This window comes from Meles meles, chromosome 1 (assembly GCF_922984935.1).
Source record: "Meles meles chromosome 1, mMelMel3.1 paternal haplotype, whole genome shotgun sequence".
Taxonomy (NCBI): Eukaryota; Metazoa; Chordata; class Mammalia; order Carnivora; family Mustelidae; genus Meles; species Meles meles.
This window is the reverse complement of record NC_060066.1, coordinates 143538354-143592662: the sequence shown is the minus strand read 5'-3', so window position 1 is coordinate 143592662 and position 54309 is coordinate 143538354. Positions and strand designations below refer to the sequence as shown.

Below are 54309 nucleotides of genomic sequence, written 5' to 3'. Positions count from 1 at the left end.
GAATCAGACAAATAACTGATAAATAAGTATAGGCTATATAATTCAAAGGGCCTAATGCAAAAGAGAAAATAAGGGATTCCTGTTCAAAATCAAAAAGAATTTCAAGATGGCAATGGCAAAGCATTGAATGAGACCTATTCTCTGTGCAAATGCACAGGTCTCATGCCCATGAAGCTAATCCTGGCTGTAGTCTATCAACTGGTGATAGTATATATAAAATGGGATCTCCACATGGGCTTTTTTTAATGGCCCCATGGCATCATTCATAGTCTAATAGTTGATCTAGTTAATCACCAAAGAAAGTAACAGGTTTGGAAAAGGAACCTCGGGGTATTGCCTTTCGCGGGGAATCTAACTACAGAAAATAAATCTAAATTTTCCTAGTAAAGGAAAAGAGACAGTCCAAATGGAGAAGGAAAACCTCTATACCAACCTCAGAGAATCAGGTTAACTGCAGGATTCCTGAATGGAAAAAAAGATTCACACCGGGAGCCACCCAACTGGCTGCTGCCCCTAGAGGCAGACAGTGGGCAGTGTCACAAGCTAAATACTGAGGGGTGGTATACATTCACAATCATAGCTGCTCAACTGGGACTGAGAGAAATACCTTCTGATGCACTTATTCATACTATTTGTGGTGGCCGGTGTTTCAGGCCAGAATGATCTAATAAAGCATGTATAAATGGTGGGACCCAAACACAGTGCCTGATGAACATGTACTGTGACACCAGCATAAAATGGGTCTAGGAAGAGCACAGCTCAAAGTAACAGTGAAGTGAGCCGGGCCTACTATAGGCCAAACAGAAAAGTTTGTACCTAATCATAAAAATGGTTTCTAAAGATCCACAATTCCTATTATCACCATTGTTATTATCTCCTATCCTTATTCTTATCATACCACAACATGGGCTTAGGTAGTTACCTCCTACTTTGAATCTTGGTTGTCCCAGTGACTTGCTTTAACTAACAGAATATAGCAGAAATGATAAAAGCTTCCGTGTGTTCCTGGGAACCCTGGGAAAAAAAGCCATAGAATTTTAGGCTTTTATTCCCTGCTTGGTAAAAGGCCAGATGTCTCATACGTATCCCTTATACTAATCCCATTATAAGATCATGAGATTTTATAATGATTTATAAAATCACAAATCATTTTATATATGATGAAGTGATGAAGAGACCACTGAAGAGGTTCTGAGACTGTATGGAGAAAGAAGAGGCCAAAATCCCTACTTCCTGGTCTAACTGTAAGATGGTTCAATCTGTAATCACCAGACTAGAAGCATGACCAACAAAGGAAACTCCCGTTTAAACCCAGTCAACAAAAAGACATGGAGAAAATAAAATGGCTGTTGTTTTAAGCCACTGAGTTTTCAAATGGTTCAGTGCTATGAGTCAAACCTCTACACAATTCCATTCATAGTCACCAAACTCCAAGTTAAGACCAGCAGAAGATCCACCTAGCTTAGTCCAGTCAACCCAGAGAAACATGAAAATAGTAAAATGGTTGTTTTAAGCCACTAAGTTGGTCCACAGTAATAGGAAACTGAAACAATAATGGTATTAGAGTTCCATCAGGGAAACAGATTTACTACGAATATTACAAAGTAGGAATTTATTAAAGGAGTCAGGCTGAGGAAGTAAAGAACTGAAGAAAGAAGTTGGAGGATCCAGAAAAAAAAAGTTACTTCAAGCTTCCCTGAAGCACTGGAGTTGGTTTTTGGTATTAGAAGCTGGAAGCTCAGCAAGACCGAGAACTGGAGTAGGACTGTGAATGAGTCTCATATAAGAAAGCCGTTGTCTTTGCTAGCCACCACCTCTGTGGATTTGCTGCTGAGCGTCTTGTTGTGGTCCTGGCATCATTACAGTCTGGCCAGGATTCAGGAAGAAGACTTGGAGGATGCCAGCCCATCTCCTTCTTACTGCCTCTTACTGCCTCACCTTCAGATAAGTATGGATGGCTGCTGCTTTACTTCTGCCTTCCAAATTTCAAGTGAATGTCCCTTTTGACCAACTTTCACCCCAAATTATGCAGTTTCTTGGAAATGTAATGTAGTTTCTCCAAATTGCCTCAGAAATACCACATCAAATATGAAGAATGTAACAGTGACAATTGTGGAACAGCAAGGAATTTCCTAATATGGAAGTGTGTGGAACCTCCCCTAGACTAATAATAAGCTATTTACAAATAACAGATACACACATGAATACAAAATAATTATAAATATATGACTAAATTAAATGAATTAAATATTAAAATAAATAATTTAAGAGACAGCAAGCAGGATGCTCTGAGCTCCTGTGACCTGGTTAATTACTCACGCCACATGTGGAGTGAATACAGAACACGAAGCTCAGAGGTAGTCATTAACAATAACAACACAAAGTTAAAATAACCTACAAATAAGGGCATTGTGCTAAAGAAAGAATGAGTTGAAAGTAAACGGGAAAGTATGTATACATAATCCTTCCAAGAATCTTGACTGTGAAATACAGCCTAGAGAAGGAATAGAAATTGAAAGTGGCAATAGATGGTTAAGAAAGTTTTGATTTGTGGAACAAGGAACTGCTATATTTTATTTTAAGTACTATAGAAATATTTGGTATTTTAAACTTCATATATGTAAACTGATAGAAAAAAGTTTAAGTCTTTGGAGACAGACTTTTGTATAGAATTGGACTATGGTTAAGCCTTAGTTTTCTCTTTTATGAAAAATCAGATACTAGTACCCACCTCCAAGAGCTGCATGAATCCCATTAGAAAATGGGAGGTGATCGGCCCCATTCCTGCACATAGTTAGTGCCCAATTTATGGCAGCTTTATGTTAAGAAAGTTTGTATTGCTATATCCCCAACTCAGGGATCCTAGCACTGAGAGCCACCTGTCCAACAGTCAGTCAGTCAGTCAGTCAGTCAGTCAATTAGGTTCCTACTATTTGCCATTATTCTGCAGTAGGTGCTATGGTAAAGTTGTGAGTGAAAAAGATACTCAGTCCTCATAGAGGTTACAGTCTAGCAGAAAAGTCCAATATTAGGCAAATCACAAGATACAAATAATTACGTGTTTTCAAAGTGATCTGAAGCATCATTAAGTTACCGAATGAGACTCATCAAGTCCATCACAAATAAAATCCTCACCCATTCACATATCTGATCCTCCATTCATATTCAGATTTCCCAGGAGCACTCTTGTTTCTGTGCTCAGTATGGGACCTTTGCTATTAAAACAGGATAAAATTTAGTATTCACCCTGATTCCATTTTCCTGAAATCAATTACGAAGCCCCAAATATGAGAACAAAAAGTATCCCCAGATTCCAAGAATGAGGTAATCTATGTATCACAGATTTCAAGCTTAGAATATAGCCAGCCACATCTCCTTACAGTAAGGGAGAACGATTGGGTCAGCCAAGCTATGCTATCACCACTCACCAATCCCACTACCCTAACCATTCCACAGTATAAGAAGAGAACTAGGAGAGAGAAAAGGGGTTGGTCTGTTAGTGGTAAATCTCAGGAAGCCACATAAATAAAGAGATGGTAATCCTCATACCAATACTGCTGAACCACTGAATGAGCAGAGCTCTAGATGTTGCTAAGACTAAAGAAATGGGCAAGAAAGAAAAGGTAGAAAAGAGAGGTCTTCCAATGGAATTATCTTCATGCACTAAGGATTTTATGCATGTTTGGTACATTAAAGAATGTAGTTTCTTTTTTTTTTTTTTAAGATTTTATTTCTTTACTTGAGAGAGCAAGAAAGCACAAGATGGGGGAGGGTCAGAGGGAGAAGCAGACTCCCACCAAGCAGGGAGTCTGATGTGGGACTCGATCCCGGGACTCCAGGTTCATGACTTGAGCCTAAGGCAGTTGCCCAACCAACTGAGTCACCCAGGCACCCAAGAATGTAGTTTTTTACTGACTTAGGGGAATTGTAGAAGATGACTGGGTTTAATTTACTTGGGATCTCCCATGCCAAAAAATTGCATAGTGAGAAGAGCCTTCCATGACCCACCTAAGAACTTGCTAGAGACAAGCTTTTGAGCACCCAGTACCCTGAGTGACACCTGAAACCATTCAACAGCAGGACAGACTCAAGACACTAGTCTCTCCTATTCCTCCTCCCCAAGACTGAAATAGAATGTCCCTAGGAAAAGGGAGACACAGCTAATTGAGACTGAGGCCATATACCCCTTTCTCCCACTATTTCAAGTCACTAAAGACAAGTCCGAGTTAGAGGAAGAGAAAGAAAAGAGCTACAGCTCAAATAAAAGACACAAGTTCTAATATCAACAGGATTTGGCTCTTAACCATAAAACTAGACTGTCTGAAAACCAAAACTGACAATACTAATAGAATTGGGTTATGATGTCAGTAAGAGAATTTGCTACCCAAAAAGATAGGGACCTCAGTAGAGCACAGCTCAGTGTAGCTACTGGAATACACCATTTTTTCATGTTTATATCCTAATGAGTTAATACTGCTCAATAAATGGATTTCACAATAATTGACCACATTCAACAATATTGCTAAACAAATTTATGGTGACAAGCCAACTGATACATAGACCAATTCCCTAGACACTAAACTCCTACTACATTCTCACTTTATTCTCTCTTGTAAAAATAAATAAATAAATAAAAACAAAAACAAAAACAAACACTTGTGTTTACATCCCCATCTATTCTTCCTTCTGTAGGTAAAGGTCCAGACATTATCCATGCTGGACTTCTCGGCAAGTCTTTGTCTTCATCTCTAGTCAGCCCTTTACTTCTGGTGCCCAGCATGGGTCCTTCTTTTGGATTGGTCTCATTTCCCTCAGTTTCTGTTTCTGTTTCCATAGAATCCTAAACCTTATCTAGGACCACAACATACACAACTCTAAAGGGATCCATTAAAATCATACCTTACATGAATGGCACTTCTGGAGTTTCACAAAGCACAGTCTCTATATCCTTACGTGGTAATCCTACCTTTAAAGCTGTCATATGAAAAAATAATTATTCTTTGTAAATAACTTTATATTGTTCCATGAACCAGGACGTTATCTTAAAGCCTAAGCACCTATAATAACATTCTAATAAAATATCTTTTCAAATGATATGTTACAAATTAGTTAGTTGATTTATGATCCCAGGATACTGCTTTCTTTAATAATTTATGTGATGATCAGCACATTAGTTCCTGATGGCTTTGACTCCATGAGGAATGTAAGCAAAGTACCTCACATTGTGTGTCCTGCTATTTGTTTTCATATGGCTGTCAACAAATAAGGGAGTGTCTTTTATATAAAATTGTTTTAGAGGTAAGTGAGAAACTGAAAACTAGGAGTTTGATGACATGAACCTAGAGCCATCATTTATTTCATAATTTGAAGCTCTGGCTAAGCTTAAAACTAACAACTATGAAAATCTTTTGCTTTTCTCTAATAGGCATGCTGTCTCAAATGGATTTAGAAATTTAATCAGCCAGCTTACGTCACAGAGGAAATCATTGTTTTCCAGATTCCAGAGAGCCTAACATCAGGGCAGAGTACTAGTGAAAAAACCCCTTTGAGTTTCCTGTTCCTCCTCCACTCTCTGTGCCATCACCATTAACATCACAAATAAACACACACACACACACAATTTTGAGCCAACCTGAAGAATGTGGGTAGTTTAGGGAATTATTTGGATATAAATTTATCACTTTTGGTCAGGAAATAAAATAATTCTATAAAACAGATTTTATTTTCTTCACTCACACCTCCTTCTAAATTTCTTATCTCAAGAGAGAAAAATATTTACTGCCCAGTCATTCATATCAGAGACCAGGAAACCATCCCCTGATCCTCCAGTTTCCTCACACTTTATATCCAATTAGTCAATGAGTCTTATCAGTGACCTCTCGTTAACTTTAATCTCTCCCTGCATCACCTTCAGTGAGGTGGCCTCAGTTCAGCACCCATCATCATCTCCTGGATAAAGATGGTCCCTACCTGATCTCTCTGTCTTCAGTCTACCTACAACACATCTACCACACTGCCTCCAAAGTAATCAGAGAAAGACTACGCTAGCTCCTGAACTGCTTTCACAATAAAGCCAAAAAACCATGAAGGCAGAGACTATGTCTATTTATAATCACTTTTACCAAGCACCTAACACAAAGACATCACAATATTTGTCAAGCGAATAGGCCCCAATCATTTGGCCCTTGACTCTACTTCACTACCTCTTATTGCACCATACCCATTGGTCTCACAGCTTCAGTCCGGTGAAGACTTGCAGTTTTCCAAAAGTCTACATTGTTTTACATCTCTGGGTCTTTGTCAAGGCCACCAGGGAAGCCTTATCCTTCTCCACTTCAAACCCTACCACCTTCAGTCTCCTTTGTGTGTCCTCTGGCCACATGCTCTTTTTTTTTTTTTTAATCTTTAGAGATTTTATTTATTTATTTGACAGAGAGAGAGAACAAGCAGTGGGAGCAGCAGGCAGAGGGGGAGGGAGAAGCAAGCTCCCCACTGAGCAGGGAGTCAGACACAGGGCTTGATCTCAGGACCCTGGGATATGACCTGAGCTGAAAGCAGATATTTAACTGACTGAGCTACTTGGGCTCCCCCACATGCGCCTCTTTTAAAATTCCAGTCCTACTGCCATTTCTGGCTGCCTTCCCAACTCTCAAAGAGAATGGACCACTTCTTTTGTGTTCTACTCTCTACTCTTCATATAGTATTTTAACTCCCATATATATTTACTTGGTTACTTATCTGACAGAAGCCCTCCTTTAGCCCCCTTAACTATATTGTGAGCTCTCTGGAGAACAGAACTATGTCCTCAGGAGAAGGAATAGAAGAGGAGAGAGGGAAGGGTAAAGTGCTGAATATGCAAATGCACATATAAATACAGAAACTTTCCCATTCCCTTTTCTTACCTTTCATATCCAATCTCACACTTTCTCACATTGTATATACTGGCCTCCATCCACCCTTTCTCTATATATTGCAGTATCTATCAACCCCAGGCTGTGAAGTGCTTTTCATTCTCCTAGAAAGTCCCCTCTCTACCACCTTTCCAATTCCACATTCTACAGTCACAAGGATAACTCATGCCCATACTTCAGGTCTTAGACCTGGTGTCACTCCCCTAGAAGCAGTCCCCAACTTCTCTAATCCCCCTTCTGATTGTGTTCAGTTCCCTCACATCACCTTATCCTCACACTTGGCATAACATTTAACCCTCTGTGTGTTAATTGACAATTTATTTGTCCTTATTTCCCCTCCAGAAGGTGAGCTTCTTGAAGGCAAAAGACAGTCTCTTATCACCATTATATCCCCAATGACTATCACCATGCTCAATAAATAAAAGCATAGGGGCATCTGTGCAGCCCAGTTGGTTAAGCATTGAACTTTTGGTATCAGCTCAGGTCACGATCTCAGGGTCCTAAGATTGAGACCTGCATTGGGCTCTGTGCTGAGCATGCAGCCTGCTTAGGATTCTCTCTCTCCCTCTCCCTTTGCCCCTCCCCACAACCCCCATGCATGCTCACTCTCTCTTTCTCTCTTTCAAAAAAGAAAGAAAGAAAGCATAGAATTTGTCTTCTCCAGACTACCAGTTGTAATAAAACTATCCCAAAGCTAACAAAAATACCACTAAAAGAAACCAGTTGCTACCTTCTTGTATGGGCTTAAGCCATAGGAAGACAACATTATACCCTTAGACAGGAATATTGAGTCAACCAACTAACGAGGAAAAACTATCTTTTTTTTTTTTTTTTTTTTTTTGAGGAAAAACTATCTTGAACTATATCCTTATTGTTACTGCAATAACAAATTTTGGTTTAACATTTCCTCTTAAGTAACCTTCCATCTAGCCTTCAGCCTCTATTTAGTTTGATTCAAATTTTATGTGAATTTACTTCCGCCTAATCCTCCAATACTAATCCCTTCTGTAATCATGTTTATACTTGTCAGGGCTTTACTTTAGTCCTTTAAATCTATTTTAAAGATATCAAGGCCAGGCTCATTCAAAAGCAATTAAAAATTGATTTCACACTTGAGAAATGCAGTCCCTCCTTACTCTGCTGTCAGCCTGTCACTCTTCCTGTACTTCTACAAAAATTGCAACACTGCTCCACCCAGCTTGCCTGAATTCAAATTCAGAATTGATTTTCGTTCTTTGAAAAACCTGATTTTTCATTGCTGACTCCTTCTTTTCACATCTCTGTTTAAGTATCTCTATACCTAGGACTTCTCTGTCAACCTAATCTTAAGCAACAACTTTGTCACCATCATCTTTCATTAAAAATTTCTCTGTATAGCTTTTAACACTTGGTGACATATTTTAATGCTCAGCGAAACATTAGAATATTTATTGTTAATCATCCCCAATGGAATATAAGTTCCATAAGAACAGTGACCTGCTGGTTTTGCTCACATCATGAACTACAACTGGACCTGGCTCATAATAAATCCTCAGAAATTAACTATTGAATGAGATAAGGGAAGAATGAACGGGTTATTCTATGTATCTTCTCCTGTATGAGGACATAAAATCAGGTCTAGGAGGATTATTGTAAATATTTATGTTCTATAATATCCTACCTATATCTTTTCCCATTCCTTCCCATTCCCAAGAGGCAAACTTCAGTTTCTGTCATTTGAAGAAGAAAAATAATATGAGCATCTCAATAGATACAGAGAAAGCCCTTGACAAAATTCAACCTCTATACTTTATAAAAATGCTTGACAAAGTGTGTGTAGAGGAAACATACCTCAACATAACAAAAGCTTCATAAATAAACCCACAACTAACAACATGCTCAATGGTGAAAAGCTGAAAGATTTTCCTCCAAGATCAGGAACAAAACAAAGATGACCACTCTCCAATTTTATTCAACATAATACTGGAAGTCCTAGCCACAGCAGGGAAGAAAAAGAAATAAAAGTAATTCAGATTGGCAAGGAAGAAGTAAAACTGTCATTATTTGCAGAAAATATGATTTTATATGTAGAAAACCCTAAAGACTTCACCAAAGGAAAAAAAAAAAAAAAGACTCCACCAAAAAGTGTTACCGCTAGTACTAATAAACAAATACAGTAAACTTACAGGATACAAAATTAATATACAGAAATCTTTTGTGTTTTTAAATGTTAATAATAAACTAGTAGAGGGGTACCTGGATGGCTCAGTTGGTTAAGCATCTGCTTTCAGCTCCAGTCATGATCTCAAGGTCCTGGAATGGAGCCCCACATCCATCTCCCCACTCAGTGGGGAGTCTGCTTCTCTCTCTCCCTCTGCCACTCCCCCTGCTTGTGCTCTCTCACTCTCTCTGTCAAATAAATAAATAAAATCTTTTTTTTAAAAAAAGTTACAGAAAGCTAAGAAAACAATTCCATTTCCAACTGCATCAAAAAATAAGAATAAATTTAGCCAAGAAAGTAAAAAACCTGTACTTTGTAAACTATAAGACATTAATAAAAGAAATTGAAGACAACACCAACACATGGAAAGATATACCCTGCTCATGGATTAGAAGGATCAATAGTGTCAAAATGTCCATAATAACCAAACTGGTATACAGATTCAATGTCATCCCTATTAAAATTCCAATAATATTTTTCATAGAAATAGAATAATCCCCAAATTTGCATGAAACCACAAAAGACCCTGATTAGCTAAAGCAATCTTGAGAAAGAAGAATGAAGCTGGAGGTATCACAATCCCAGATTTCAAACTGAACTACAAAGCTATAGTAATCAAAATACTATGGCACAAAAATAGAGACATGGATCAATAGAAGAGAATAAAGAGTCCAGAAATAAACCCATGTTTATATGGTCAATGAATCTCTGACAAAAGAGGTAAAAATACACAGTGGGAAGAAGACAGTCTCTTCAATAATAGTGTTGGGGAAACTGGACAGACAGCTACATGCTAAAGAATGAGGCTAAACCACGCTCTTACACCACACATTAAAAATAAACTCAAAATAGATTAAAGACTTAACTGTGAGAGCTAAAGTCATAAAACTTCTAGAAAAACACACAGGCAGTAATTTCTTTGATATTGGCCTTAGCAACATTTTTCTGGCCATGTCCCCTCAGACAAGTGAATCAAAGACAAAAATAAACTATTAGGATGACACCAGAATAAAAAGTTTTTTGCACAGCAAGGAGATTATCAACAACACAAAAAGGAAACTGACTGAATGGGAGAAAATAAATGCAAATGATATATCCAATAAGAGGTTCACATCCAAAATATACAAAGAATATATACAACTCAACACCAAAACGATAAACAATCTTACTTAAAAAATGAGTACAGGAACCAATAGACATTTTTCCAAAGAAAACATGCAAATGACCAACAGACACATGAAAATGCTCAACAGCGTTAATCAGGGAAGTGCAAATCAAAACCACAATGAGATGTGATCTTACACTTGTCAGAATGGCTAGAATCAAAGGACAGTAAGTAACCAGTGGATGGGGAGGATATTGAGAGTAGGGTACTTTAGTGCACTGTCAGTGGGAATGTAAATTAGTGCAATCACTGTGGAAAATTGTAGAGATTCCTAGAAAAATAAAAATAGAAATGCCATATGATCCAGTAATTCCACTTCTATATATCTATCCAAAGAAAACAAAAACTCTAATTTAAAAAGATACATGCACTCCTATATTTATTGTAGCATCATTTACAATAGCCAAAATATGAAAGCAACCTAAATGTTCATTGATAGATGGATAAAGAAGATGTGATACACACACACATGTGCACACACATATACACATATATACAATGAAATGTTATTCAGTCATTAAAAATAATGAAATTTTGCCATTTGCACCAACATGGGATGGACCTACAAGGTATTATACTAAATGAAATAAGTCAGAATAAGACAAATACCATATGATTTCAGTAATTGTGGAATCAAAACCAAAACAAATGAACAAACAAAAACCCAAAAAGATTCAGAAATACAGGGAACAAACTGGTGGTTCCCAGAGGGAGGACAGGTAGAAGAATGAGCAAAATAGGTAAAGGTGATAAAGAAGTACAAACTTCCAGTTTTAAAATAAATAATTCACAGAGATGAAAATTATAACATAGGGAATATAGTTAATAATATTGTAATAAATTTTATGGTGATAGTAACTACATTTATGGTAACTAGTAAGAATCCAGTAATGCTTATAATGCATATAAATGTTAAATTATCATGTTTTACTCCTGAAACTAATATAATATTGCATGTCAACTATATTTCAAGAAAAACTTTAGTACCACATTTGTAAATATATAAATATAAGTACATATATATATATAACTATTAGAATTAGTAGACACAGAATATAGACTAAGAATGTTTGAAATATTTTTTTAAGTTTAAAGAAATAAAAGGGAGACTTAAAACACGTGATCAAAAGCAATCAGATGTTTTTTCAAAGATTTTATTTATTTATTTGAGAGAGAGCAGGAGGAGGGGGAGAGAGAGAGAGAGAAGCAGACTCCCCACTGAGCAGGGAGCCCAATTCAGAGCTCAATTCCAGGACTCCAGGATCATGACCTGAGTCAAAGGCAAAAGCTTAACCAACTGAGCCACCTACGTGTCCCACGAGCACATTTTCTTTAAGTGCCAAAGAGTAAGCCTATAAATAATTTTTTAATTATAATAACATTTTAAAAATTCAATGAACAGATCCAAACAGTTTCAAACAACAACCAAAATTTTTGGCCTAGAAGTTAAATTAGAAGAAAATATCCAGGTGAGCAGCTCAGGAAGACAAAAGAATGGGATTCTGAGAAGTTAAAAGACATAGAAGATAGAGTGAGTAATGCTAAAACACATTTAGGTCTCTCCAAAAGGAGAGTAGAGGGAGATGAAGCAGAAATAAGATGGAAAAAATAATGAATGCTAAATTTACAGAACTGATTAAAGAACCAATTGAAATACTGAAGACCTCAACTCCAAAAATCCCAGGCAAGATAATTTTAAAAAGTCTAATCCTAATCACATCACAGTGACAGTGGCAGAACACTGAAGAGAGAGATAATAGAAGGCTCTCAAAAATAACAATTAGACTGACAGATGACTTCTCAACAGCAACAATGGAAGCCAGATGTAAGCTGAACATTTGTTTTCATTAAGCAGACAGAATTGTCAAGCTGGAATTCTATACACAGGAAGCACACTTTTAAGAATGAGTAAAAAGTAAGGATATTTCAGGGAAATAAGAATTGAGAGAAAGATCATTACTAAGAACATGTCTTGGGGTAAGGAAATAACCCGAGTTAGAAGATCTGAGAGACAAAAAGAAATGAAGAGCAAAGTTAACCAAAATGTGAGTAAACATAAACAATTACTGATATTTATAAATAAAAATAAAGTCTTGTGGTTTTAAATATGTAGAATTAAGATATATGAAAATGATAATATAAATTGGGAGTGGGGATTGAAATTCAAGTTTTCTAAGGTCCTTGTTTAATTGGAACAAAAGATAATTTTAGTAACTTTAGAGTTTAAGACAGACATTTTTAAATTTCTAGAAAAAGAAAATAGAAATAGAGCATATAACTTCTAAACTATTAGAGGAGAAAAAAATGGCAAAGAAACTGTCTGACAGTCTTGAACCCAGTAAGTTTCACCACAAGGAAGACTGCTTCTGCACGATTTATTTGTATACAGGACAATTGACTTTACAGAGAAAATTTGCTCTATGGCTGACACTTTGGGCCTTAAACTCAAGTAAAATATCTGTTATGCATGGATAATTAAATTATTGAGTAGATATCAGAAAATAACTGTGTTCCAGCACAAATATATCACTACTATGTCAAAAACTACTCAGACCACATGGTCTCTCAACAGTGAGGTCTCTTCATTAATCAAGAGCTATCCCTGACTTCTTGTACCCACTATATGGAATAGACTTATGCTATTGGGAACCCCACTGAATATCCTAAAAAATAATGCTTCCTATTTGAATTGCATTTTGTATGTAGTATATGATCTCATTCAATTTCCATGGAAACTCTTAGAGGTAGATGTTAATTTATGTTATAAATGAGGAAATACAGGCTATAGAAGTTGAAACAATTTGTACAGAGTAAACTAGTTGTATATATAGATTTCAAACACTGGTCTCCTGGCTGCCCATAAAACTCTAAAATATTCCCAGTCAAGTGGCAAACTTTATTAAATTTCTCCAAAAGTAGTTTAATCACAATGCTTTACAAAATATTTAACTTTCAAGATGCTTATTTTCTATACCATAAATTGTCTTCCTAACTCACATGCCTATATTTTACTGTATGTATTTAATATGTGTTTATGTATACATTTCAAACTACCCAAATAATTTCATTTCAAGGAAGTAGCAAATATCAATTCCTGATAAATGACTATGAAAAAATGATTCAGTGGTTCAATACTGGGTCCTTCCCTTGGTTATCATCTTCTTTCAAATTTTTTAAACTTCTTTTAAACTTTTTTAAACTTCTCCTCATGTCATCCATAAGTATATCCACAAGTATAACAACAACAACAACAAATTTTTTCCTTGCTTTTAAGGAATGAATGATTAAAATGCAATCCAAGTGTGGCTTCTTGGAAACTATTGACTATTTATTAATATTTTTGAGTATTTAATGAAAAGATAGCACTAAAACAAAATATTTATTAACTGGTAATTAAATTGTAAGTGATACTGGTTTTACTAAAATTTTAGAAATAAGTATTTTTTAAACATCCACTGATTTAGAAATCATATCACAAAGCAAGAAATAGATTCTCTGCTAAATAAATATCAATTGGTATATCTTATATTTTGAATGGCATTAGCTCTGCATAATTTTTTAATACCACACATTGGTAATTTGAAAAATATTGGTTCAGTGAGACATATAAATCTTCCAAATATTTTGTTATTCAACACCAAAAACTCACATTAATACCACCACCAAATTCATCAGATAAGTCCATAAGTATAGAAAAGTGGTCAAATTTGCTATAACACAAGGTTTCTAAAATTCTAATTTTTAAAAGCTTAAACTTTATCATTGGCAACAAATACCATTGACTGGTTATCTTCCTCCATGATGACATTTCTGAAAACAGTCTCCAAAATATCTAAGTCTGAAAAACCATAGTTCATCAGTTTTGTTTTTTTCAAGTAAAAATAGTTCTTGTGAAAATGACTAGTTCAGCACGTACCTTTCACCCAGGTGTTTTTTCTCAAGTACAAATATCATACTTTGCTATGCAGCAAAAGTGTTATTTCATCACAAAGAATATAAAAAAGATGTATATTCAGGATTAGAGATTTTAATAAAGTTAATTTTTACTGCTTCATCAATTCCATTCTTAAGTAAAACATTGTTTTATTTTTATTTATTTTAATTTTGTGGAGGGAGGGGAAGAAGAAGAAGAGGGAGAGAGAGAATCCCAAGCAGACTTCCCACTGAACATGCAGCCCCATGACCCCAAGATCATGACCCAAGCTGAAATCAGGAGTCAGATGTCTAATCAACTGAACCACCAGGTCATTGTTTTATGCTGCAAGTGCTTGGCAGTGAAGAATTCAAATGAGTATAAGTATAGTTTAATCTCACTGTTTATATTTGTGCTAAGGTCCCAACAGTTTTATCCTCTATATGTTCTGCATAACCATTAAATGTGAACACATTGTAAAGTAGAAATAACTTCTTACTATCATTATCAAAAGTTTGACCATTCAGATCCTCTGATAGGGTCTTAGAGACATTTAGGGGTCTGTAAACCACACTTGAGAACCATGGATTTAGATCACCCTGAATTTACCCTTGAGATTGAGATAGGAGTTACCTTTATGTCAGTCACATGAGAGGTGAAGATATCTGAACAAAACTAAAGTTCTATTAGCAAGGAGGAAAGGGTAAATGGATATCAAATCACCCTTCAGGGTATGCTATAGCAATATAGGAGTTAACAAAGTTGATTTATGATAATGTTAAATACAAAAATCACAATAATAAATTGCATAATAATCAGAGTATTCTCTGAATTAAAATAATGTTCAATGTTGTAGGGAGAGCAATGAAAAAAATTAATAAAAATAATTACAGTGTCCAGAAGATCCACTAGATCAGAAACATCTTGAAGATAATATTGATCATAACTCAATCTTATATACCTCTGCCTAACAGAGCACCTGCACATAGCAAATGTCGATTTGTTAAATAAATGAATGAATAAATGAACAAACAGATTAATAAATTAAAAGAATGAAGAGAATATTCATAAATGCTGAGCATTAATATCAGTAGCAAATAGAATGGTGATCCAAAAGTGATGACATGGAAGAAGAAGGAAAGAAAAAGAGGAACTAAAAAAGAAAATTTTAAGGGAATACCTACACAGAAATTAAGCTGCAAATTGACTGTATTCTTCTATTCAAATTTGTGTAACAGTTCATTAATTCCAGCATAATCTCTATAGGGATTAACTGTGACATCTAAGAATGACTGTACTGGAGTATGAATGGTTATATGGGTTGGGATAGTTCATAAAACTCTGAATTATTAACTCTTAAGTTTTCAGGACAAACAGCCAAAAGAAAATTCTATTATTTAATCTAAAATTAAAACAAGATAAAAATTCTATTGATTCATACAAATTAATCGTAGCAATTCACATTCTCTTGAATCTTCTACTGTCAATCTCTAGAGTATAATAGAAACAAAAAAACTACTTTCACAATAATTTTCAAGGTTAATACTCACTGACTTACCTTTTTAAGAAGGTTTTTAAAAACATAGATTCTGAAACTGGATGATGTGAGTTCAAATTCCAAATTTGCTCCTTCCTGGAAGTGTGATCTAGAGAAAACTAATTAACTTATCCATGCCTTAGTTTCCTGAAGAATGATACGCCCTAAAGACTTTTCTGATTTCCCTTCATTGTGTAAAATCTATTCCCCAACTTCTGGCTCCCTAGCACTGTATCTGTATCCCTCTTATAGAACTTTACTACCTTGTATTTCAGTCTTTTTTATTCTAATCCAATTCATGCCAATGAGTCTGCAAGTTTTCTGCACATACTGCTTGTGTTTTACCCATTTTGTAGCCTTTAAAGAGCAGAGCACTAAGCCTGGCACAAGGAAGCATTTATGTAAGTATTTTTTATATTAATTTATAGGGACAATGAAAATAAAGGAATATTAATTGAGGGCCTATTTTATACTAGCACTTGTACACATAAGAGCTTTCACACATGTTATTTCATTTAACCTCAAAACATTCCTTCCAGAGAGCTATTACTGTCTGCATTTTATAGTTTAGAGAATTCAGAATGAGAGAGGTTAAACTAAATAAATAAATAAATCTATCTCTTTCCTCCAATGAGGAAATGTATATTGGGAGGTAGGGGAGGTATACTATGTATACTAATAAAAACAAATGCAATACAGTTTATATAAGTGATTCAAATGAGGACAAAAGGAAGGAGTCTAACGTGGATAATTTGAGATTTTATGCATGAGACCATACCCAAGTGGGACTGAAAGCAAAGAAAATCATCAATAGTTGGAGATGGCCAAAGAACATTAAAATGAGCTCACAGTTTCGCTTCTGACAATTCCTGCTCTCATCTTTTTGCGGTATGTTCAGAAACTATTCCCCAGTTAAACACTGGAAGACTATATTTAAAATTTTACAAAAGAAGCCAATGAAAATACAGAATTGGAAAAAATTTATAACAAGCTTTGTATTCATAATATAATATATAATGTTTAATAATAATGGGTAATATTTAGTGAGTGCTCATTAGGTTCCAGAAGTCTTGTACGAAGTCCTTTCCAAAGAGACATACACCTGTTATTAAGAATCATGTGACTGTTAGTGACCAAGGCAAGGGTTAGCTTTAGATTCATCTGACTCTAAAGCCAGCTCACAAGGCTATGTGTAGAACTATTTTAAGCTAAGGGACACTGGCAGATTTGTGTTCAGTCCAAAAAAGAAATCTTAATCAAAGCATTTTAATTTGATGAGTGGCTCAGTTGGTTAAGTGTCTTCCCACAGCTCAGGTCATGATGTCAGGGTCCTGGGATTGAGCCCAATGTTGGGATCCCTGCTCAGGGGGAGTCTGCTTCTCCCACTGCCTATCTGTCCACCATTCATTCATGTTCACTCTCTCTCTCTTAAATAAAAATATTAAAATCTTTAAAAAAATTTTTAAAGTATATTAGGTTTTCAAGTAATATAAGACTTATAGTATTTAATGCTATTTGAAAACTGAAATACACAAGTAGTTATCACAGAAGTAATAAAAAATACCATTTCTTCTTGATCCATAGTTGTCCCTGATGACTATGCTTGTATCACTCCCACCTAAAGAAAGTCTTTGACCCTAATTCATTGCCACTCCCAATCCAGTTCCTTCATTTGCTTTTTGTTTTGTTTTGTTTTGTTTTGTTTTAAACACACTTGTTTCATCTGCTCTTTTCTGGTGCTTTTTATTTTAGTGCCTCATCCTTCCATAAAGTGCTTTTCTATGAAAAGATCCCAGGACTGGACAATCTCTTGATGGTGATGATGATGACCATTACTAACCACCATGATGAGGATGACAACTACACAATCAAAAGAATTACTCAACTCAATGAGAACTTAAGACCTCAACTGTCTTAGAAAGTATGATAAATGTGTTCAGCATAATCCCATTGTTATTTAACAACTTAAATCTTTAGGATAAGGAAGTGAGATAAGGAAGTTCATCAAAATACTTTAGTAATTCATAATGTTATATTCATGCAAATATTTTAGTCTAGATTCAAATTCCTGAGTTAAGGAGATACATAAATACTCTCCTTGCATTTCTAAAAGGTTTATTGTGCAATAATGGTACTCAGTCTGTATCCTATTCTGTTTCTAGCTTTACATCTCTTGCCTGGAGTGAAAAACTCAATGGTACATTTGAATAACAACGGATATGATGGCATTGTCATTGCAATTAACCCTAAGGTACCAGAAGATGAAAAACTCATTCAAAACATAAAGGTAAGGGAGGAAATTTTATTACGCACTTATTTTTATTCCAGTAAGTATTTTCCATCCCTGTTGCCAAGGCACATACACATGTTCACACAGTAACAACTTTCCAGAACTCTTTTGACAGTATTCATCATTTATGTGGTATGTATCTAAACTGTCAAGATTAATATCTGCTTAGTTTAAGTATGATTTCTCATATATTTATAGTAGTAGTCATTCCCCTAATAAATTATTAAAAGGCAAAACTACAATGTTTCTTCGACTTACTAAGCTAATGGAAAGACCTTAGACCTACTGAAGAATTCTTTTTTTTAAGATTTTATTTATTTATTTGAGACAGAGAATGAGTGGAAAGAGCACAAGTAGGGGTAGCAGCAGGCAGAGGGAGAGGGAGAAGCAAGCTCCCCGCTGAGCAGGGAGCCCAATGGGGGGCTTTATCCCAGGACACTGGGATCCTGACCTGAGCTAAAGACAGAACTTAACATACTGAGCCACCCAGGCACCCCTACTGGAGAATTCTTTTCAAATTTACCTTTGTAAAGTTATTTTTATAATGTTTATATAACTAACTCACACTTAAGCCTTAGATCTTCACTGTACATTTTTTCAGTTGTTCATATTTGTTCAACTCTGAAAAATTAACAACAAGCTCTGATGTATTTGATTTTAAAGAAAATATTGCATATTTCTGAAGTTGATTTACTTCTTAATTTTATTGGGTTAGTCAGTATAACAGAAACACTTTATATATAGCATTTTAATATTTACTATCTTCTCTGAGCTTCTCAATATCTCTATGAGGTAAATTATTACCCTTGTTGCATGAGAGAAGCTAATAATTCATACAGTCTTAAAATAAGTGGTAAAACTGGAATGTGAAGCCAATGAGACATACGTATTTTTATTTTCATTACTGCTTGGTAAAATTTTGCCTTTTCTGGACATACTCTATATGAAAAAGTAACTCAAACCTAGCAAAGTGGGGTTTTTTTTCAATTAAAAATATAAAATCTACAAAACTTTAAACTCTCAGCCAGTTTATAAACACCTCTGTTTAATTAAACAACTTGCCAACAAGCTCCCATTCTTAATTACCTTTATATATATTCCAGAACTCGTTTCCCTCTCCAACCCATAATACTGAATGCCGGTCTGGATAGGTTAAAAAAAAAAATACAGTTGATTTTTGGGCATATGAAAATGAACAGTTTACAGACTAAAGAGAGTATAATTCAACGTATTTTTCAGTTAGGCTTTGCTAAAATATTTGGGGAAAGGGAGCTTAGATTTGCTTCTTCTTGTTCGTGTATACAATTTCGTACTCATTTCATAGTGAAATTGTTACCATATTTTGTCAGGAAATGGTAACTGAAGCTTCAACTTACCTGTTTCATGCCACCCAACAAAGAGTTTATTTCAAGAATGTAAGCATTTTAATTCCAATGACCTGGAAGTCAAAATCTGAGTACTTAATGCCAAAACAAGAATCGTATGACCAGGTAGGATATTTTATCTAGCTCCAACACTGTTTTATTCCTTCCTATGCTTCCTAAAAATTAATACTCATAATTTTTAAAAATTCCTAGCCACTACTTAAGTAATTAAATTAGTAATATTACTTATCTTAATTTAGATAAAAGAAATCCTTGTTTCTATCACTTGTGATGTTTTGGTTTATTCTTCTGCTTTTTAGGCAGATGTCATAGTTGCCAATCCTTACCTAAAATTTGGAGATGATCCCTATACGCTTCAATATGGACAATGTGGGGAAAAGGGACAATATATACATTTTACTCCAAACTTCTTATTGACTAATAATTTGCCCATCTATGGGTCCCGAGGTAGGGATATCTATTTTATACTTCTATTTTTATTTCCATGGAAACAAATATGACACTGTGATTAATAGTATTTTTAAAGATTTTTTAAAAGAGAAGTACAATTAATATCTTTATCTAGAAATATAGTAATGTTCAATATAATTATAATTCTTTGTGTGTTTAATAATAAATTTAATAATACATTTAAAGTAAGTAATAAATACTAACCCATTTCAACATTTTTTTTTTTTTAGCGTCGGAACGAGATGGTTTGTTTTAATCCTAAAATGCTCCAAGGCTGGAAGGCAGGGACATTGATATTCAGGGGACGTAGGGGAAAATTACAAGATCTTTGCCTTTAACTCAGGGACTGCCAAATTGCTGGGGCACATTAGTTGAGGATTTTGGATCTGGTATAGAGTGATAGGGAAACAGAGGAGATAAGAGAGGAGAACTTAACATTTTTGCTTTCCAAGAAAAGTAAGGGTTAGTACATTTGCTCCTTTGGGTTTGTCAGTTTCTCCTTCACCAGACTCCAGGAGCAGTGGCTCAAGTTAAACTTCGGTATGTTTCAAAACCCATCTGGTTCTACTCATTCAATCAGTTGTCATACCCAGATGTCCCTTGTTTGCAAAGGGAGAAGTTGCTAGATATTTTCAACTCAATTAAGCTAAGGATCTGGGGCAGGGAGACATAAAATACATGGACACTGTATTAAAATATAGTAAATATAAATTTGTAAGTGGCAATATTCTCTCATAGGCAGAGTGTTTGTCCATGAGTGGGCCCACCTCCGATGGGGAATATTTGATGAGTATAATGTGGATCGGCCATTCTATATTTCTAGACGGAACACTATTGAAGCAACAAGGTAACATTATATTGAACAAATTTATTTTCTAAGTTCTCACTTATTATTTTTAAATTTTCTATACTAGACAAACAAAAGCTGTCTTAGTGGTTGAATGCTCATACAGTGAATTGCAATATCTAACCAGACCCACTATGTATATGTCCAAATATTTCTGGGGATGCTACCTTGGAATCAAGATCAACCTGGAATTGGGATTCATCTCAGTATTCATGGGGATTGTACTAAAATATGTTATTGTCAGAGAAGAAAGGAAAAAGCTGTAGCCTAAACCATAAGATACCCGAGAAATGGAATTCATTCCTATCATATCCTTTATTTCATTTTATTTATTTAGTTTCCCCAATGTTTTATTCTATTTGATACTACTCTTTAAGGTGAATCTATTCCAGTGAAATCAATGAAAGTACTAGAGTTCCATGTTAAATATATTTATTCTTCATTTAAGCTTAAGCTTAAAAAAAGTATTTTTCATAAGGATAAGTGAGTAAATGATTTTTGAAATATAAATATTTTATATTATATATTACATATAATATATAAATGTTTTATTATTATATTCCTTAAAGATGAATATAATTCTGGTTAGATTTAGACATGTCCTATTAATAAGTGGATGAGATATTTAAGTATGGAGTATTTAAAGAGTATTAAAGAAAAATAGAAACCAGTGTAATTGGAAACAGGTCTTTGGGATAAAAAAACATATTAAAGAGGCGTGAGAGAAACACGCGTCTCCCCATGTTCTCCATGTTGTTTGATTTATCCCTACCAAGCTGCTGGAGTATCATGCAGACAGGGCTCTCACCCTATGCAACTCCTCCCCCACCACTTCCCTTATACAAACAATGCTTGTTCATTCTTCCAGACTCAGCTTAAATGTTTGATCCCCAAGTGTCTTTTTCTTCTCCCTCTATTTGGTGTAAGATCTGAGACTGTCCCCAAAGCAATACACATGGCCTTCTCTCACACAGAGCAGTAGTTGTCTGTGTAATTTTATTTTCCACACTAGACTTTAAGATCCTTGAAGACTTTTTTTTTGTTTTTTAATCCCCTAGACTTCAGCCTGGCACAGAGTGAAGTAACAGCTAAACAAGAATGTATCAAATAACAAATTTTTGATAAATCAATGGAAAATGAATGTTTTCTTATTAATCATAAAGAGAGATATATTGGTAAAAACAATTATCTAAAATAACATTTAATGAACTCTTACTGTGTGACAGGCACTTTGTTTGAGGCAATGTAAGTTTAATTTTCAGGCTTTCCCTAGAGCTAACCCTCTTGGAATATATGACTCACCATCTCCTTTAATCCTTTCAATACTAAAAAAATTTAAGTGGATTAATATCATGACACTTAATATTAATGCAGAATAAAAGTAAATCCAATAAATCAGAATTCTTTAAAATCTCTTACCCATAACTCCAGCCTCCACTCCTTGCCTGGGACTTGACAATTATCTTACTTATCATAAAAACTAAAGAGTTTATTTGAATGCACAAGCATTTCATGCAATGTTTGTTTTTACTTTGTCCTTCAATGTAGCTCAGTGGTTTTCAAAACATAAATTGTAAAATACTATCAACACAAACCACACATGGTTTTGTATGGATGGTATACACACATATGTGTATATACATTTATATCTACATACCAGTATGTATGTGTTTGTATCATGTATACATAAATTTAAGAGGGTTTTAAGCATTATGCTGACTCTCTCATCCCTACTAGGAAGCAACTCCTCCATATCTCGTAACTGATTTTATCTTTACAATATCCCTTTACAACATCTCTTAGGTATTATCTTTAATTCAAGGTCACAAGGACAATAGATTCATTGATTAAATTAGTGAGCAATGAGTGTTAATAACTATAAACTGGCATGATTGTTCTTATTGACATCAACTGTAAATAGAGGCAGGACTGTGACTAATTCTGTCAAAATGAAGTATTTGCCCATGATCTGTAATAATTATCATTAAGGGAAAGATTGTAGAATGTTAGTCTTTTCTCATGATTTCTGGTCTTCATAAATAAATATAATTTAATTCTTTCATCATAGATGTTCAACTCATATTACTGGCATTAATGTGGTTTTCAAGGAATGTCAGGGAGGCAGCTGTATAACAAGGCCATGCAGGCGTGACTCACAGACAGGACTGTATGAAGCAAAATGTACATTTATCCCAGAAAAATCCCAGGCTGCAAGGGACTCCATAATGTTTATGCAAAGTCTCAATTCCGTAAGTACCTTCTTTTTGTAGTTTCACAAAGGAACACTTCAGGAAAAATTAATTAGGAAAGCTGTATTTTCTACCATGAAATTATGTATACCAAAGGACATGAAGGAGATTACTCAAATGATTAACTAAAAGCCATTTTTCAGCCTGTGTCAGGGTGTGCCTGGAAAAGTTTCCACCTTTTTTTATAAACCAGTTTCTTTTCTTCAGAAGTAGAACCATACCCTTTTCACTGATGTCACATAATTTCTTAAAACAACATCTCTTTCCTCATTTGACTTCTGTAGATTTGTGTAGTTCTAAAACTACAACCTTACTTTTAATTCTCTCTTCTAAGTGTTAATCATACTACTTTTCCAAAGTAATGCATTCTATAGCTTTGGAAAAGTACTGACATTCTAGGCTTTCTAGTACCTTCAAACTAAAGTATATCAAGCTATTGCAAAGTGATACTGTGAAAATGTGTATGGCTCTGTTTCTACATGACAAACTTAAGGGAAAATTTCACAATTACTAGTCTCACCAATTACAAAATAATAACACAATAATTCAAGTTTTAAAGCTAATGTTTGGCCTGAAATAGCTGGTTTCAATGTATAAAGTTGAGTGGATAAGAACAGGTGACTTGGAGTCAGAAGACTTGATATCAAAACCCAGTCTGTCATTTTCAACTGTGTCTTTACAAGCAAACTTGTAAAGTTCTCTTGAAATTTAGTTCTCTCATCCCATAAATGGGAATTATAATACTTCACAGGTTATTATTGTTAGGTTCACAAGAGGTAGTATGAGTAAAGCATGATCACAGTGCTTAGCACAAGGTGAGCACAAAATAAACTTTAAAGTTTTAGTTTTTAAAGTTTATAAAATATCTGGATAATAGTTAATTGTCTCTTTACTGGATAAGTCCAATCTTAATTAATGTAAACATATTGTAATTAAATAATTAGGGTTTCTAAGCATGCAAAAAAGTTTTAAATATGAAAGTCATCAGAAACAAATCAAAATAAAGTATACTACCTCTAGATAGTAAGACTAACTTATTTAAAAGAAGCAATATTCCATATACCAAATCACTAGCAACAAATATTTCTTTGGGTAGAGGTTTGTAAACGCCTATTATTTCCAATAAAATTTAAACCTGCTTTAGAACCTAAGGCATTAATGATGAAGAACTTGAATCAAAATGTAGACTTAATATTTGCTGAAACTCTTAAAAGAACCTAATTAGATATTTAAGTAGAAGTTGTTTTCCAGTCTGAAAAAAGTTCCTTCTAGAAATAGTTGAAACATGAGTCAAGAAAGTTCACTTTAACCTGCTAAATCTGGATCAGAATTCATCATCCAAGTAGGTATCAGATCATGTGACACGAGAGAATAATTGGAATATGTACTGCCCATACCAAGCTATAAGTCCCAAAAGCATCTCACTGTCAGGAAATACCTCATGCTGCCTACCTGAGAGATAAATAATAATGAAGAAGATCACATAACTGAGATATGGATAGAACTAATTACATAAGCCATGTCTCAGAGATAAATACTGAACATCTCGTCCAGAATAACACTAACTTCTAATTATCAAAACACAGATTAAATAAATTGCATAGCATTTGTACTACCCAGGACATCAGCTCACCCAAGGGAGATATAACCCGAAATACCGAATGCTCAATTCCATAATTTCCTTCCCTTCAATTTCATTATTTCCACTTCATGCTCAGCTAGAAATACAGAAATAATTAAAGATAACTGTTCTTGACAGACTCAGTGAGAAAGTGCAGAAATAAGAAAATATATATATGAATTCAAAGTACAAAGAGGTATAAACCAAGCACTATGGGAGTACAGCAAATATCTCCACCTGGAGGTCAGAAAATTGTTTCTAAAGAGATGAAAAAAATTATATCTGAAAAGGAATGAGTATGAACTTGCCAAAGCAGGAATAGGAAGGGCAATTTTAAGTTAAAAAAATAGTTTATAAAAACAAAGAGTGGGGAAAGGTGCAGGGATGCCACACACGATTGTACAAGTTGAGCACTGCCCAAATTATCTTCATCATGTCACTAAAAATTTTAATATTTATTAGAACAACTTTCAGGTAAATAGCAGTAAAAAAAAAAAAAAACAACAAAACACCAACTTGAGAACAGGTCACCTTTTTCTAATTTGTGCAAGATTTCCTATCTTTTTTTCCATTTGAGTTAGCAAAGACCCTTGTGAAGATTTCTAGCATACTCTAAGAACAGGAAGAAAATCAATGTGGTGTAAGCAGAGGATGGTCAGAGCAAGGACCAGGAAACAAGACTGAAAGAACAAACTTACTTACAAAACTAAGGTGTTTGGATTTTATCTTAACGGCTTCAGACTGGTGACATGATCAGTTTAATTCTTTCAGGAAGATAACTGTACCAACAGTGAGAAGGAAGAAGGAATGAGATGACAGAAAGCAGAGAGTCTAGTTAGAAGGCTACAGCAATAGGCAGATCAGAGACCTGAAGTCTCTGAATAAAGGCAGTGGCAGGGGACGAGGGACCAGATTTGATGCGTATTTCATATCAGTAAAACTTGATTATCAATCACCACTTTGATCAAAACTGTCTTTTTCTCCCATGCAATGAACCCCTTCTGGGATATGTCAATCATTCTGAAGTTAATATAAATCATCCATATTAGAAGGAAAACAAAATCTTAAAATTTAAATGAAAGGTATTCAAATTTAATAATTTAGTTCTAAATCTGAGCTTACATCTGGAGATTGTAATGGGAGAGCATTTTTAAACATGCAATGCCATTTATAAAAATATTTCTCAGGGTGCCTGGGTGGCTCAGTCAGTTAAGCATCCAACTCTTGATTTCAGTTTAGGTCATGATCTCAGAGTCCCAGGAGGGAGCCCCAGGTGGGCTCTGTGCTCAGCAGGGAGTCTGCTTGAGGATTCTCTCTCTCCCTCTGTCACCCCCACCCCCATGCAGATGGGAGCATGCACATGCTCTCTCTCTAATAAATAAATAAATCTTTAAAAAAGATTTTTCTAATAAATGGAAGCTTACTGCAAGATGAATTTCTTCTTGAATGCTGTATGAGTTTATGGGAGCATTTTCCCAAGTTACTAAGTTTTCAAAAACTTGGAGAATTTTCACAGGTTCTGTAATAAGGAAATATCATTTGGCAGAATTGCTAGGTACAGCTCACCATTCGCCACTGAAAGAGCACCAATCACATTTTCTCATCTTCTCCCTATATTTTCATTACTGTCTCAGGAGTATTATTTTATGTCAGAGTTCACTAGGGCCAAAAATAATCCAGCTTGCTAAAATATCTGTGTTCTGGGGAGCCTGGGTGGCTCAGTAGGTTAAGCATCTGTCTTCAGCTCAGGTCATGATGTCACCGTCCTGGAATCAAGCTCGCTGTGGGACTGAGCCCACTGCCCTCTGCCTCTCCACCCTATCTGTGCGCCCTCTCTCTCTCAAATAATAGATAGATAGATAGATAAAATATCTTTCCTCAATTTTTTAGATATAAAAAAAGATATAAAAAAACACTTAGGCAATTAAAGAAGGTCATTTTCTTTATCTCACTTTTAAAGCACAGCTAGAAATCCAGTCCCTCTTCCACTAAACTTAATTCAAGCTTGAGTCACCCAAAAGTCCAGAAGGGAAAATAAGAAATTAAGTTAAGCAGTTATACCAGCTACATGCTCCCCCCAACTGCCATGATCTCCCTATACCTAAAATAATCATCAAAAAACTTTCCAGGGGCGCCTGGGTGGCTCAGTGGGTTAAGCCTCTGCCTTCAGCTCAGGTCATGATCCCAGGGTCCTGGGATCAAGTCCCGCATGGGGCTCTCTTCTCAGCAGGGAGCCTGCTTCCCTTCCTCTCTCTCTCTCTGCCTGCCTCTCTGCCTCCTTGTGGTCTCTCTCTGTCAAATAAATAAATAAATTCTTAAAAAAAACAAAACAAAACACAACTTTCCAGTGATGGTTTTGCCTTGCTTCCTTTCTACTGAGGTATATAAAATGGATGTGAGATTGTTACATTATGAAATAATTTTTAACTGTCAGGAGATAAAATCTGTGGAGGATATATGTGGCAGCCAGCTACATATTTGGAAAAGAAAGCAATGCTTACCAATTATTGAAATAGTGTCTTCTAATTGATTTTTTCCAGGTAACTGAATTTTGTACAGCAAAAACTCACAATACAGAAGCTCCAAACCTACAAAACAAAATGTGTAGTAGCAGAAGCACATGGGATGTAATTATGGACTCTGATGATTTTCAGAATGCATCTCCCATGGAAGGAACAGATCAACCACCTGATCCTACATTTTCATTGTTAAAGGCCAAACAGCGAGTTGTCTGTTTGGTACTTGATAAGTCTGGAAGCATGAGTTCGGTAAGACATTTGTTAGCTTCCTTAAATTAAGTAGTTAATTACTAGAAATATAATTTAATCTTGGGTTTCATTCTATTAAGCTAACTAAAACATAAATTTATTACTCTAATAACTTTTAGTACAATGATTCTATATGGACAAGTACTAGAAGAAAATACACTAAAAAATACTTGTTATGTGAAGATGATTGGACTATGGGTTATGTTTATTCTTTAACTTTTAATTCTAACAAATTAAAAATACTATAACTGAACAAAAAAAAGTATCCATAATTCCACCATTGAGCATGTTATTCCCATCTTTTTTGTGTATTTGTTTTTCCTCCTCAAAAATGTGACTACATTTTGTATAATACTTTACAGCACTAATTTTTACTTACCATACCATAAATACTCCCTATGGAAAAAAATGATTTCATGATATAATTTTTAATGATCATATGCACATACCCTAATTTAGTCAGCTTCCTGTTATTGGACATTTTAGAGTTTTCAACTTGTTATAAAAATTATGCTGCAATGAACATTTTTGTATGCATTTTAAAATTATTTTCTTAGCAGAAATTCCTGAATATAAAACCGTTCAATAAAAAGGCATAGATTTTTAAGGCTTTATTAAGTATAACGTATAGTGTAATGTATATTAAGTAGAATGTAAAGTATAATGATTTTTCAATTTTTTCTTTGATTGTATTTTAATGAAATAAGGGGGCCAAACTTTTTCTTTCAAATTGTCCATTTAGCCTAATGATATCTATTTTTTTTCTTTTTTCTTTTTAAAAAAATTTTTTTATTAACAAATAACGTATTATTAGCCCCAGGGGTACAGGTCTGTGAATCGACAGGTTTACACACTTCACAGCACTCACCATAGCACATACCTTCCCCAATGTTCATAACCCCTCCCTATCCTCCTACCCCCAACAACCCTCAGTTTGTTTTGTGAGATTAAGAGTATCTTATGGTTTGTCTCCCTCCTGATCCCATCTTGGTTTCATTTATTCTATTCATACCCCCTAACCCCCCCACGTTGCCTCTCAGCTTCCTCGTATCAGGGAGATCATATGATAACTGTCTTTCTCTGATTGACTTATTTCGCTAAGCGTAATACCCTCTAGTTCCATCCACGTCATTGCAAATGGCAAGATTTCATTTCTTTTGATGGCTGGATAGTATTCCATTGTGTATGTGTATATATATATGTGTGTGTGTGTGTGTATGTATGTATATGTATGTATGTGTGTGTATATGTGTGTGTGTGTGTGTGTGTGTGTGTGTGTGTGTGTGTGTGTGTATACTTCTTCTTTATCCATTCATCTGTTGATGCACATCTAGGTTCTTTCCATAGTTTGGCTATTGTGTACATTGCTGCTATAAACATTCAGGAGTGTGTGCCCCTTTGGATCACTACATTTGTATCTTTAAGGTAAATACCCAGTAGTGCAATTGCTGGGTTGTAGGGTAGTTCTATTTTCAACTTTTTGAGGAAACTCCATGCTGTTTTCCAGAGTGGTTGCACCAGCTTACATTCCCATCAACAGTGTAGGAGGGTTCAAGGGGGCCAAACTTTAAAATACAGTAATCAGTTACTATCAAGATCTCTGGCCCATGAACAACTTTGTATTTCACCAATCTGTCAAGATTTGAGGAGACTCAGGAAATGTTCAGACATCTTTTTCTTACAGGAAGACCGTCTCTTTCGAATGAATCAAGCAGCAGAACTATACTTGATTCAAATTATTGAAAAGGGATCTTTGGTTGGGATGGTCACGTTTGAAAGTTTTGCTACAACCCAAAACTACCTAACAGAAATAACTGGTGATAATGCCTATGAAAAGATCACTGCAAACCTGCCTCAAGAAGCTGGTGGTGGAACTTCAATTTGCAGTGGTCTCAGAGCAGGATTCCAGGTAAAATAAAAATGTTTTCTAAATAGCATTTGCCACTTACCATTGCTTTTATTTTTACCCCACTGTCTTCAAACAAGAGTCATGAGTTCATAGGTCCATTATTTAAATAGTATATTTTGTAAAGACTCCCCTACTGTTGTTTGTTGTTTACAGCTGGGTAGTCTCTCTGGGTGTGGTTATTCCACCAATGTACTCTTGAGGTACTGAGTTGCACTGGAGAATGTTAAGAAAGGGAAGAAAAATCCAAAGTGCACATAATCACTGCAATTTTATTGAGGAGTTTACCATTTCTTTATCACTCCCAACATCTGAACTACTATTAGTAAACAACCATGCTGCTGAGGGGACTGTAGAAGAGGGCAATTATCACTATTTCTATGTTATAAAGACAACTCTATTTCATCAAGTTAAATTGACAATTAAAAATCACAATGATTGGGGCGCCTGGGTGGCTCAGTGGGTTAGGCCGCTGCCTTCGGCTCAGGTCATGATCTTGGGGTCCTGGGATCGAGTCCCGCATCGGGCTCTCTGTTCAGCAGGGAGCCTGCTTCCCTCTCTCTCTCTCTGCCTGCCTCTCTATCTACTTGTGATCTCTCTCTGTCAGGTAAATAAATAAAATCTTAAAAAAAAAAAAATCACAAAGATAGTTCCTTAAGCAGTTTAGTACCAAACCTAAAACACACAGGGGGAAGTTTAATGAAATAAAAATCATGAAATAAAATATTGGGAGCAACTTTACAGCACTATATTCGTCTGTCTTATAGTATGCATTTGAATTTCTTCCAACCTAAGATAGCCTCTGTTTAAGCCTATTTATTGTCATTAAGTCACAAAAACAAAAAACTGCTTTCCTTCACTGACCCTCCCATTGCTCCAGCTAAAAAAGTAGAGATTATTACCCTTTTCCAGGCCACTAATTAATACCATCTCTTAGCTTTCTAGTTGAGTCTATTTTTTATAATGCATAGTGGTTTAAGGAAGTACACAGGCTCTGGGTTCCGGCAAACCTGGGATTCTGGCTCTATTATGTATTAGTTAAATGACCTTGGGTAAGTTATCAACTCAGTAAGTCTCAGTTTACTCAACTAAGGGAATGTGGAAAACTACAGTGCCTATCTCATTTAATTATGACAATTATGTAAGATAAGAAAGTGTTCAAGAAAGGACTGCTATTATTATAAGAAACATAATTCTTATACAGGTCTATTTACTTCTAAAAAATGATGGTATTATATCTTGGGAATGTGTCTTATTGTTTGAACATATTGATTTGTATGTTTTTCTTAATATATTTGATATATACCTATGGATATTTTGACCACAGAGTCTATTATTGAACAGATTATGTTAAGTCACATTCAAAGTTATAAATACCTCTTCACTACTTTTAAAATGAAACCATAGCAATATATAGCTATTTACTTACTTATAATGATTTACTTACATAATCATTATAACAGCTAAAATTTATTGAGCATATTCTACATTATTGCCTACATTAAGTACATGTATGATCTTATTCATCCTTACCATTACTTTTTTAGTAAGGTATTATTATTATGCCCATTTTGCACATAGGGAAACTAACTAAAAGTTCAGAGTAATTAAATACCATTCTTAAGATCATATAGTCAGTAACCAGCAAATCTAGGTAGGATTCAAAACCTGGTCTTTCTTATTCCAAAATCCAAAAAGCTAATCACTACACTGCACTATTTATCTAACTCTATTATATATGGTGAGGGTGGGGAACTAAATGCTAGATATTCTGTTTAGCAAATTGTACAGGGAGAATTTATTCTCAATTTGTCTGACTAAAGATTTTTAGCCAATATTCTTGATAGAAGTCAGAAAAAGACAAAAAAATTATAATACTTGATAAATTTATGAAATTCCTACTTTATGGCAGGTCAATATTTTTTTCCAGGAAATCATCAGATTCTTCAGTGATCAACTAGAATACATAAAAAGGCACATCATTTAACTTTGCATACCTGCCTTTAGTCATGACTTTGCAAATGTTGTCTAGTATGTTGCCAAAACAGCCTGGGTCAGGGGCGCCTGGGTGGCTCAGTGGTTAAAGCCTCTGCCTTCCACTCAGGTCATAGTCCCAGGGTCCTGGGATCGAGCCCCATGTCGGGCTCTCTGCTCAGTGGGGGCCTGCTCCCTCCTCTCTATCTGCCTTTCTCTCTGCCTACTTGTGATCTCTGTCTGTCAAATAAATAAATAAAATCTTAAAAAAAAAAAAAAAAACAGCCTGGGTCATTTGCTTCTACCTGAAGCATCGCCTGGAATAATAATAATAACTTACACTGAGGCACCTGGGTGGCTCAGTCAGTTAAGCATCTGCCTTCATGATCCAGGAATCCTGGGATCAAGACCCACATCTGGTTCCTTGCACAGCAGGGAGTCTGTTTCTCCCTCTCCCTCTACTGCTCCTTCTGCTTGTGTTCTCTCTCTCTCTCTGTGTGTCAAATAAATAAAATCTTTTAAAAAATAATAATAATAACTAACATTCACTTAGCACTTACTATTTGCTAGGTATTGTTCTAAGTGTTTTATTTTCCTCTCTTGGGTAGCTTGAATATATTTGAAAAGTTTAAAAGCACTGTTTGAAAAACAGTTTAGAAGCACTCTTTGAAAAACTGCAAGACTATTGTACATTACACTCATTTCTATGCCAACACAGCCTGGAATGACAGTTTCCTTTTGCTTACTCTGATGCATAGGCCTAAAGACTTCTCCAAGACTAAAGAGTACACTTATTCTTATTTTAAATTTATTGAGATATGATATTCTGTACTAATAATCTGATTTTTCACTACCAGGCAATTATCCACAGCAACCAAAGTACTTCTGGTTCTGAAATCATATTACTAACAGATGGAGAAGATGATGAAATAAGCTCATGCTTTGAGGAGGTAAAGGAAAGTGGTGCAGTCATCCACACCATTGCTCTGGGACCCTCTGCTGCCAAAGAACTAGAGACCCTGTCAAATATGACAGGTAAACCTTTGGAATATAGTTTGAATAGAAAATATATTTTCAGTCTCTCCCATTCCCAGAGCTATTTCCCCTTAAACTACAACACTGCTCATAAATTTCCTATCCTAAAATTTAATCTTTGACCCTTCCTGTCCTTACCCTTCAAATTAATCTTTCCTCTTCCCCACCTCCAACTCTCTGCACTTCTATCTATACCAGCTTCTTCTAATATTAGTCAATATTCTGTCTTCATTAATTTCTCACTACTAGTGAGAAATAGGTAGAAAGTAATTTTCTACCAATACCACCAAATTGAAACTTCTTTCTCCATGGCTACCAATGATTTCCTCAGCTGCAATTCCAAAGTTCTTGCTCATATTTGTCCTGTTCAATCCTACAGTCAAGATTCAGATAGCCTAATTCATAGAAGAAGAAATGGAAACCTACAGAGTACAAATGATTTGCCTAAGTCTGTAGTTAAAGTCCTGATTACCAGTTCCTGTCCCCAGCAATCCATCCTATTCCATTGCTTTTTTTGTTTGTTTTTAAGAGAAAGACAGCATGTGTGTGCATGTGACCATGAGGTAGGGGGGCAGAGAGAGAGGGAGAAAGAGAATCTTAAGCAGGTTCCATGCCCAGTGGCAGAGCCCATGGAGGGTCTGGATCTCACAACCCTGAGATCATAACCTGAGTCAAAATCAAAAATCGGATTCCCAACTGACTGAGCCATCCAGGTGTCCCCCCATCCTTTTCCATTCCTTACTCCTGTGTAATTTCTTTGTTAACTCCTATATTATTTATTTTCTCACTTAATTTTTACTTAATTCTAAACTATTCTCTAAATTCTCTAAATTGTTTTGGCATACCTTAGACACAACTAAAAATAAGCAACTGGTTCAAAATTGTCTTAAATTTCATTTTTATAACAGCATTTAGTGATTAGATCAGCTTTACTAATGTGGCAGGCCCTTATTCTAATGATTGACATAAAAACAATAATATTTGGCAAGTTCTTTAAGATTTCTCCATATTTATATTGATTAAAAGCAGAAGAACAAGTATGAGTTTCCAAATTAAAATTAGTATTATGAAAGTAAATACAATTCCATTTTAGGAGGACATCGTTTTTATGCCAATAAAGACATAAATGGCCTTACTGATGCTTTCAGTAGAATTTCATCTAGAAGTGGCAGCATCACTCAGCAGGCTATTCAGGTTGGTATCTCAGAAAAATTATTTGCTTTTTCACATTTGTAATAAATGTCCATTATCCTAAATAGACATTTCTTTCTCTAATAAATAACTATTTTGCCTGAAAATTATTTTCTATTAAAAAACATTCTTACTGAATTTCCTTTTCTTTGACATTTTCATCTTTTCTTCTGATTCTTTTCTTCTGATTTGTCTACTATTTATAATTATAAATGCTTTTATTTGCAAAATTCTTCAAAATAATTCTTATTTCACTGAAATCTTAGACATAATTTAGAATTACTCTAAACTGACAAAGCTTTGAAATTTTATTAACTATAATTACAAATTGGTTCTCTCTGTTCTTTTTTTTATTTATGTAACAGTTAGAAAGTAAAGCCTTGAGTATTACAGGAAGGAAATGGATAAATGGTACAGTACCTGTGGATAGTACAATTGGAAATGACACTTTCTTTGTTGTCACATGGACAATACAAAAGCCAGAAATTCTTCTCCAAGATCCAAAAGGAACAAAATATGAAACTTCAGATTTCAAAGTAGATAAACTAAATGCTCGTTCTGCCCGTCTTCGAATACCAGGTATTGCAGAGGTAAGAATATTATTTTCTCCATGATTTATTAATCAACTTCAAGGGGAAAAAATGAAGATAACATCCACTACACTGTCAACATTAAAGCAGCAACAATCATCTGTCACAAAAAAAGAAGCTAAGGGCTGTCTGAGTGGTGTCAGTTAAATGTCCAACTCTTGGTTTCAGCTCACGAAGTGATTTTGGGATCCTGAGATGGAGCTCTGTGTCAGGCTTTGGGCTCAGTGTGGAGTCTGTTTAAAACTCTCTCTCCCTCTGCCTTTCCCTCTGATCCTCCTTGCACTACCATCCCACTCCACTCCACCCCCTCTCTCACTCTCATTCTCTCTCAAAATATATAAATCTTAAAAAAAAAAAAAAAGCCAAGAAGAATAGAGTTTTATATCCGTACTATTTACTAGCTTATAAAATTGAGTATTAAAAATCATTACTGGGGTGGCTTAGTGGGTTAAGGCCTCTGAGTATTAAAAATCATTACTGGGGTGGCTTAGTGGGTTAAGGCCTCTGCCTTCGGCTCAGGTCATGATCCCAGGGGTCCTGGGATAGAGCCCCGCATCGGGCTCCCCTCAGCAGGAAGCCTGCTTCCTCCTCTGTCTCTGCCTGCCTCTCTGCCAACCTGTGATCTCTTTAAAAAAAATTTTTTTTTAAATCATTACTATTACTCTGCTTAAATTTCTAAATAATTTTGTATTCCAAACAAGAATAGGAAAGTATTACAAAAACTCTCAAATAGATATGTTGGATTTTCAGACAGGTACTTGGACTTACAGCCTTCTAAATAAACATGCCAACTCTCAAATGCTAACGGTGACAATGACTACTCGAGCAAGAAGTCCCACCACGCTGCCAGTAATTGCAACTGCTCACATGAGCCAAAGTACAACACATTATCCTAGCCCAATGATTGTTTACGCACAAGTCAGTCAAGGGTTTTTGCCTGTTCTGGGAATCAACGTAACAGCCACTATAGAAACTGAAGATGGACACCAAGTAATACTGGAGCTCTGGGACAATGGTGCTGGTAATAAGAATCTGCATCATCTTCCACTGAAGCTAAAATCCTACTACAGTCACATAACTTAGAAATCAATATCTCTTACGTATGTGAATGAATCAATTTTTAAGCAAATGAAATTTGATTTTTTTTATTTTTTTTATTTATTTTTTTTATTTTTTTTAATTTTTTTTTAAATTTATTTGATTTTTATGTTTTTAATACTTTCTACTCTGCTCTCTGAACTACACAAAGATATAAGCACATTTATCTTTAAATTTTATGAGTAATTTTACTTTCCTCATGGAAATTAAATATAATTTTCCCCTATTTTCATTAGTGTAAGTATTTTACATATGCTTCTTCCAGTTTAATTACATTTTCCTTATTTTGTTAAGATTTCTATATGAAATAATAATAGCTAATGTTAATTGAATGTTTACCATGAATTACTTTTCCAAGGTCAAATGTTAGCAAGTAGCCAGGCCAGGCTCTGAACCCAAGCCATCTGATACGGAGGTTCATGTACTTAAACCACTGTGCTATACTCACTCCCAAAATAATTACCAACACTAGTGCTCATGAACAGTGCTTAGGACTGTCACTGTTACTCTGCTGAATGGCTAATTATGTTATAATATCTAGGTGCTGATACTGTTAAGAATGATGGTGTCTATTCAAGATATTTTACAGAATACCATGGAAATGGTAGATACAGTTTAAGAGTACATGCCCAGGCGAGAAACAATATGGCCAGACTAAGTTTAAAACAACAACAGAACAAAGCTCTGTATATGCCAGGCTATGTTGAAAATGGTAAGTAGCACTAAGATAGAAATGTGTCATGTGTTTATGTAAGTTACATGTGGTAAGCACTGAAAATATTATGTACTATGGAAAATATAAGTATACAGTTGTATAATTATCTGTATATTTAAAAGCCATATTCATGTTAAAAGACCTAGCACTGGATGATGCTTCCAGCGTGTTTTGTTTACATCTCCCTCAGTTCATTTCATTTACACTGAAAAAAAAATCAACTGGGGTGCCTGGGGGGGTCAGTCGGTTAAGCGTCTGTCTTTGGCTCAGGTCTTGGGTTCTGGGATCAAGCTCCACATCAGGGAGCCTGCTTCTCCCTCTCCCTCTTCCTGTCACTTCCCCTGCTTGTGCTCTCTCTCTCTCTCCCCCTCTGTCAAATGAATAAATAAAATCTTAAAAAAAAGAAATCACTGAGCACCTATGTGGCAAGCATTGTGCTAGATGCTGTAACTAAAAAAAATAAACAAGACACCAGCCTTGTCCTCAAAGAATTTACAGTCAAGTAATAAAGACAGGTATGTTAAGAGATAGTTCTCACATTGCATAATGTCTCATCAATTTTAAAATGATACCAATAAAACAAGCTTTTTTTCACTAAAAGCTATTTTTCACTGTCTACAATCAATAATAATCCATTTATAGCTGCAAGATGAGATTATAAGATAAAGAATAGACATAGCATTATGAAAAGTCACAGAATTACCTTTTTTGTAGGTAAAATTATACTGAACCCACCCAGGCCTGAAGTCAAAGATGACATATCAGAAGCTAAAGTAGAAGATTTCAGCAGACTAACCGCTGGAGGATCATTTACTGTATCAGGAGCTCCTCCTGCTGGTAGTGATACTCATGTGTTCCCACCTGGCAAAATCACAGACCTTGAAGCTAAGATTAAAGAAGATCACATTCAACTTTCATGGACGGCCCCTGGCAATGTCCTTGATAAAGGAAAAGGTAAGTTTCATATTATGTTTTAAAATATATAAAAGAAGGGCGCCTGGGTGGCTCAGTTGGTTAAGCGGCTGCCTTTGGCTAGGGTCATGATCCCAGGGTCTTGGAATCAAACCTACATCGGGCTCCCCTGCTCAGCAGAGAGCCTGCTTCTCACTCTCCCTCTGCCTGCCTGCTACTCTGCCTACTTGTGCTATCTATCTCTCTGTCAAATAAATGAATAAAATCTTTAAAAGAAAAGTGATTTTTAAAATTTTAAATAAATATATTATATATATTCTTATATATATATATACATATATATATAAATAAATCCCTTTGGCTTTCATTTGCTAGGAATTATCTAATGTTCTACTTATAAAAAACATGAATGGAGTGTTTACTCTTAGCCATTACTCACCTACTTTTAGATGTAGAAATTGAAGCTCCAAGACATAATGAACTGGCCCAAATTATTTCTATATTTAATAACTTAGAAATCTAACCCACTCTTATCAAGTGTGTTGTGCCAAACTGCCTCTCACAATATGAACCATCTTTGAAATGACTTTGAGAAGAATGAGTTAAAAGCTTTCTATTACATTTTCTTCTCCTTTTAACAAAGAAAAGTTTTCCTAAGTGTTTCTGTATCTGTACAGTTTCATTAGTTCTTTGGCTGAATTTTCATTGATCTTTTGTTGAATTTTAAACACTATTAGGTTCCTAAGAAATAATTCCTACGCTCAACAGTCAGTTGAGTGCAGAAGACATTTTCAGCAAGTAAACACACAATTGTACAGAATGTGATATTAGACTCGTTGTTGTAAGCACAGGATGATATGGCAGGCCACTGGAAAGTCACAAACTCCTAGTCAGGCGTTAAGATCACAAGGTCTATCTTAAAAGGCATCCCAGGAAAGACTATCCCTGACCTAAGTTTTAAAGAATGAAAGAAATTAGCAAAGTTAAGTGAAGGTGTCCCACGAAGAGAGGATCACACACAGAGAAACTCACTAGTTGGAGAAATTGGGCCATGGGGTTTGAATAAAGTTCAAGGCCGAAATACCTCATTCATCTGAAGTTCCTTATAATAAATTGTCCTCATTCTAGAAAGTTGAGTCACTTTTATCTATATTTTAAATTGAATTTAACTAGTATTTATTGAACATCTATCATATTCCAATATTGCTAGACTAGTAGATTCTTTTGAGATAAAGTCAATCTTTTTATTTACCCTTAAAGGTGAGAAAATGAAAGCAATATGCAATATCAATATATACAATTTCTCAGGGGTCGTCAGGGGGGAAAAGTCCCATGTTCAGTACTCCTTCTCCTGGCTTACAATAAATCTCTCACTGCACACTCTCAAAAGAAAGGATGCTTTTTAACCTTTCATTTCATATATAACATTTTTCTTTTTCTTTTTTTAAAGATTTTATTTATTTATTTGACAGAGAGAGACATAGATAGAGAGGGAATACAAGCAGGGGGAGTGGGAGAGGGAGAAGCAGGCTTCCCTCTGAGCAGGGAGCCTGATATGGGGCTCAATCCCAGGACACTGGGATCATGACCTAAACTGAAGGCAGAGGCTTAACCCACTGAGCCACCCACGTGCCCCATAATATATAACATTTTCAAAGCTATATTTCTTTTTATCATATAAGGAAAAAAATCATTCTAAGACCAAAGAAAACAGAATACCCACAAAGAGCTCTTTTGTACTTCAATGCTGAAAACTCTTATCATGACAACTTTTTATTGGGGGGGGGGTTTGCTCTAATCATCATTTTTACCATTGTGTTCTTTTTTTTTAAATTTTTTATTTATTTCTTATTTTTTTATAAACATATAATGTATTTTTATCCCCAGGGGTACAGGTCTGTGAATCGCCAGGTTTACATACTTCACAGCACTCACCATAGAACATACCCTTCCCAATGTCCATAAAACCCTCCCCCTCTCCCAACCCCCCCCACCCCCAGCAACTCTCAGTTTGTTTTGTGAGATTAAGAGTCACTTATGGTTTATCTCCCTCCCAATCCCATCTTGTTTCATTTATTCTTCTCCTATCCCCCTACCCCCCCATGTTGCATCTCCACGTCCTCATATCAGGGAGATCATATGATAGTTGTCTTTCTCCGATTGACTTATTTCACTAAGCACGATACCCTCTAGTTCATCCATGTCGTCGCAAATGGCAAGATTTCATTTCTTGTGATGGCTGCATAGGATTCCATTGTGTATACATACCACATCTTCTTTATCCATTCATCTGTTGGTGGACATCTAGATTCTTTCCATAGTTTGGCTATTGTAGACATTGCTGCTATAAACATTCGGGTGCACGTGCCCCTTCAGATCACTACGTTTGTATCTTTAGGGTAAATACCCAGTAGTGCAATTGCTTGGTCATAGGGTAGTTCTATTTTCAACATTTTGAGGAACCTCCATGCTGTTTTCCAGAGTGGTTGCACCAGCTTGCATTCCCACCAACAGTGGAGGAGGGTTCCCCTTTCTCCGCATCCTCGCCAGCATCTGTCATTTCCTGACTTGTTAATTTTAGCCATTCTGACTGGTGTGAGGTGATATCTCATTGTGGTTTTGATTTGTATTTCCCTGATGCCGAGTGATGTGGAGCACTTTTTCATATGTCTGTTGGCCATCTGGATGTCTTCTTTGCATAAGTGTCTGTTCATGTCCTCTGCCCATTTCTTGATTGGATTGTTTGTTCTTGGGGTGTTGAGTTTGCTAAGTTCCTTATAGATTTTGGATACTAGCCCTTTATCTGATTTGTCGTTTGCAAATATCTTCTCCCATTCTGTCAGTTGTCTTTTGGTTTTGTTGACTGTTTCCTTTGCTGTGCAAAAGCTTTTGATCTTGATGAAATCCCAATAGTTCATTTTTGCCCTTCTTTCCCTTGCCTTTGCCGATGTTCCTAGGAAGATGATACTGCAGCTAAGGTCGAAGAAGTTGCTGCCTGTGTTCTCCTCAAGGATTTTAATGGATTCCTTTCTCACATTGAGGTCGTTCATCCATTTTGAGTCTGTTTTCGTGTGTGGTGTAAGGAAGTGGTCCAATTTCATTTTTCTGCATGTGGTGTCCAATTTTCCCAGCACCATTTATTGAAGAGGCTGTCTTTTTTCCATTGGACATTCTTTCCTGCTTTGTCGAAGATTAGTTGACCATAGAGTTGAGGGTCTATTTCTGGGCTCTCTATTCGGTTCCATTGATCTATGTGTCTGTTTTTGTGCCAGTACCATCCTGTCTTGATGATGACAGCTTTGTAATAGAGCTTGAGGTTCGGAATTGTGATGCCACCAACTTTGGCTTTCTTTTTCAATATTCCTTTGGCTATTCGAGGTCTTTTCTGGTTACATATAAATTTTAGGATTATTTGTTCCATTTCTTTGAAAAAAATGGATGGTATTTTGATAGGAATTGCATTAAATGTGTAGATTGCTTTAGGTAGCATAGACATTTTCACAGTATTTATTCTTCCAATGCAGGAGGATGGAACATTTTTCCATTTCTTTGTGTCTTCCTCAATTTCTTTCATGAGTACTTTATACTTTTCTGCGTATAGATTCTTAGCCTCTTTGGTTAGACTTATTCCTAGGTATCTTATAGTTTTGGGTGCAATTGTAAATGGGATTGACTCCTTCATTTCTCTTTCTTCTGTCTTGTTGTTGGTGTACAAAAATGCAACTGATTTCTGTGCATTGATTTTATATCCTGACACTTTACTGAATTCCTGTACAAGTTCTAGCAGTTTTGGAGTGGAGTCTTTTGGGTTTTCCACATATAGTATCACATCATCTGCGAAGAGTGATAGTTTGACTTCTTCTTTGCCGATTTGGATGCCTTTAATTTCCTTTTGTTGTCTGATTGCCGAGGCTAGGACTTCTAGTACTATGTTGAATAGCAGTGGTGATAATGGGCATCCCTGCCGTGTTCCTGACCTTAATGGAAAAGCTTTCAGTTTTTCTCCATTGAGAATGATATTTGCGGTGGGTTTTTCATAGATGGCTTTGATAATACTGAGGTATGTGCCCTCTATCCCTACACTTTGAAGAGTTTTGATCAGGAAGGGATGCTGTACTTTGTCAAATGCTTTTTCAGCATCTATTGAGAGTATCATATGGTTCTTGTTCTTTCTTCTATTAATGTGTTCTATCACATTGATTGATTTGCAGATGTTGAACCAACCTCGCAGCCCTGGAATAAATCCCACTTGGTCGTGGTGAATAATCCTTTTAATGTACTGTTGAATCCTATTGGCTAGTATTTTGGTGAGAATTTTTGCATCTGTGTTCATCAAGGATATTGGTCTGTAGTTCTCTTTTTTGGTGGGATCCTTGTCTGGTTTTGGGATCAAGGTGATGCTGGCCTCATAAAATGAGTTTGGAAGTTTTCCTTCCATTTCTATTTTTTGGAACAGTTTCAGGAGAATAGGAATTAGTTCTTCTTTAAATGTTTAGTTGAATTCCCCTGGGAAGCCATCTGGCCCTGGATTTTAGTTTGTTTGGAGATTTTTGATGACTGTTTCAATCTCCTTACTGGTTATAGGCCTGTTCAGGTTTTCTATTTCTTCCTGCTTCAGTTGTGGTAGATTATATGTCTCTAGGAATGCATCCATTTCTTCCAGATTGTCAAATTTGTTGGTGTAGAGCTGCTCATAGTATGTTCTTATAATTGTCTGTATTTCTTTGGTGTTAGTTGTGATCTCTCCTCTTTCATTCATGATTTTATTTATTTGGGTCCTTTCTCTTTTCTTTTTGATAAGTCTGGCCAGGGGTTTATCAATCTTATTGATTCTTTCAAAGAACCAGCTCCTAGTTTCATTGATTTGTTCTATGTTTTTTGGTTTCTATTTCATTGATTTCTGCTCTGATCTTTATGATTTCTCTTCTTCTGCTCAGTTTAGGGTTTCTTTCTTGTTCTTTCTCCAGCTCCTTTGGGTGTAGGGTTAGGTTGTGTACTTGAGACCTTTCTTGTTTCTTGAGAAAGGCTTGTATTGCTATATATTTTCCTCTCAGGACTGCCTTTGCTGCGTCCCACAGATTTTGAACCGTTGTTTTCATTATCATTTGTTTCCATGAATTTTTTCAATTCTTCTTTAATTTCCTGGTTGACCCATTCATTCTTTAGAAGGATGCTGTTTAGTCTCCATGTATTTGGGTTCTTTCCAAATTTCCTCTTGTGGTTGAGTTCTAGCTTCAGAGCATTGCAGTCTGAAAATATGCAGGGAATGATCCTAATCTTTTGATACCAGATGAGACCTGATTTAGGACCCAGGATGTGATCTATTCTGGAGAATGTTCCATGTGCACTAGAGAAGAATGAGTATTCTGTTGTTTTGGGATGAAATGTTCTGAATATATCTGTGATGTCTATCTGGTCCAGTGTGTCATTGAAGGCCTTTATTTCCTTGTTGATCTTTTGCTTGGATGATCTGTCCATTTCAGTGAGGGGAGTGCTAAAGTCCCCTACTACTATTGTATTATTATTGATGTGTTTCTTTGATTTTGTTATTAATTGGTTTATATAGTTGGCTGCTCCCACATTAGGGGCATAGATATGTAAAATTGTTAGATCTTCTTGTTGGACAGACCCTTTGAGTAGGATATAGTATCCTTCCTCATCTCTTATTATAGTCTTTGGCTTAAAATCTAATTGATCTGATAGAAGGATTGCCACCCAAGCTTTCTTCTGATGCCCATTAGCATGGTAAGTTGTTTTCCACCCCCTCACTTTAAATCTGGAGGTGTCTTCGCGTCTAAAATGAGTTTCTTGTAGGCAACATATAGATGGGTTTTGGTTTTTTATCCATTCTGATACCCTGTGTCTTTTGATTGGGCATTTAGCCCATTAACATTCAGGGTAATATTGAGAGATATGAATTTAGTGCCATTGTATTGCCTGTAAGGTGACCGTTACTGTATATTGTCTCTGTTCCTTTCTGAGCTACTACTTTTAGGCTCACTCTTTGCTTAGAGGACCCCTTTCAATATTTCCTGTAGAGCTGGTTTGGTGTTTGCAAGTTCTTTCAGTTTTTGTTTATCCTGGAAGCTTTTTATCTCTCCTTCTATTTTCAATGATAGCCTAGCTGGATAGAGTATTCTTGGCTGCATGTTTTTCTCATTTGGTGCTCTGAATATATCAGGCCTGCCAGTTCTCTGTGGATAAGTCTGCTGCCAATCTAATATTTTTACCATTGTATGTTACAGACTTCTTTTCCCGGGCTGCTTTCAGGATTTTCTCTTTGTCACTAAGACTTGTAAATTTGACTATTAGGTGACGGGGTGTGGGCCTATTCTTGTTGATTTTGAGGGGGGTTCTCTGCACCTCCTGGATTTTGATGCTTGTTCCCTTTGCCATATTAGGGAAATTCTCTCCAAAAATTCCCTCCAATAGTCCTTCTGCTCCCCTCTCTCTTTCTTCTTCTTCTGAAATCCCAATTATTCTAATGTTGTTTCATCTTATGGTGTCACTTATCTCTCAAATTCTCCCCTCGTGGTCCAGTAGCTGTTTGTCCCTCTTTTGCTCAGCTTCTTTATTCTCTGTCATTTGGTCTTCTATATCACTAATTCTTTCTTCTGCCTCATTTATCCTAGCAGTGAAAGCCTCCCTTTTTGATTGCACCTCATTAATAGCTTTTTTGATTTCAACTTGGCTAGATTTTAGTTCTTTAATTTCTCCAGAAAGGGTTTTTATAACTCCAGAGAGGGTTTCTCTAATATCTTCCATGCCTTTTTCGAGCCCGGCTAGAACCCTGAGAATTGTCATTCTGAACTCTAGATCTGACACATTGCCAATGTCTGTATTGATTAGGTCCCTAGCCTTCGGTACTGCCTCTTGTTCTTTTTTTTGTGGTGAATTTTTCCGCCTTGTCATTTTGGCCAGATAAGAGTATATGAAGGAGCAAGTAAAATACTAAAAGGGTGGCAAAGACCCCAGAAAAATGCACTTTAACCAAATCAGAAGAGGCCCCAAATCGTGGGCGGGGGGGAGAAAGGGGATAAAAAGAGGTTCAGAAAAAAAAAAAAGAAAAAATTAAAAAAAGAAAACAAATAAAGAAAAAATATATAAAAGAAAGAAAAAAATATATGTATTAGATAAACTAGATGAACTTCATCCTGGCTGGATTTTTTGTTGATCTTCTGGGGGAGGGGCCTATTGTAGTGACTCTCAAGTGTCTTTGCCCGAGGTGGAATTGCACCGCCCTTACTGGGGGCTGAACTAAGTAATCTGCTCGTGTTTGCTTTCGGGAGCTTTTGTTCCCTGAATGCTTTCCATAGAGTTCCAGAGGACGGGAAAGAAAGTGGCAGTCTCCCAGTCTCTGGCCCTGAGGATCCAAGAGCCCGGGGCCCCACTCCTCAGTGCGCCCCCAGAGAATAGCGCCCATTCTCTCCCGTATCCCCGGCCTCCAGCCGCGCTCTGAGCTCACCCAGGCTGCGACCGGCTCAAGGTAACCCCGAGCTGAGAGCTCAGTCCTCGGCTCTGTCTCTGTAGCCGGCTTCCCCATTCTAATACCTGCGAGCTTGTGACACTCCAACACCCCTGATCCTTCTGTGACCCTGTGGGACCTGGGTCACGCTGACCCCACGTGGGTTTCACTCCAGTTTAGCCTCTGGAGCAATGTCCCTCAGTGGAACAGACTTTTAAAAGTCCTGATTTTGTGTTCCGTTGCTCCGCCGCTTGCAGGGAGCCGGCCCCTCCCCCCGCGGTCTATCTTCCCCTCGTTTTGGATTCACTTCTCTGCCAGTCCTACCTTTCAGAAAGTGGTTGATTTTCTGTTTCTAGAGTTGCTGTTCTTCTTCTCTTCGATCCCCCATTGGATTTGTAGGTGTCTGTAATGTTTAGATAAGCTATCGAGCTGATCTCCTGCTACCTGATGTAGTCTCAGCCTGCTACTTCTCCACCATCTTGACTCCTCCCAGGACAACTTTTGAAATACACTTTTTCATGCTATGATCCTTAAAGATATGGCAGAATTAAAAAAAAAATACCTCCACTGAAAAAGGCACAAATAAAACTACCTGACCAAATGTTTAATTCTGAATTCAATTCAGTCAAGATGTTGCCTTGAGTTCAAGATCAGGTTCATACTAAATGCCCTCATGCTGATTATAGGAACCAAAAGAAGAAAAATTGCATTATATCTGGACTCTGGGAAAGAAAGAACGTCACCATGTTTAACCATAAATGGTGAAAGTTAGGTGGAATCTAATCTCTCTTTCCTTGTGACAAATAAGAACAGGTTGTAGTTGCTATCAAATATTACCATCAAGCACTTTGAAAGAAGGCAGTAGCAGTATCTCAAAGGATAAATGAATATCTATATAATATCCAATGAAGTTCTTAAATTCTCAGGGACCCAATTTCCATACTGTCCAATATAAGAATTACTAGGTGAGCTAGAAGTATTAAAACAAGTATATGTAACTCTAGTGTTTTATAATTCTATAATTCTATCACTTGGGGCATCAACTTAATATCTATATTGCTGGTTAACAAGAGGTCAGATACAAACCCACCACAGTGCCAGATACTTCAGTTGATATAAAAGGAATATAAAACATACCCTTTGTCCTAAGACAAAGAATATGGCAGGATTGTAAAGATAAATTGAACCTCCATAAAATAAGTGAGAAAACTCCATTCCACACAATAAGAATTCATGACAGAGAATCATCAAGGTGGATAAAATATGTAAACAAATCTTTATGAAGATGTTGAGTTCCTGTTGGGTCTTGAGGAAGGAGTACAATTAGTATAAATAGAGAAAGGAAGGCACATACAGGGAGTCAGACAGGAAAAGAAGGAAGCAAATAATATGATCAAGGTCAAAAAACCAAAGTTTCAGAATAAAATATCTAAATTAAAATAAAAGCTAGGTGATAGACAGACAGATAGATAGATAGAACCATCTAAATGGAATACAGGGTGTGTGTGAAGAGTAGTAAAATAGATTGATAAGGCTTATTACTAAAAGACTAGAATGTCAAGGCAGAGGCTCTCAATTTTTTTTTTAAACCACTAAATCAATGTTATTCACCACACACTTAAAACACTTGCAACATTTCATGAAAAAATAGTCTTTACTTCAAAAAAAGACAGTTGATGTTTTATTCATGGCATTTCAGAATGTGAGAATATATTTTTATATTGATAGCTCTAGTAGATCTCTAAAAGCATTTTGGAATAAAAAAAAAACTATGTTAGCATCTCCCTTTCTTTTCTTGACAAAGTAAGAGTTACAATAATAACATATTTCAAACATTTAGGTCCCAGACATTCTGCTAAAACACTTTTCATGCATTATCATCACCACTCAAGTAGTAGGCATTCAATAAATATTTGTTGAATGAATTGAATGACTGAATCTCCATTTTATAGATAAGAAAATTGAAGGTAAAAAGGTGAAATATATTTTTCTTTGTTACACAGCTAGAAAGTGTAGAATTAAGGTATGAATCAAAGTCTGCCTAAGTTCTTAAGCACATTTTAATTAGTACACATCTTAACCTCTCCGCTTTCTTTTGCCCTTTATCCTTATCCCTGTCTCACACTCTACTGATCTCCCACTCCCCACTCCTATTACTCCCTCTCAGCTTAATGAGAAATAATACAGTTGTGGGGAACCAAATGTCTTTCCTATACTTGAATGCTATTGTGTTCCTTGTTCTAAAAATAGATTCAGATTTTTGTATTTCTATTTCTTAAAAAAAAATCTAGATTTCATTTTTTTAGTGCTGTATGATTTTGAATTAATTTTTGTGATTAGATAACTAGATTAAAACTACTCACATATTTGTTCTTAAAAGAAAGAAGATGGAATAACCAGATAAAACCTACATCTATGGTTTTCATGTCTAAATCCTACTGTGCATTTCTGATGGGCCCTAAGTATAAGACAATATGGTGCTAATAAGGCATCCTAATGATTTTAATATACATGAAGTATCTATTGTCTTTCAGCCAACAGCTACATTATAAGAATGAGTATGTGTTTCCTGGATCTCCGAGAAGATTTTGACCATGCTGTTTTAGTAAACACTACTAGTCTGATACCTAAGGAGGCTGGCTCAATAGAAAATTTTGAATTTAAACCAGAACCTTTTAAAATAGAAAATGGCACCAAATTCTATATTGCAATTCAAGCCATCCATGGAGCTAATCTAACCTCAGAGGTTTCTAACATTGCACAAGCAACCAAGTTTATTCCTCTGCAGGAATCCAGTGCCCCTGCTCTGGGTACCAAGATTTTTGCAACCAGTTTGGCAATCTGGGGATTAGCTATGATTTTATCTACATTTTAAACTAGGAAATATATTAGAAATAATATTTTAAAAAGAAAGAATATTCAATTTATATATACTTGATTAACATTTATTTAGAATTTAACTTGTTACACTTGTCTATAACAAAACTCTTTGTAAATGTACAAAGTTGTAAATTTCCTAACTACTTGAGTTCATTAGTATTAATTAATGAGCTAATAAGTTGCTAAATGTAAATCATAATGAATATAATATTTCCTATCTTTGAAAAATCCATTTATTAACTCAATAAAAAAAGATAATGCATATTTGTTCTTGAAGGTGTCTTAAGAAACATTTTCAGAGTGTGCTACAAATTCATTTGGTATATTAAAAAATCAGAATTCATCTAAGCCATTAGAAAAATATTTATATATCCACAACAAACATTTTATGGTAGAATTATTTAGGTTTCATTCTTGCTTATAAATACTTCATGTTTATATAAACTATAACCAGAATGGACAATAAAGATAATTCTTCAATGAGAAAGCTCTAAAATAGTAAGGAGGTCAAGTGTGTTTTTTATTTTTGATTAACAGTGGTATATCAAAGTTTTGACCCTGACTATGAAATGACTATTAGACAGCAAGAATACTTTTTGGTATGTAATGTGAACATCACAATAAAATCCTAATTGTAATATGAGGCATTATAAGGTCCTAAGAGTATCATCCACCATGATGCCCATCGGGGTATGACTTTTTTTTTTAATTGATGCATCCTCAGTTTCTAGAATAGTACTTGACACAAGTGGATATCCTATAGATATTTATTAAATTTATTAAATTAATAACATAGGGAGTAGAGGGGAATGGGCAAAATGGATAAAGTGGAGTGGGAGGTACAGGCTTCCAGGTATGGAGTAAGTCACAGGAATAAAAGGCACAGCATAGAGGGGGAAAAAAGAGAAAGATCAATAAATATTTTCAGACCTTCAAGGAAATCCAAATTTGGCCTGTGACTTCAAAAACATCCACAAAGTATGATGTGCATATGGTATTGTGAGGACTTGATATAAGGAAAACTAATGACTTAATAATGGTGATCTGAATCAACATAAAGCCTTTCAGCAACTTAACTCTATTACATCAATCAAATTTGTAGCTCTCTAATAAAATATAAATTCAGCTATTAATATGTAATAGTGTGATTTTTTTTTTCTGAGAAAGACAGAGTGTTATATTAGAAGAAAATACTTTGTGTATAGGCAGAATGATTTTTTTAAAACTCTTTTTGGTTATGGAAAGTTGAAGGTTACTTTAGGTGTCCATCCTTAAGGGAATAGATAAATACATGTAATGGATACAGAATCTGAAATAATATACAATACTTAAAAATAATATAGTAGATGCATATACAGCAATAAAACGGCTCTTAAACATATGGTGTTGAGTGAAAAGAGTTGAAACAAAGTACAATCTATAAGATAATACCATTTTTATAAATTAACACAAAGGCATACACAAAGAAAACATTTTATTTTATCAGGATATATTATAAACACCTTAAAGTGAAAGACTTTGGGGGTAGGAGAAATGGAATAGGAGTGTGGATAGTGAAAAAGAATAAGTAAAATGACACAATGGAGGAGCCATTCACCAATGATAATAGGGTATCCTCAATTAAGGAGAATTATTCATTGAATTCTATACTTAAGTTCCAAATGAAATGAAGAAACTCATAATAATAAAACAGTAAAACTCATAATAATAATAACAAAAAAAGAAACCCTGTCAAAGAAATTCATCATGTTAATGGATTAAAGGGAAAAAATTCTGAATACCTCCATAGATGCAGAAAAGGCATTTGATATATTCCACCACCCATTCATGAGTTTTAAAAAAGAAAAACTTAAAAGACTCACAGACCAGTAGCATGGGGAAAGGACTTTAGTGCAGCCCCCAGACAGGATTCAGGAGCTGTGGGAGCTTGCCATGTGAACCAAGGCCACTCAAGGTTTTAGAAGCACAAAGGGCAGAGACACACCCTGGCCCTGGGGTCGACCATTAGGAAAGTTGCTGAGGGCGCACATCACCATGGAAGGCTGTGGTTTTTAGCAGCACAGACAGAAACTGAGACTGTGTATCCTGGAGAGCTCAGTGAAGAGCAGACTAAGTTTTCTCTACGCTGGATCAGAGGTTTGGGTGCAGTCATTTCTGCTTTCTCAGAAGAGATGGAAGTGATGCAGAAAGCCACCAGAGAACAGAGACTCAAAAAAACAGTTTCTGGGGCGCCTGGGTGGCTCAGTGGGTTAAGCCACTGCCTTTGGCTCAGATCATGATCTCGGGGTCCTGGGATCGAGCCCCACATCGGGCTCTCTGCTCAACAGGGAGCCTGCTTCCCTCTCTCTCTCTCTTTCTGCTTGCCTCTCTGTCTACTTGTGATCTCTCTCTGTCAAATAAATTTAAAAAAAAAAAAGTTTAAAAAAAAATAATAAAAAAAAAAAAAAACAGTTTCCACTAAGCCCCCACCTCCCCTCCGACGGGGGCAGGGCAACTCTGCCTAAGCAGGCTTGCATGATTAACAGTGCAGCAGGCCCCTCCCTAAGGGAGGAAGAACAAGAGGATGACAACCCAAAGGTCCCTATAAGATGGGTGCATCTTGGGCCTGATTAATACTTTGGACTCTGTACATTCCTCAACAACCCCTCAAAAGAAGGACTAAGAGGAGGAACCCCTAACAAAGAAAAGAATCAGAGACTATGGCCTCTGCCACAGACCTAATGGAAATGGATATAAGCAAGATTTCAGAGATAGACTTCAGAGTAGCAATTATGAAGTCAGTATCTAGGCTTGGAGAAAATATTAGCAACAATATGGAATCTCTAAGGGCAGAAATGAGATCTTATCAGGCCAAATTTTAAAATGCTATGAATGAGATGCAGTCTAAACTGGATATCCTGACAGCCAGGGTAAATGAGGCAGAAGGACAAATTAGTGAGCTAGAAGATGACAGAAAAGAAGGAAGCTGAGGAGGCCTAGGATAAACAGCTAGAAGCCCAAGGGATCTGACTGAGAAGGATTAATGATGCCATGAAACATTCCACTATCAAAATTATTGGGCGTCCCTGGGTGGCTCAGTTGGTTGAGCATGACTGCCTTCGGCTCAGGTCATGATCCCGGACTTCCAGGATCGAGTCCTGCATCGGGCTCCCAGCTCCTTGGGGAGTCTGCTTCTCTCTCTGACCTTCTCCTCTCTCATGCTCTCTCTCACTCATTCTCTCTCAAATAAATAAATCATCTTTATAAAATTAAAAAAAAATTATTGGGATCACTGAGGAGGTAGTGGGGGGGGATTAGATTTATTTGAGCAAATCGTAGCTGAAAACTTCCCTAATCTGGGGAGGAAACAAGCATTTGTGTCCAAGAGGCAGAGAGGCCCCCTCCCAAGATCAATGAGAACAGACCAACTGTTAGACATATTATAGTAAAACTTGCAAATCTTAGAACCAAGGAAGCAATTCTGAAAGTGCCAGAGGGAAGAGATTTCTTACACACAGAGGGAGGAATATTGGAATAATGTCAGACCTGTCCACAGAGACCTGGCAAACCAGAAAGGACTGGCACAATATATTCAGGGTACTAAATGATAAGAACATGTAGCCAAGGATACTTTATCCAGGAAGGCTGCCATTCAGAATGGATGGAGAGACAAGGAGCTTCCAGAACCGGCAGAAACTGAAAGAATATGTGACCACCAAGATGGCCCTCCAGGAAATTTTAAGGGGGATTCTATAAAAGAAGAAAGACCCAAGAGTAATATAGACCAGAAATTTACAGAGACACTCTATAGAAGTAGAGGCTTCACAGGCAACATGATGGCACTAAAATCATATCATTCAATAGTCACTCTCAACATCACAGCCTAAATGCTCCATGAAATGGCACAGAATTGCAGATTGGATAAAAAGATATGACCCATCCACATGTTGTCTACAAGAGACTCATTTTGAACCTAAAGATACATCCAGACTGAAAGTGAGGGGATGGAAAACCATTTTTCATGGCAATGAACCTCAAAAGAAAGCTGGGGTAGCAGTCTATCCAACGAGAAGATCTAACAATTGTAAATATCTATGCCCCGAACATGGGAATAGCCAACTACATAAGCCAACTGTTAACCAAAATAAAGAATCATATTGACAATAATACTTTAATAGTAGGAGAGCTCAATACCCCACTATCAGCAATAGACAGATCATCTAAGCAGAAAACCTACAAAGAAACAATAGCATTGAATGACACATTGGACCAGATGGGCCTCACAGATATATACAGAACATTCCACCCTAAAACAACAGAATATCATTCTTCTTAAATGCACGTAGAGGTTTCTCCAGAATAGACCACATACTTGGTCACAAATCAGGTCTCAACCAATACCAAAAGACTGAGATTATTCCCTGCATATTTTCAGACCACGATGTTTTGAAATTGGAACTCAATCACAAGAAAAATTTTGGAAGGAATTCGAACACTGAAAGTTAAAGACCATCCTGCTAAAGAATGTTTAGGTCAACCAGGAAATTCAAGAAGAACTTAAACAATTCATGGAAACCAATGAGAACAAAAACACATTGGTCCCAAACCTATGGGATACTGCAAAGGCAGTTCTAAAGGGGAAATACATAGCCTCTCTCAAAAAAGGCTATGTAGAAAAATCCCGAATGTACAAGCTAACCTTACACCTAAAGGAACTGGAGAAAGAAGTGCAAATAAAACCTAAATGAAGCAAAGAGAAATAATAAAGACCACAGAAGAGATCAATGAAATAGAAACCAAAAGAACAGTAGAGCAAAGCAATGAAACTAGAAGTTGGTTCTTTGAAAAAATTAATAAGATCACTAAACCTCTGGCCAGACTAATACAAAAGAAAAGAGAAAGGACCCAAATTAATAAAATTAAGAATGAAAGGGGAGAGAGCACAACTAACAGCAAGGAAATAGAAACAATTATTAGAAATTATTATCAGCAATTATATGCCAATAAATTAAGCAACCCAGAAGAAATGGATGCCTTCCTAGAAGCTTATAAACTACCAAGACTGAAACAGGAAGAAACTGACAATTTGAATATACCAATAAGCAGTAATGAAATTGAAGCAGTAATCAAAAACCTCCCAAAAAACAAGAGTCCAGGGCCCGATGGTTTCCAGGGAATTCTATCAAACATTTAAAGAAGAAATAATACCTATTCTTCAGAAGCTATTTCAAAAAATAGAAACAGAAGGAAAACTTCCAAATTTGTTCTATGAGGCCAGAATTATCTTGATCCCAAAACCAGGCAAAGACCCCATCAAAAAGGAGAGTTACAGACCAATAACCCTGATGAATATAGATGCCAAAATACTCAACCAGATCCTAGTCAATAGGATCTAACAGCACATTAAAAGGATTTTCCATCATGATAAGGTGGGACTTATTCCTAGGATGTAAAGGTGGTTCAACATTCGCAAATCAATCAATGTGATAGAACACATTAATAAGAGAAAAGACAAGAACCATATGATCCTCTCAACTGCTGCAGAAAAACCATTTTCCACAATACAGCATCCTTTCCTGATTAAAACTCTTCAGAGTGCGGGGATAGAGGGAACATTACTCAATTTCATAAAAACCATCATAAAAGCCCACAGTGAATATCATTCTCAATGGGGAAAAGCTGAGAGCTTTCCCTTAAGGTAAGGAACATGACAAGGATGCCCACTGTCTACTCTTTCCACTATTGTTCAACATAGTACTAAAGTCCTAGCATCAGTAATCAGATAACAAAAAGAAAGAAAATGTACTCAGACTGGCAAAGAAGAAGTCAAACTATCTCTCTTCGCAGATGACATGATACTTTATGTGGAAAACCCAAAAGACCCCACCCCCAAATTACTAGAACTCATACAGCAATTTAATAATGTGGCAGGATACAAAATTAATGCACAGAAATTAATTGTTTTTCTATACACTAACAAAGTAACTGTAGAAGGAGAAGTTACAGAATTGATTACATTTATAATAGCACCAAAAACCATAAGATACCTAGGAATAAACTTAACCAAAGAGGTAAAGGATCTATACTCTAGGAACTACAGAACACTTGTGAAAGAAACTGAGGAAGACACAAAAAGATGGAAAAATATTCCATGCTCACGGATTGGAAGAATAAACTCTGTTAAAATATCTATGCTTCCCAGAGCAATCTATACTTTCAACGCCACCCCCATTAAAATACCATGGCATTTTTTCAAAGAGCTGGAACATACAATCCGAAAATTTGTAAGGAAACAGAAAAGACCCCGAATCGCCAAGGAAATGTTGAAAAAAAAAACCAAAGCTGGGGGTATCACGTTGCCTGATTGCATGCTATATTACAAAGCTGTGATCATCAAGACAGCATGGTATTGGCACAAAAACAGACACATAGATCTATGGAACAGAACAGAGTTGCTAGAAATGGACCCTCAACTCTACAGTCAACTAATCTTAGACAAATCAGGAAAAAAATATCCAATTGAAAAAAAGACTCTTCAATAAATGGTCCTGGGAAAATTGGACAGTTATATACAGAAGAATGAAACTCGACCATTCTCTAACACCGCAACAAAGATAAACTCAAAAATGGATGAAAGACCTCAATATGAGACAGGAATCCATCAAAATCCTAGAGGAGAACATAGGCAGTAATCTCTTTGACATCGGCCATAGCAATTTCCTTCAAGACATGTCTCGAAGAGAAGGGAAACAAAAGCGAAAATGAACTTGTGGGACTTCATCAAGATCAAAATCTTCTGCACAGCAAAGGAAACAGTCTATAAAACAAAGAGGCAACCCACAGAATGGGAGAAGATATTTGCAAATGACACTACAGATTAAGGGCTGGTATCCAAGATCTATAAAGAATTTCTCAAATTCAACACCCAAAAAACAAATTATCAAGTAAAAAAATGGGCAGAAGACATGAACAGACATTTCTCCAAAGAAGACATACAAATGGCTAACAGACACATAAAAAAATGTTCAACATCATTAGCCATCAGGGAAATTCAAATCAAAACAACATTGAGATACCACCTTACAACAGTTAGAATGGCAAAATTTAACAAGGCAAAGGGGCGCCTAGGTGGCTCAGCAGATGTTAAGCATCTGCCTTCAGCTCAGGTCATGATCCCAAAGTCCTGGGATCAAGCCCCGCATCTGGCTCCCTGCTCGGTGGTAAGCCT

At 35.9% G+C, this 54309-nt stretch overlaps 1 protein-coding gene across 1 annotated transcript; it reads left to right on the top strand.

Moving 5' to 3' along the window:
- The first annotated feature begins 17854 nt into the window (after window positions 1-17854).
- Window positions 17855-47097, top strand: LOC123944635 (calcium-activated chloride channel regulator 1-like). The gene is made up of 14 exons (XM_046009911.1): window positions 17855-18013; window positions 19366-19506; window positions 19701-19848; window positions 20590-20698; window positions 22767-22947; window positions 27109-27336; window positions 29021-29245; window positions 32074-32251; window positions 33345-33445; window positions 33808-34032; window positions 34783-35053; window positions 35672-35842; window positions 36560-36799; window positions 46757-47097. Exons 1-14 carry the CDS (start codon window positions 17855-17857, stop codon window positions 47095-47097), a joined length of 2718 nt encoding a protein of 905 aa, XP_045865867.1.
- The last annotated feature ends 7212 nt before the right edge of the window (window positions 47098-54309 follow it).

What these genes read in the sequence shown, in the direction of transcription:
- LOC123944635 (XM_046009911.1), top strand. Translation starts at nt 17,855, where the DNA reads ATGGTACTCAGTCTGTATCCTATTCTGTTTCTAGCTTTACATCTCTTG. An exon ending in GCCCATCTATGGGTCCCGAG is followed by an intron (nt 19,849 to 20,589) that starts GTAGGGATATCT and finishes ATTCTCTCATAG; the next exon opens with GCAGAGTGTTTGTCCATGAG. An exon ending in GTCTCAGAGCAGGATTCCAG is followed by an intron (nt 29,246 to 32,073) that starts GTAAAATAAAAA and finishes TTTCACTACCAG; the next exon opens with GCAATTATCCACAGCAACCA.